We start from the raw sequence: 70,529 nt of genomic DNA on the forward strand, positions 1-70,529 counted from the left end.
TATTCTGGATATATGCAGCCAAATTGAAAAGTAATTCACAGGGCAAAGTCTGACAGATATGTGAGGGCAATAAAATGACTAATAAAATTATATTTGCCAAAATACAACACTCTAACTTGGAAAATGTAAAGGTCTCAAGCCTTGATAAGAAAGACAAAAGATCTGAAGGTCAAAAGTCGCTGAGCAATCTAGCACTTCCTCAAAAGTGAATCAGTTAATACCCCTCTACCCTTCATACATGTGGGTTCCCAAGTCAGTGCATGGTTTCCTCCTGTTATCTTCACACAGCTGGGAGTTTTCAGTCATTTATCATCTCCTTCTTCCTTCTCATCCCCTGCAGTCAATCAAATACCACGTCTTTCTCACTCCACCTTCGTCCATCCTTCACATTCCACAGACCTCCCTGCTCCTCTTGGGTTTGAACCATCGTATCTGTTCCCTTGGATCATCATCCATATATTACTTTATTTGCAAACTTGAATCCATTTTGTGCACATAAGCAGATTACTTTTTCCCAAAATCTTATTTCCTGCATCACTTAACATCCTAATACTTACTGTTCAGTATTGCAATAGCATAGTAAAAGATTGTATTTTTGTAGTCAGGCCCTGTACTATCTGGTCTTTCCTAGTCCTCTACCCATGTCTTACTCTCCCTTCTACTTCCAGAGAGCCAATGTCACGCAAGTCACCAAGACCTAGCTTGCTGATTTTAGAATTTAAGCCTTTGTTAGCATTATAACTCATACATAAAGTTTTCATCACACCCTCAAAAAAGTTCCCACTTAGGTCCTAACTCTATTTTAGTGCATGTTACATTCTATCAGAAGATAGTGCACAATGATATCGTTGTGTCTTAGCCTCGGCTAACACTTGAGACAATGGAATCCTTCAGGAAAGAGCAGGCTATTGTTGATACACACTCAACTCATCTTATCTCCAAATCAATTTCATAAACATGTGACAAGCTAACTATTTCAAAATGTAAATAAGAGTAAATTAAAATAGTAATTCTAGCTTACGTCTTGGATAACTATAAATTTTTTTTAATGAAAAGTGACATGTACCACAAATCTGCTTTCTCGGGTACCACTAACACTTCCTTCTTTACCCTGTGCAGTAAAAACTGCCTAGGAGTCTCTGTCCATTTAACTAACCATTTCCCCACCTCTATAAAGATTTTTCCCATCGTGTCATCCTCCTTGGAATCCTAGAATTCTCCCATAACATCCACATTAATTTTATAAGCCCTCATACATTTCTAAAGAAAGTTCTTGATTCTGCCTATGTTTCTCCCCATTCCTCAGCCCGTGAACACTTTTTCTTTAACACAAGAGTACAAGATGGAGAAGATAAAGTTGCAAATTTTGATTACTGAAGAAAATGTACTTTATTAAACAGAAGCCTTCCTCTCAAGGCCAAGCCCAGCATTCATGTGCGGAAGGAGGGTATCAGGGTCACAGGAACACTGGCAAACTGGAAGATAACTCAGTGGTACTTGTGGCCCAGGGCAATGGCCACAGCAGACACCAGCTTCTGCCAGGCAGCCTGCACCTCAGGAGTGAACTCCTTGCCAAAGTGAGTAGCCAGAATAATCACCATCACGTTACCCAGGAGCTGTTAGGCAAAAGACAAAATAACACATAAGCATATTGAATAGAAGTTTCCAAAAACAATTTGCTGAAAAAAAAAAAAGGCTTTATACCTACATTCCTTGACAACCCTGACCTCAAACTGTTCCAAGGTTTGTACCTACCCAAAAAATTCAGATGAGCGTGTGTTTAATTTTATTTTTATGAGCCCTACATTCAACATTCTACCTACCTATACCCTCATTCTCCCTTCCCCATTTCACCAGTATTTTTTTTTTAACAAGTTATCTAATTTCTGTAAACTTAGAATGTTAGTGCTGCAAGGGTTCTCAGTGGGAATTTAAAATCCGTAACAAATACAGAAACAAACCTTCACTTGATCACAGTACTGATGAGAAATTTAATATATTTTAGAAAATTTGTCTTATTTTTCTTTGAGAAAAACCTTTAATTTTTTTTTCAAACATCTCTTCCTGAACCTCAGTTATCATGGCCCACTTAAATAAGGCATTTTTTAAGACAGGGTTTCACCATGTTGGTCAGGCTGGTCTTGAACTCCCGACCTCAGGTGATCCACCCACCTTGACCTCCAAAGTGCTTGGATTACAGGCGTGAGCCACTATGCCCAGCCGGCATTTCTATTTCCTTGAAACAGGCTTTCATCTACCAAAAGTTTCATTCTCCTTGCACAAGTCTACAATTTTATAATATGATTCTCCAGGATAAACCCATCAAGTTCTGGAAAGATTTCCTGAAAAGTTAAGCCAATTCAAATGTTTAGCCAATCTAGCCCTTTACTGTCACTAGCTCTGAATCTAGTTAGCCTTGGTTATGCCCACTAGAAGTCTGCTGTTCTAAAATCAAGCTAGACCCATGACTTCTGAGATCTTTGTTGATGTTTCCAATAAGATTCTCAGCCTCAATTAATGTCAATATATAAAGCCAGAAAAATCACATCACCTGCGCCTGAACTCACCCTGAAGTTCTCAGGATCCACATGCAGCTTGTCACAGTGCAGCTCACTTAGCTTAGCAAAGGTGGTCTTGAGGTTGTCCATGTTTTTAATAGCATCTCCAAAGGAAGTCAGCACCTTCTTGCCATGGGCCTTGACCTTGGGGTTGCCCAGGATGGCAGAGGGAGAGGATAGGTTTCCAAAGTTGTCGAAAAATCTCTGGGTCCAGGGGTAAACAACGAGGAGTCTATGAAATGACACCATACCATATCAGATACAAAATTAGAGATGCTAACAAATCTTGAGGACTTTCTCAATCAACTTGCAAAGGTCATATTCACCCTTCATTCCCATGCATTGAGAACCAATGCTTACCTGCCCAAGGCTTCACCTCCAGCCTCTTCCACATTCATCTTGCTCCACAGGCTAGTGATGGCAGCCTTCTCCTCAGCAGTAAAATGCACCATGATGTCAGGTCTGAGAGCTTGCTGGTGATTGTAGCTGTGTCGGAAGCAGATATGTGCGGCTGCTTCTCTGCGTGGCCTTTTATGCTTTACTGCTGAAGTTCTGCCCCCCTATTCTCCGTGGTACTTAAAAGTCATTGGTCAAGGTTGACCTGTGTCCCTCAGGGGTGGAGTCAGGTCCGGAAAGGGTCAGCAGTGGTGGATGGACACTAAGTTTGAGATAACGTGTGCCAGATCCTGAGACCCTTTTTTGTTGGTTCCTCATCTATCTGCAACACAAATTTCCATTTGTCCCCCTTTTTAACGCTCTTCTTCATCTTAGAAAATGATACCCATCTCTCCCATTCTCCTTTTCCAAGAAAGCCACATTGAAAGGAGCAAAGCTCAAAATAGAAAAAAAAGTTTCAGTCAAAGCATGTTTAATATTTGTATTAAAGATGGTGACAGTGACACCAAGTTCTAACTCTCTTAAGAAGTGCATTGTAAACAAAACTTTTGTGCCTTAAGTTTTCTAGGGAGACAAAAACCGTACATAGTTCCTTCTCTAAACTGAACAGAATAGCAGGTAGTCCGCAGTGGGACTAAAGCCTTAACCCCAAAGTACAGTACCTTGGGGTAATTCCCTAGAGAGGACAGACAGAAGAGATTACATCTAGGGCTTCCAGGGACTCCTTTCTCATTTCTCTGTGACCATGGGGGACACTGGCTACTTTGGGGGTATTGCCTGTGGCTCTCTTCTTGCTTACCTGTCTGTCCTACTTACACTTCTCATTGGAAAGGCAGCTGAGAAGCCTAAAATCCTAAAATTATTTAAAACCAGAATTTGTCATCAAACAGAGAAAAAGTGAATCAATGTATCAATTAGGCTAGGAGTCAGGAGGTATTTCAGTGTTTGTAGCCACAGATAGCAGAGACTTCAAATTCCTCTAGTGTCCCTTTTTTTTTTTTTTTTTTTTTTTTTTTATGTCTCTGTTGTTATGACTTGCTAGCTGTTTACCTGGTATAGCTGAAACTGGAAGTTGGGATTTATTGTGTATTCAATTCGACCCATGTGCCTGAAGAATATCGCCTGTGGTATACTGCTTAATCTACACTTATAATACCATTGTCATTATCCTCATTTTTTTTTTTTTAGAATCAAGGAATAAAGCCACAGAAGTTATTTAACTATTGGTGTGATAGAAGTAATGATTGAGGAAATAATAGAAGCAGAGTTGCACAAATTCCAGCGTTGTTAATTCTAGAAAAGTCCCTTACATTACCATAATCTCATTGCCCCAGCCCAGTTCCTTCTTCTGGCTTGTTCTCCATCCATTTCTATCATTTCTTTCTCCAATGGCTTTCCTTGCCCTGCCAGATCTGGGAATTTCTCTTCCTACAATTTCCTGCATTTTCATTCCCTAGAGCTTCTTGGTCTTTTTTATTTAGCAGTATGGCTTCTGTCTCTCAAGTCAAGTGCCTTTGGAGATTTCATATTACAAGTTTCCTAAGAGTAATTCTCTCTTCTATAACCTCACCTTGTTATTAATTATGTTTTCTTATGCTTGCAATTTAAAAAAACAAACAAACAAACAAAAAAACTTGTGACAATAAGAATGTTTCCCTTACCTTTCTCCCATGGTTCCAGAAGTCTTCCCCTGACTTAACGACTGCCCAAACTGCTATTATTCCAGGCCACTGAATTTCTACTCCATTTTCTTTTAGCTATTAACCAACAGTATCTTCCTGGGTATATATTCTAACCTTTGGCTACCACGGACATAACCAGGAATTCCTAAACTTTTTTGTGTGTCACAGACTAGTTTGGCAGACTACAAGTGCTAAAAAATAGTTTTTATTGAATAAGATAATATACATAGGATTGCTAAGAAGATTAATTATACTAAAATATAGTTATCAAACATCCAAAGATCACATTTGTCTCATAGTATTTATTATATTTGCTTCTTTATGAAAGCATTGGATCTAGGATTGGGTCTACAGCTTACTTTAGATACAAGTAGTGATGCAGATAAATGTTAATTAAAAATAGCTGCAATGAGCCTGGCACAGTGGCTCATGCCTATAATCCCAGCACTTTGGGAAGCTGAGGTGAGTGGATCACCTGAGGTCAGTAGTTGAAGACCAGCCTGGTCAAAATGCTGAAACCCCATATCTACTAAAAAGACAAAAATTAGATGGGTATTGTGGCAGATGCCTGTAATCCCAACTACTTGGAAGGCTGGGGCAGGAGAATCACTTGAACACAGGAGGAGGAGGTTGCAGTGAGCTGAGATCATACCACTGCACTCCAGCCTAGGTGACAATAGTGAAACTCCATCTCAAACCAAAACAAAAATATTTGCAATGAATATGGTGTGGTATGAAAAAATATCTGTGGTTTCTCTTTATAACTATACAGTAGGTACTAATAATATTACTCTAGTTTGTTCTTTGCATTTGAAGTAGAAAAAAATGCTAAATTTCAGTTACATGTAAGCAAAAATACAGATTTTTTTTTTCCATAAAACTTCACCAAACCCCTAGTGTTCTGTGGACCTGAGATTAAGACATACTTGGACAAAATATATAGCCTAAGAAGACAGGGTAGGTTTGGAGAGAACGTGTTTGATCACTCAAGTAAAAGAACAATGGATAGAGAAAAAGAAGCTCAGCTGCTTGTAGCTTGAACCAAGCTGAGCTTGGCTACGCAGGGAAGAACAGTCCTTGAGATAATCATTTTCTTTTTTTAACTAATGAAAATATAGCTCTGGGTTTTCAGGAAAAATTTGCTACAGATCCACAGTGTGAAGGCAGTGGCCCTTCCTCAGAACTTGCCAAAGTCCAAGGAATAAGGACCAGTTCTCTCAGGGCCAAGAGTTTGGACAATAGGTTTCTCCCTAAAACAAACCATATGGGTGATCCCATCATATTCTCTTTCAGAGCATGGACACTAGTCTTCTCTTAGATTCAGAGTATGGGGTTGATTCTCTCCTCCTCCCTCAGAGCCAATTGCAGGGCCCACATTTTCTCCTCTTCTTTCTGCCTGTGGTTCCAGACCTGGCTTGCAGCCAGGGATCTGGCCCATTCCATGCTTCCTTTGGCTAAAGGTTGTAGGGAAGAGCTTCAAGAAAGGTTATGGCATTGAAAGGCCCTCGTCTGTGTCTCAGTAACAAGGCTTATAAATTCTGACTCAGAAGTCAGGTAAGCTGCAGCCAGTCTCATTATTGCTCTGATGCTTGTTGGTTCAAGATAAATGGCTTAAGCTGCTCATTTTTAAGCATTTTATTTGTTTATCATATGAGAAGCCATGAAAAAGGGGATTATTGCCTTTCTTTCCTATATTAAAAGCACAAAGTTTAGAGAGATAAGTGGCGTGGCCATCCAGGATAGATCAGAAGGGTTAGATGGTGAGAAAAAGTAATCAGTATGAATATTTATTTATTGTCGACATAATTAAAAATTAGTAAAATAAAATCTATGCATGTCTTAAGACATTTAAGAGCAAAGGACTTTTAGAAAGAAACACCCAAATTTGATGAAGATGAATTCCGGCCTCTTAGGTTTTGCTTTAGCATTTATGATTTCATAAGTTCTATGCAGGAGGATTCTGAAAAATGTAAGATGCCTAATTTAAACAGGAAAACATCCAACATTTTCTTAAATCTTTCTGGCTAATTTATGACACGTATTTCATCTAAAAAGTCAAATATTGGATTGTTCTGAGATTCTATTAGTATGAAAAATTATATAAATTAGATTATTGTTAGGTAAAGTAGACTCTTCACTGAATGTGTTTCATTGTATTATCTAAAAAAAAAATTAATGAGCTGGGCGCGGTGGCTCAAGCCTGTAATCCCAGCACTTTGGGAGGCCGAGGCGGGTGGATCACGAGGTCAAGAGATCAAGACCATCCTTGTCAACATTGTGAAACCCCGTCTCTACTAAAAATACAAAAAATTAGCTGGGCGCGGTGGCGCGTGCCTGTAATCCCAGCTACTCAGGAGGCTGAGGCAGGAGAATTGCCTGAACCCAGGAGGCGGAGGTTGCAATGAGCCAAAATCGCGCCATTGCACTCCAGCCTGGGTAACAAGAGCAAAACTCCGTCTCAAAAAAAGAAAAAAAATTAATGAATATTTTTTTCCACAAATAAGTTACTTTATTTTTAATTTTAAAATAGTAAAATTATGAACAAGGCTTTTAAACCACTGAAGGGAAAAGCGCTGCTTAGAATTCTTAATTAGTGAGATTATAAATTATTCTGCTTCCATTATGTATCTAAATTTATATTCTCAGAACAGAAATAGATGTAACCAACTGATTCTACTAGATTTTGTATTAGATTTTGCATTAGCCAGGAATGACTTAGATATCACAAGTAATAAATTCTGCGGCTGCCTTGCAGGAAGCCTGTGGCTATTTTCTAGAATGGTTGTAAAGGATGAGAAAATAGACCATAACAAGTGTTCAAACTGTTGCTTTCTTTTTTTATAACTTTTATTTTAAGTTCAGGGGTACATGCAGAGAATGTGCAGATTTGTTACAAAGATATATGAGTGTCATGGGGGTTTGTTGTATAGATTATCTCATCACCCAGATATTAAGCTTAGCATCCATTAGACACTTTTTCTGATCCTCTCCTCTCATACTCCACGCACTGATAGGCCCCAATGTGCATTGTTTCGCTACATATGTCCATGTGTTTTCATCATTTAGCTCCTGTTGCTTTCACACCATGCCTCTGCCTCATTTCTCACAAAGTTTGCAGGTGAGTTTGAGCCAGGGCTGGGGCTCATTCTCAAGAATGATTCCTCTGCCTGGCAACTTGCAGCACAGACATCTTATTGTTTGACTGACCTCTGGAGCTTCTGTGCCTCAAGTACAGCCTGAAATACTTGTGAATGTTAATTAAGCAGGAGGGATCTTTCATGGCCAGTTATGCCACACTTTTCCTACATGATGGGACTTGAAGGTTGTAACTTGAGTCTGTCATCTTAGAAAACTTATAAATATCCCATTTTCCTCTGAAATACAGCTTTACTTTCCTGGTTTCTTTGACTTTTTGGGACCTTGAGTAAATAAACTTGTCTTCATTTATTCTCATGATTAAAATCTTAAGAAATAACTGGGGTTTTATTAATTAAATTGCATTGCCTAATGTATTCTATGAACTAAGAGTAACACAGATTAAAAATACTCTGAAGTTGTTCAGAATGTGCTTTTACAGCTACCTTCCCTTTAGCTTCCTGCACCACCTTAAGTTATTGGGCCAAATAACATTGCTCTTACTCAAAACTTAAGTAATCATTTACAAATTGCATTCAAATGTAGTACCTCTGAAACATACATAAACTCAGTATTTCCACAATTTATATAAACAGTTAATTTAAATGAGACTATTTTAAGTGCAGGGCTTTGAATTCTATGTCTAGAAATTTTGAAAAACGTCTGTATATGCTACAAGTCCCCCTCTAGTGCTAAAACTGTGAAGTCCTCGAATTGGTGATTTTTAAAGTTCTGAAACAACAACATAAAGTTAATGACTTTTGCTTGCCTATGCATGCTATCTTCAGTACTTCGGTTATTTAGTACTAAAACTATAGCATAGTATGTTTCCTGAATAAAAAAACATGTATTTCTCTGGAAGGTTAAAACCGAGGATTGGCAAGTGAGCAGGGCTTAATTGGAAAAAGCAATGATTTTGTTAGACCGCCTTCATTAACAAGGTTATCCACCATGAGGAATGTGAGAAACCAGGCCCCTTTGTTTTATGTCACTGAGATCGAGGCTGCTTAGTGATTTTTCCTCCCCTCAGACTTTTTTTAGCCATCAGTAATTCTAGCCCCACAGGAGCTTGTTCTGAAAGTAAATTCCTGCAACCCCGAACTTATTGAGGCTGAAGCATCTGTGAAGGAAAGAAACATCTTCTCTAAACCACTATGCTGCTATAGCCTTTTTCTGTACTCAAGCTTCATTCAGACCCCAACGTCACCAGTCTCTTCCTGCACCTATTTTTTTGCTTCTTCTTCTTCTTGCTCGTCTAGTCATGTTTTGTGGGAGTTTCGGGGCTTATTTTATTTTGTTTTGTTTTGTTTTTTAATCAACAGAGATGGGCAAACCCAATTTTTTTTTCTTTAGACTTGGGATGGTGATAGCTGGGCAGCATCAGAAACTGTGTGTGGATGTAGATAAGAGCTCAGGACTATGCTGAGCTGTGGTGAGGGAGGGGTCTGGCTAAGGCAGTGAGAGTCAGAATGCTCCTGCTATTGCCTTCTCAGTTCCCATGCTTGGTTTCTACACAAGTAGACAAATGGAAAACGCTGTAGGTTAGTGTTTGAGAGTCCTCCACGATTAGTTGCTCAGAAATGTCTGACAAATATGTTATGGGTGTATGTGTGTGTGTGTGTGTGTGTGTGTGTGTGTGTGCTGTGTTGTGTTAACAAATTTGTGACTATCATCAAAATGTGAGGGCTGAAGTGACCAAATAACTTGCAAGTCCTAGGAAAATAAATTACTAAATTACATTAAAAAAATTTAACTGAGACTTAAAACAGTGATCATAAAAGAGGCTCAAAGTTAGCTAAAAGAGACAGAATGACACCCAGGCCAGAAATTCTTAACTATAATCTTATAGGGTATTCTCACATATAAAGAGAAGTGTTTTTCACTAGAGATTTGGCCAGCCAGGAAAGCATAGGAAAAAAATAAATAAATAAAAAAATAAGGAGCTCTGTTGCCTTACAGTCCAGAGGCATTTTGAACTTCACATAGCACTGAGGTCCAGGCCAAGGCCACCCTTCCCATGAAGATAGATGAATAAGCCATATCTGACACCTATGAAATAATGTTTACTTTAGTGGCATGATTGCATTAGGCTACCTGCTGCCTTGGCGCAGTTTTTTTTTTTTTTTTACTTTTACCTAATTGCTGAAAGGAAACAATTAATTGCTTACATAAACGTGAGTGCTCCAGTTATAAATTTCAGTGTAAATAAATACCGTTTCCGTATTCATCTTATGAGCCTTTAACTTTGATCAAAACAAGTTTCCAAGAGCAAATTTCAGCCTACAAAACAAATGGGTCCAATTCCAGAACTCAGTCATCCCATCAAGGCTCTGCCTGCTGAGGGCTAACTAGCTCTGCTCAGGCCTCGCACTTCCAGCACCGCTCCACTGATTCCTCTGTGTGTGCATAGCAGTAAATGTGTCAGCATATATTCTTTCACTTACAGTTGTATGTGTGTTTGACTGCTCATTTATTCATTCAACATTCTAAAATTGCTAAGAATACAGCACAAAAATAGAATAGAGGAATAAAGTCCCTGTTTTCATGGACTTGATAGTGGAAAGAGCTTGATAGTAAACAAGCAAATAAAACATATTATATGCCAATGAGTTTAGGTGCTATGGAGAAAAAAGAAACTGAAATGAAGGTGAGTATGATTAGGACAGGGTGGAAGGGTATTTTTACTTTAAGTAGTTTTGCAAGAAAGTCCTTACTATAAAGTTAAGACCTGTGAGGGTACCCACAGACCATAAGGAACCTATTTATATGCAACTGTGGTTAAATATTTAAGCCATAGGGAATGGCAAATATAAATATCCTAAAGAAGAAGGATGTTTAGAATTTTTAAGGAATATCAGTAAGGCCAATGTAGGATTAGATTAAGTGAAAGAGTGAGTAAAAGATGAGATCACAGAAGTCCTGAATTTTAAAATTTGGTACACTAATAATACCTACATCACAGAGTTGTAAGAAAAAAAAAATCTACACACACATATGTATTTATTTATTTATATGAGAGCTCTACATACATACATACATATATATACACATACATATATATACATACACACATACACATATATATGTACACACACATATACACATATATATACATACATATATATATACATACACAGATACACATATATATGTACACACACATATACACATATATACATACATATACATACATACACAGATACACATATATATGTACACACGCACACACACATGCATATATATAGACATGTCAGTATCTGGTGCATAACAAGCACAATATATGGATGAATAATTATTGTAGAGAATTGTAAAGATTTAGCTTTATTATAAGTTGTAAGTAATATAGGAAACTATCAGAAGGCTTTGAACAAAGAAGTGACCATTTTTAAATGTCACAAAGAAGTGACTTACATTTTTAAACGATTAATTTGGATGCTGTATTGGTAAGAAAATGTAGTGGGGCAGTGGTAGAAGCAGGACCATTGTTATAAGTCAACAGCTATAGTTGAGGTGAATTAAACCAGAGTGGTAGCATTGGAGGTGAAGGCAAGGGGTCAGCCTCTGAACACATTCTTTAAGGCAAAACCAACAGGATTTTCTGACAGATAATAAGGAATTGGGGTGTGTGTATGTGTGTGCATGCACTCATGCACACTCTAGTGCATGCTAATTTCTGGTTATGAGTATGTCTCAGCATAAGGATTTTGAAGCTAGGCAAAATGAGTCTTTGAGTTGAATTTTGTCAAGGTCTTTGTTCATCACAGTCTCTACCTTAGACCTGGCTTTAAAGTTGGAAAGCTGGGTGGGTATACAGGGAAATGAGAAACCATCTCTGGAACTTGTCTACACATCATACCTGTAGCCAAAGTGACACTAACAAATATTTCTTGGATGCTGACCAGAGGCTTATGAGCCATGCCCCTCTAGCTGAAGGAAATTCACAGTTTCTTTAAGAGGGGGAAATGGTAAGATAAGTCAAAGAACAATCAGACAGAATTTTGTTCAGTCAGGGAATTTAATGGTTTTCTTTCTTTCTTTCTTTCTTTCTTTCTTTCTTTCTCTCTCTCTCTCTCTTTCTTTCTTTCTTTCTTTCTTTCTTTCTTTCTTTCTTTCTTTCTTTCTTTCTTTCTTTCTTTCTTTTTTTCCTTGTGACAGTCTCACCCTGGAGGCTGGAGTGCAATGGCACTATCTCTGCTCAATGCAACTTCCACCTCCCTGGTTCAAGTAATTCTCCTGCCTCAGCTCCCTAAGTAGCTGGATCACAGACTCCTGCCACCACACCCAGCTAATTTTTGTATTTTTTAGCAGAGATGGGGTTTCACCATGTTGGCCAGGCTGGTCTCAAACTCCTGACTTCAGCCCATCTGCCTGCTCAGCCTCCCAAAGTGCTTGGATTACAGGTGTGAGCCACCGCACCTGGAGGAATTTGATGTTTAGGCTGTGACCTCTGCATTAGGAAAGGAAGGTTAGCCACCCCCACCCCACCCTTCTTCCTCTAAATACCCAATCACACTGCAAAGCATCAGGCATCTTCCCTAGAGGCATTCCTCCATCCCTGATGAGTTATTCCTCCACGTGTAGAATGGAATAAGAAGGCTCGAATTCAATATAACAAGCTTTGAGTATGCTGACAACTATGTTGGAGAGAGAAAAAGACAAGACATAAACTTTTCCTCAGGACCATCCACATAATTTCTAGGACCAATATAGCATGAAAATGAATAGCTCCTTTGTCAGAAATTATTAGGGATTTTATGTCAGCAACAACAGGGATGTTAAACCAAGCATGGCATCATCAGGCTATAACTGCTATTCATACTATAAAAAAAAAAAAAAACAGTATTCTAGTAGCTACGAAAAAATAAACAGCGTTCTAGTTGCTATGAAAAAATAAATGGTATTCTAGTTATGTAGCCACCCTTTCAAGTTTAATCTGATATCACCCTTTAAGCACTTCCACTCAACCTAAACCATGCTAGTCTTTCTAGACCCATCCCTGGAAATTTTTCCATACTGTTTTCTTCCTAATTAATTTGTGATTCAAATGGCTCATATTCCAGCCTGTGCCACAGTTATTACACATTTAACTCACTCTCTGCATTCTGATCTCTGTTTAAATATTCTTCAGGTTAATTTCCTTCCTTAATGTTTGCATTTATGTTAGACATACATCATGTAACCTGACTTTATTCCTATAACAGGCTTATACTTGAACTAAAAAGGAAGTTTTAACGTCGCATCACTAAATCTTTGCTCTGTGCTCTTAGCAAAACCAAGTAGACTATAAGAGATAATTCATTCACCAATGAATACAAAAAAAAAAAAAAAAAAAAAAAAAAAAAAACTATGTTAAGTACATGTCAGGTCCTGTAATGGGATCTGGGCCTACAAAACCATCGTAGCTGCTGACCTCAAGAAGCTCAGCGGAGACATAAATCACCTGAAAATTCCTCACGGGTCTGTTGAAATAATTTGTCTGTCTCTCCTTAAATTTGTTCCTTTTTGTATAGCTCCTCAAGTCATGTCACATTTCTGAAACATTTTTGCCACCATGAACTCCTATGGAAGCCAGCTTCAAAGCCATTCTTCTGGAGGCCTTCTTTTGACCTCCTGTTTTTTCTCCCCACAAGCATTATCTCTGCCTGTCATTGTTTTTCATCCTTTTGTAGTCCTTCACAGTTACCCAGGCAGGTGAACCCTTTTAGCCCTCCTGGAGGAATTTTTTTTTTTTTCTCTCAGGATCAGAGTTGCCTATATCTTCCCAATAGCACCAAGACTGGCCAAAATGTGTCCTTAAGGTGAAACCTTCCCAGTAGTACTGCCAGTTAGATCTGACCCTGTATATGAGCATGCGTCATCTAAGAGCACAGGCCTTTTGTCACTTAGCTGTCCAGATGTGCCCTAGAATGGCAAACAATGTTTGTTTTCTTTTCCTTTTTTTATACCTTCCTCTTCCGTACCCTTGTCTTAATCCAAGTCTCCAGGACTCTGTGCAATGTGGATATTCAGTATGTGAATCCAAGAAAGGTGAGAGCTGAAAAGATCCTTTAGCCACCCAGCCCTGCACCTAGTTATACACAGGAGAAAGCCTGTATATAAGATTTTGCCCTGGATTATAGGATGCATGAGAACGTGTCAGGGAATTCACTAGCATAGGTGTATGCTTCAAATGACTCTAATAGCATTGATTAATGACTATATCGTTTATGAACAAAAACTCTAGGCACATGTGCTAACAAAGTCTGATTCTGCCACTTTTAGGTTTAGAGACCACCTGTAAGATAAATAAATATCACAATGACTGATCATTCTGTGGCAATTGATAACAACATATATATATGTGTATATGTGTGTGTGTGTGTGTGTGTGTGTGTGTGTGTGTGTATTCAGGAAATATATATATGTCATATTCTGTCTCAGGCATCCATTTTCTTTGATGCTGTTTGAGGTGGAGTTTTATTCAGGTGGTCAACTTCTCCTTTTTTTTACCATCTGTCCTATAAGCATCCTGCTGGGGACCCAGATAGGAGTCATCACTCTAGGCTGAGAACATCTGGCCACACACCCTAAGCCTCAGCATGACTCAGCATGATTCAGCTTTGCTGTGCTGGAGCCAGATGCTTGCCTAGAAGATTACGCAGAACCAGAAGGCAGCGGGCAGGACACTGACTCCAGCTGGGGCCTGAACAGAATTGCTCATGCTTGGGCTATGGGCATCAGCAATGGAGATTCACAGAAATGTAACAGGAACCAAGGAAAAACTGAAGCTCATTTAATCAGAGATGAGGAGGCTGGAAGGAACAGAGGGAGCTTGGCTTGTAAAAAGTGTAGTAATCGTTCAGCAAATGGTTTTGAAGCATCTGCTGGGTGCTAAACACAATTTTCAGTGCTTGAATTATAAACAAGAATAAAGCATGTATCTTACCCCCTTGCAAGAGTTCAAGTAAAAAATAATAGTTAATTATAACACATGCTCTGTTGCCCAGGCTGGAGTGCAGTGGTACAATCTCAGCTCACTGCAACCTCTGCCTCATGGGTTCAAGCAATTCTCCTGCCTCAGCCACCTGAATAGCTGGAATTTACAGGCACACACCACCATGCCAGGCTAATTTTTGTACTTTTTGTAGAGATGGGGTATTGCCATGTTGTCCAGGATGGTCTCCTGAGCTCCAAGCAATGCACCCACCTCAGCCTCCCAAAGTGCTGGGATTACAGGTATGAGACACCACATTCTGATTTTCCATATTTAATGTGGTATTTATGGGATGGAGGAAAAGAACGTTTCACTATGAATTATCTTTAGAGAGTGGAGAATAATCAAGTTTTTTTTTAAATTAAGAAAACATAAGTTAGACCTTGAGAAATTACAATTTATTTTTTGATGGACAGTACACATTCTCTATCCCCCATCAGGGCAAGGTATAAGGAACTGGTTAAGACACAGTGACACAGAGGGGCTTAGTCTTAAGGGCCTCACTGGTACCCAGATGAGGAGGCATCTTCATCACTCATCACAATCAGCTCTGCCTTTCTCCTCTCTTCTGCATCAGAAGTTTCATAAGCCTACTAGAGTCAGGCAGATCACATAAGGAAAGAGGATGCCAGCTAAGGTCTGCAATGAGTATGAGCCCATTCCTGATGAATTAAGTCAATCAACACTTTAGCCAGCCAAATGTTGCCATTGAGAGATTGGGAGGGCCTAATGAGCCCAGAAATACCACCTACTTCTTAGATGATCTTGAGCAAGTTGCTTAACTTCTTTAAGTCTCTGAAATATAGGAGGTATTTCTTGGCTCTAAATGTTGGCAGCAGATTCAGCTTATTTATTTATTTTTGAAATGAAGTCTCACTCTGTCACCCAGGTTGCATGCCACACCAGTGGCATGATCTCAGCTCACTGCAATCTCTGCCTCCCAAGTTTAAGCGATTCTCCTGCCCCAGCCTCCCGAGTAGCTGGAACTACAGGCCCTCACCATGCCCGGCTAATTGTTGAGTTTTTAGTAGAGATAGGGTTTCCCCATATTGGCCAGGGTGGTCTCAAACACCTGACCTTGTGATCTGCCTGCCTCAGCCTTTCAAAGTGCTGGGATTACAGTCATGAGCCACTGCACCTGGCCTCAGTTTATTTTAAAACATTATTCAGACCTCCCAAAATAATTCCCTAGGAGATATTTAGACAATAAGCCATCATATTGTAACCTCTCATCTGTCTTCTCTCCATTTCTTACCCTGTCATTCACTCACCTCTTTTGCTCTCTGTCCTGTGAAAGTATCCTGCTTCTTAACCTACTTTTGACTAGGGTGCGTGTCACTTGGCAATATAAGACCGCTGAGCTTCGGTTTAGAAGAAAATACAATAATGGCTAATTTTTGAGAAAGAGGAACTCTAACCCATCTCCAAAGACATAGGAACTTCTATAGGACTGAGTTCTTCATTCTTTTTACGGATGAGAAAGACAATGTGAAACTCAAAATGACTTTAAAGTAGTTAGAATATGGAGCAAGGGCTTGCACTGGTAAAACTTGGGGAAACTTTGCTGTCAGATCCTGCAAAGGGAGGTACAGAGAATTCTCAGTTTCTTCTCATTCTTTGTATACCTATCACAGCACCACAGCACTATTCCTAGCAGAGTTGAGGGTCATCAGTTATTGAACCTAGTTTGAATTCCACACGAACTTAAACTAGACAAATATATGTATGTTTCTGAGATAGTGAGGTTGCTACAGGATGAAGACAGAGCCAGTGGGTTAGACCGGAAGACTAAATGAAGAATATAACATATAAACACTCCCTTTAACCAAAGTTGCAACTTGACCAAGGGGTCAAAGGGTAATTTGGGCAGGTATGAGCCTTCAGTTTTCTCAAGTATCTGCTTATAATTTGTCATATGACAGTCCCTGTAACCCAAAAGAGAGCCTCTTTATTCTGAACTTGTTTATAAATTTTTCTTTCCCTCAAACTTGCCTGAGGAGGTGAAATCATGGTTGAGGAGGTATGGCCTACAACTGTGGTTTGAACCATAACTTCCAATCTTTAAGAAGTAAAAATGAGAGGCAAGGGCCAGAGGGCAGAAATATCTACTTCTAATTTCTCGGGTCCACAGTATTTGTGTTGGTGTTTTGCTGTGGAAAGAACATTGTCTTCAGTGGCAGTAGAACTGAGCCTACATCCTAGCCTCGCTATTTGGTGGCTCTGTAAGCTTGAACACATTATTTCATCTCTTTGATCTTCGAGTCCCCAGTAAATGGGAGCTAATGTAATATAGACAGTAGGACATCCCAGACCACCTGGCTTCTGATCCCTAATTGTCTGCCTATTAGCTTGTGCTTTCAAAAAGTTGATTTATACTACAATACATTGGGTTCCTCATCAATAAATGAGGTAATATTCTACTATTGAGTATTGGTGTGAGGATAAACTAAGCTAATTCATATAATAAACTTTATTTTTTAAGATGGAGTCTCACTTTGTCACCTAGGCTGGAGTACAGTGGCACAATCCTGGCTCACTGCAACCTCTGCCTCCTGGGTTCAAGAGATTCTCCTGCCTCAGCCTCCCACATAGCTGGGATTCTAGGCAGCTGCCACCATGTCAGGCTAATTTTTCTGAATTTTTAGTAGAGATGGGGTTTCACCGTGTTGACCACGCTAGTCTGCAACTCCTCACCTCAGGTAATCCACTTGCCTGGGCCTCCCAAAGTGCTGGGATTACAGGCATGAGCCACTGAGCCCGGTCTCATATAATAAATTTGATTTAGCATATACTAAGCACTCAAGAAGTGGTACTTACCATCAGTATTAATTACAGTGTGTTCAATAATACATCATACCTCACAGAACTACCATATGTAATGAGATTATTAAATATCATAAAATAGCACCTGACGTATAGAAAGATTTCAGTAAGGATTAAATCCCATTTCTCTTTCATTTACCTTCAGCCTAAATCTACATTATTTCCTTGTTTCCCTCATGCAGTTTCTAGTCCCTTCAACATCTTGTTTCTCTCTCAACCTCTGTGCAGATTCCTAAAAATTTTTCATGTGTCAGAATCTTGGGCTTTCATGTTTCCAGTGAAATGGGATTTTTTTTTTGATGGCAAAGTTGCTGTTAGCCAATTTCAAGTGTGCCCTGTGGCCTTAGGAGCTTAATCTTCAGTGAAAGCTAAGTTTTGACTTTGACTGCAGTATCTGGTTAGATGGTTCTGCTGGAGGAGGGTCCCAGCCAATTGTGAAATTAACATTTGGCTCTGAGACTGGCACTCTATCTCTAGCAGTGGTTGGTACGTTGAGACCACTGACCCATAGGGAGCCCATAGCTCCATCTTGAATTGTTAGGCCACTGGTGCAGAGTACGTGCATCACCTTTGATAATAACCCCATGAGATAGAGACAGTTATTACCCTTACTTTATAAATGATGAGCCTGAAAACACAGGAGTCAAGCACTTGTCCCTAGCTGGGAGGATAGGGAAGCAGTCCCACGTGGTAGCAGAATTAAAAATGCTGCTATGCTATGTCTCCTCCACCTTTCCCCTGCCTACTCTATACTCATGGTCTATCTCTCCTGGCTCCTGGGAGTCATGGACTCCACCCAGGGCCAGCAACCTGACCTAACCACCTATCTGAGCCTGCCAGCCTACCATCCATCTGGGCCATGATAACTGGTGACCAGCCCTGGCCCCACCCTCCCTGGAACCTCTGATAGACACATCTTGCACACCAGCTCCCAAAGTCACTATGAGGGTCATGGGTTTGCTGAGTCAAAATTCCTTGAAATCCAAGTCCTTAGAGACTCCTGCTCCCAAATTTACAGTCATAGACTTCTTCATGGCTGCCTCCTTTATCCACAGAATGATTCCTTTGCTCCGTCACCCCATCCATCTGATCCTCCTCATTAGTGAAGCACAGGGCCCATGAGCAGCAGCTGCAGAGTCTCAGAAGGGTCAGGCACTGCCTCTGAGACATGTCTGACCTTAGGCAAATGTTGGAATATTCTGAGTCAGTCCTGTCATCCCAAAATAAAGATAATAATAGTGTTTATTTATGGAGCTAGTATGAGAATGAAAAATAATAGCAAAATGGATAAGACTTTAGATTATAAAAGGCCTCAATAAATAGTAGTAGATTTTATCATCTATTAATCCTTTCCCTCTCCTTTCTTACTCATCCCATCACCTATTCCCCTTAATTTTCCCTTACCTACAGTGATTCTTCTTATTATAGTCTTCATTTAATGAGGAAGATGTTTCTCAAAGAAGCCATTCTCCCCACAGAGACCATCTCAGCGGGGTTCAGGAAGATAAGGGAGGATCAAGGTCAAAGGTAGGAGCTAAGGAAGAACATTGGGCAAGTGGATCCAGAATGTCCAATGCTGAAAGTAGGAATCTGAGCACTAGTCTCTGGATTCGGGGAGGGCCTCCACATGGGTAGCTCTTTCAACTAGCCAGGACCTGGACTGTGGAGAAACCATTTCCAGACAGAAGTGAGGAGATTCGAGCAGGAAAGACTTAAGAGAGGGTCCCTGGAAGTCGGGCAAGAGGCTCGCTGTCACATGAGGGAAACCTGCTCAGCATAGGCTCTGAGTTCTTTCCTACTCTTATCCTATGGGGCTTCTTATTTTAAGCCAGGCTTCACAAAGCCACAGATTTCTACCTGCTGGAGCCCTGAATAGAGGAAGCATTGTGATTTCCATTTCACTCAGAGCTCTTCCTTGCCCTGCTTCCCTGTAGCTTGTCTCAGCATTTCTGTTGACAATCTGATTCATGCAGCCAAGAATTATGAAAGAGACCTCAATCATGCCTAGGCCTGTGCTCACTGTTGTGCATATGATGGGGGAGCAGACAAGAAAATGTGATGGTGTAGACTTTTTCAGAGCTACATGAGTTTGGGAATTAATCAAGACCAGGCTTTTGCTTAGGGTAGGAATCCCCTATGGGGATTTATTCAATCATCGGTGCAAAGCTTTCTATATGGTGAGGGGCTCACAGACTTTCCAAGTCCTTGCTTTTGCTAAACAACTTAATGTTTAGAAAGTTCTTATATATATAAGAATCCTGTAATCCTGGGTCACATTCTATAACTTGATTCCTCATTTCAGAAGATAATATTCCTGTTTTGAAGTATTCATGCATTTGTTAAACACAAATAATAGGCATAGTGACAAGTGTAAGAACTCTAACAGTAAACCAGAGAGGCACAGTCTTCGACTTCACAAAGTTAACCATCTAACTGAAGCCAGCAATCAAAACCAACACCCCTTCTCCACTTGCTGTAGTCTTTCCTGATGTCAGGGATGTTATGCTCAGGTTAGAAAAGCCAGACTATCATCCCAGAGCAGGCCACAGAGGAATAAAGTGCAATTTTTTAGTCATTTAGGAAAAACAGTAGACTCCAGAGAGTGAAAAATGCTTTCTGAATGAAAAACTTGGCCTGGGAGCCCTTTGGAATCAGAGACTGGAGCTTAAATTTAAACATCTTTGAATCCCCAGCATCTAGCATAGACTGCCAAGAAGTACATTGGATAATGAGCAGAGACACATAGGACCAAATCTCAGTTCTGCCATTTGCCAGTAGTTTATGTTTGTGTGCGTGTGAGTGTGAGAGTACACGTATACTTGAGCAAGTTGAGAGGTAGTTTTTTTTTTAACTCTAGTAAAATGGGGATACTAATAGTATCTACTTGAAAGAATTTGAGACTATTAAATATAATAAGTTATGCAAAGCACCTATTACAGTGTCTGATAGCTTTCAATAAATGTCTTATTTTTATTATTACTGTTAAAGATGAACTGGCATAAAGTACAGAACAATAGTTTTCAGCTGCAGCAAGAATGATTGCAGTTAAACACAATACTAGCAAACACTTCGAGAGTAGTTAACATATATAAGGCACTGCTTTAAAATCTTTGCATGTATTAACCCACCCGGGCTGCACAACAATCTTATAAGCCTGTTAAACCTCGTGTAATCATGGTTATAATCCCAGCACTTTGGAAGGCCAAGGCAGGCAGATTGCTTGAGCTCAGGAGTTTGACACCAGCCTGTATAACATGTGAAACCCCATCTCTACAAAAGATACAAAAAAATAGCCAGGTGTGGTGGTGTGTACCTGTGGTTCCAGCTACTCGGGAGGTTGGGGTGGGAGGATGGCCTGAAAGATGGAAGTTGTAGTGAGCCGAGACTGTGCCACTGCACTCCAACCTGAGTGACAGAGTGAGACCCTGTCTCAAAAACAAACAAACAAACAAAAAACCCTCCATTTTACAGATGAAGAAACTGAGTCATTCAATTACTAAGAGAAACAGTCACTAACCACTCACGCAGTCTGGCTCCAGAGTCCATACTCTTAACCTCCGCTCTATACTGCCCAAGACTTTTGGAAAGCCAAGGGTCGAATCACTGAAATGAGTTATTGGGATGACTATGAGGGAAGGGTGCTAAGTTCTTTCCTAGAAATGTGTGAGAATAGGAAAGGAGCATCCTCTTTTTTGCACATGTGAACTAGCACATGCACATCTGATAGTGGGCCTGGCTGAAGATGAGAATTTTATTGCTGAGTGAGAGCATCTGGGGGCATCTTGCCAGTCAAGGAGTCTCAGGTTCAGTTTCCTTCTCAGTCTCAGAGTTAAGGGAGCTCATGAATTTAATCAACAGAAAATTTTTATTGAAATAAGAGACACTGGAAATAATTTGCTCCAGACTCCTACTTATGAAAGGGGAAACTGAGGCTCAGAAAAGGGTGGGGGCTTTCTCAGTATGATGTAATTTATCATGGAAATGCCCAGGCTAGGATTCAAATCTCCTAACTTGCTGTCTAGTGTATGTTCAGTGAGCCCCTTTGCCTCTAACTGAGAGAAGATTTAAAAAAAATGGAACCTAAAATATTCTATATAGTTTCTATGTCACAGCCAGGGCTGGGCAGACTCCTGCTATTTCTTTAAAAATAAATATATCATTTAAATGCATAAATAAGCAAACCATGCTCCAGGATGGGAGGGAGAGGCTCTGGAGCCCACCCCTTCAGGGTCCTGGCTCTGCAGATAGTGCTATCAAAGCCCTGACAGAGCCCTGCCCTTTGCTGGGCCTCGGAGTGAGTCAGCTTTGTACAGGGGCAGGGCAAGCTATCTCATAGCTGCTAAGCGGGAGAGAAGAAATGGCTCATAGTCTATAACAGGCATCCCCAAACTACGGCCCGCGGGCCTCATGCGGCCCCCTGAGGCCATTTATCCGGCCCCCCGCCGCACTTCAGGAAGGGGCACCTCTTTCATTGGTGGTCAGTGAGAGGAGCACAGTATGTGGCGGCCCTCCAACGGCCTGAGGGACAGTGAATTGGCCCCCCTGTGTAAAAAGTTTGGGGACACCTGGTCTATAAACTCAGGTCGTGACTATTATTCTCACACTAAGAAAAAGAATAATGTAAGATGTCTACATATACCCTGCATCCCCTCTTGTGTGCTGGGGTCCCAAAGAGCTCTCTAAAAGTGATGGCAAAGTCATTGCACTCGATGGCGTCTCATCCGTTATAAATCCGCATTTGTCTCCACATACAAGTCATGGATAATTACCCTCCTCCCAGGTCCCCCTGCTTGTCTTTGTACAATACTCAAGGAAATTTTGGAAATATTTATTCTTTCAAGCTTTTTCTGTTATTCCTGCCTCAATGGCTCAGTTGTAAAAGCACATTCTTGTTTTCCCATAAATTGACAATAAACAATTTCGCAACATCTATATGGGTCATTGTGTTTGTTGTGTTTGTGAAAATTTACAACAACTTTATGTTGTTACTGCTCTAAGAAAGTTACAATTTGGTGAGTAAAAGTGAAAGCTATTACAAGTCCAGAAAATAAAAGTTATCATCTTGAAGCCACAGCTTTTGAAGAATAATATCAATATTACACAATTAATCTAACAACTGTGAACAGTAATGAGATAATGTGTATAGAACCCAGATCTCTGCCCAAAATATGGTAGAGTATCAAGGAAGTGCATTGCAGAGTATTTTTTTGTTTTTGGTTTTTGGTTTTGTGTTTTGTTTTGTAAGACAAGGTTTCACTCTGCCATCCAGGCTGGAGTGCAGTGGCAGATCATGTCTCACTGCTGCCTCGATCCAAACTCCTGAGCTCAAGTGATCCTCCCAATTCAGCCTCCTGAGTAGCTGGGACTATAGGGATGTACCACCATGCCCGGCTAATTTTTTTTTTTTCTTTTTTAGTAGAGACAAGGTCTCGCTATGTTGTCCAGGATAGTATCAAACTTCTGAACTCAAGCAGTCCTCCCACCTCTACCTCTCAAAAGTGCTGGGATTACAGACATGAGCCACCACTCCTTGCTTGCAAACTATTTAAACGACTAATTCTTGACACTACCTAAGGGATACTTACTACACAGTAGACACATCTTTAATGTACCAAACAGGTGACTGTAGGCTTGAGAGACAGATTAGAATTCAATTTTTTATGACCAAAAAAGACTTAAATCAGGCACAAGCTTAGGTCTTTTCAACTGTAGGGACCGGGTTGAGAATGTGCAGTTCAAGGCCCTATAGTTGCTGTTTAACTGTTCCCAGGTTGAAGTCTCATCAAAGAACTACTGGTGCAAACTACCTGGGGATAAATATTTCCTCCAGAAAGGGAAAATGTGGAAGTTCCCCTAGAAAAAGGACCAGGCAAGTCCTTGTCTACTTTCCCTGAAGTTATCAAAAACGATGAGACCCTTGTTTACCTTCGAGATTAGGGAAGTCTTGAGAAGTTTGAGCTGTGCCTTTGGAAGCCAACATACTTTTCTCCTTTACTGACCAAGTTCAGCTCTCCTGAATACTTCCAAGGTCTGTTGCATCAAGAGTGAGACTTCAAGGCCCTGGAAGCTGGGATCCCAGATATAGGGAAAGGAGATTTCCTATTCACTCACTGTTAACATGTGGCTGAAAACTTTTGATCTAGTCATCTACGAAGCACAAGTTGTGGGCCAGAAATTGTTTTCCACATCTTTTTATTCCCTTTGACATCAGAATATAACCTAGGAACTGATGACTTAAGTGAATGCAAGGTACTTTGGTCTGGACAGGAGCATTTTGAACCAGGTAGGGAGACAGCTATGAAGGCAAGCATTTATTCTATGTATGTATGTATGTATGTATATATATATATATATATGTATCTATCTATCTATCTATCTATCTAATCTATTTTTCTATTCATTTATTTATACATATGAACAAAAAGCATAGAGTATAGTGTAATATGTAAGTGGTCAGGGCTATGTGTTTATGGATTGTTTGAAATGAACCTAAAGTGGGAGTATAATTCTACTGCCCCCACAACCCTGTGGTCCCTACACTACCCTGCAAGACTCATTTAACTGCTTAGCTGAATTGTGAGGCTGTTATAGGGGACAGCACCCTGTCCTCTCTGTCTTTCAACATCCCCATAATAACTAGGGAATCACTTTATAAAATGTACAATAGGGTCATGTTTAGTTGGGTAATATATAAAATTGGACAAGCCACAGTTTGAGTTTACCCTTTTGAATAAATATATGACAAAAGGAAACGTAATTATTTTTAAGAGTCTGGAGGTATCCAGCGTGAAATTTGGATAATATTTGCCTTCTAGTGCTGAAATTAGAACTTAATAATATAATACATCAATGAACTTATTGTAGTTCTTAGCACAAGGTAAGAACCCTTTCAATGTGTGTGTGTGTGTGTGTGTGTGTGTGTGTATGTATATATGATACTGATATGAAATTTAAGTGCACTAGCTCACTTAATCCTTATTCATAACTATGAAGTAGGCATTTGAATTTTCCAAGTGAGTTAAGTATAGCTTATTATACTTAAGGAAATATCCACAGATTACATACCTAGTATATAACTGAGAAGTAATTTTATTTATATTATAAGATATTCTAACAATACAGATACAGATAAACTAAAAACTGAAAGGGCTTATGCAACCCTACCTTCTCAATCTCACTTCTCTACTTTGAGAAAACCAGCTTTAGCTGTCTGCTATGCATCCTTTCAAAACATATTTCTGAGAGATGAAAGAGAGAAATAGGGACGGTGGAAGGAAGGAAGATAGAGTGAGAGAGAGAGGAGGTGTGGAGAAAGAAATTAAATTATTCTCTTCTCTGTCTATTGAAAGAGCTCTTTCCATTACATTGAATCAAATGTAATGTTGCCATTTCTGGACTCTTGGAATAAGGAAAGATTGATACATGAAATCATTTTGAAAGTCTACGGCATTTTCAAAATGCAAGGTGATATCTTACTAACTAGCCTTTGCTTTATTAGAAACAGGGGAGTGAGTATGGGAAACAGGAGAAACTGGGAAGAGCATCCACATGTCCTGTCCCTATAAGGTGGAGGCACCCACCTTCAATCAAAAGGGCTCCTTAACACTTGCTTTCCTTGCTTGTAGCTCCACTGTCCTGGGCCATTAGCTCCACAGGTATCTTCTTCCCTCTAGTGGTCATAACAGCAGCTTCAGCTACTTCTCTGAAGAGTCCTGCCAGATATATGTCAGGGAACATAATCCACTAATAAAAATAAAAACAACATTTTAACTGTAGTTTTTTTTTTTTATTGTGACTAGCAATAAAACTCTTGCTCTTTCATCAGTGATCACTCAGGTTGTTCTGTGACCAACACACTGTGGGAAAAATCAAAGAAGGCATCCATGTGCTTACTGGCCGAAACTGAAATGGACACAGCACAGTGAACCACAGAGTACACATAGATACATAGATGATAGATGTCTGTCTTTATATTGCTTTATATCTATATATGAATGTATTTATAACTATCTGTATATTAAAAGATCAATTAGATGAATACATTCATTGCATTGTTGTTAAATGTAGCTTTTCACTTTACGTAATAGTCAAAACCTATCTAACACTGATACAATAGATTTGCAGATATCTTCCACAAAGAGTAAAAGGATTGAAGACTTCTCCAGATCAATGCATGGATAAAAACCATGGATCATATATCCCATAATATGATGAGCAACATTAGGAAAAGACTGTATCAATTTTTAGTCCAGACACAAGCACAGACTACATGAAGCATGTCCAGGTGGAGGCAGGAAAAATGAGAGAAATGATAGGAGCAAGAAAAGAGGGGCCATTTGATCAAGAAAAGTGGAAAAAGAAAGTAATTCTATATCTAATACAGATTAGGCATTTAATGAGTTTTGGTGAATAGATAAATACCAAATTTTTTCTTAAACATTTATCACATATTCACTATGATACATACTTATTGAAAATCAAGTAAATAGAGATTTTCAAACATATCGTAGAGAAGTATATTCTTACAAATTTAAAGTATTTGGCACCCCAGGCACATAAAACCCTAAGAGTATACAGAACACTTTTATATACACGTTATTCATAAACATAGCTGATGGATGTGGAAAGAAGTTTAACGTGTATTTTACATATAATTTCATGAACATAGCCTTACCAACCTCCTTCCCCTTTCTGTTAGAGTTACCTGCCGTCATGAGTCCCTTGATCTGATACCTTGAGTTATCCCCACACCCAAATCTTCAGCAGAAATATAAAGTCCCATTTAACGTGTGATAGATGAACTAAATATTCTAGCTCAGTATTCATTTAACAGCGTAGGAAGGAGAAAAAAATCCTCTGCCTCACTTACACCACAGACTCTGTTTCTATGGCTAAATTAGCTTAGGTACTACGTTGTATAGCCATTTAGAATGGTAGTCATTAAAAAGTCAGGAAGCAACAGATGCTGGAGAGGATGTGAAAAAGTAGGAATTATTTTACACTGCTGGTGGGAATGTAAAATAGTTCAACCATTATGGAAGACAGTGTGGTGATTCCTCAAGGATCTAGAACTAGAAATACCATTTGACCCAGTAATCCCATTATTGGGTATATACCCAAAGGATTATAAATAATTCTGCCATAAAGACACATGTACACGTATGTTTATTGTGCACTGCTCACAATAGCAAAGACTTGGAACAAACTCAAATGGCCATCAATGATAGAGTAGATAAAGAAAATGTGGCACATATACATTATGGAATACTATGCAGCCATAAAAAGAATGAATTCATGTCTTTTGAAGGGACATGGATGAAGCTGGAAACCATCGTTCTCAGCAAATTAACACAAAAACAGAAAACCAAATACCTCATACTCTCACTCATAAGTGGGAGTTGGTCGATGAGAACACATGGACACAGGGAGGGGAACATCACATACCAGGGCCTGTTGTAGGGTGAGGGGCAAGGGGAGGGATAGCATTAGGAGAAATACCTAATGCAGATGACAGGTTGATGGATGCAGCAATCCACCATGGCATATACCTATGTAACAAACCTGCACATTCTGTACATGTACCCTAGAACTTAAAGTAAAATAAAAAATAAAAATAAAATACACTTTAAAAAGTAAAAAAAAAAAATAAGTAAACAAATTGAATCTACAAAAATGAAAATATCAAGTTTAATTTCATATTCCAGACATATTAAAATGTTTTTATCCAGCATTTAGAGAGAACACAGGATAAAAGGAAACAAATCAACTCATGAAATAGACAAATAGCAAATTCATGATTTCAGACAGATTCTACTGTAGAGATTTTAAATGATGCTGTACCATTTGGAATGAAACCTCTAACCTCATGACCCTCAATCCACATGCTTTATGGATTTTTATATAACCCAAACTGGATCTTTTCTTTCCAAAGTCAATAACATTCCACCTTTCTAGTATCGCTCAATGAATAGATGTTAGATAGATAGATAGATAGATACATAGATACATAGATACATAGATGATAGATGTCTGTCTTTATATTGCTTTATATCTATATATGAATGCATTTATAACTACCTGTATATTAAAAGATCAATTAGATGAATACATTCATTGCATTATTGTTAAATGTAGCTTTTCACTTTACATAATAGTCAAAACCTATCTAACACTGATACAAGAGATATTAGGTATAAATCTGAGGTCTCCTTCAATTATTAAAAAAAAAAAAAAAAAAAGGCCCAGAAATCATGAAGCTCACAAAATTCTGGAAGCAAGTGTCAAGCCCTTCTGTGTCCAGAAAACAGATAAGTAATGCTTCCTTGAATTCGCTTGGTCTTGATGCTGTAAATAATGGGGTTCATGAAGGGAGGGAAGAGAAAGCGGACATAGCTCATAGTTATGTGGGCCACATGTGGTGCATGTTTCCCAAACCTGTGAAAGAAGGTCAGGCTGATTACAGTGATGTAAAATACCAGGACACAGCTACTATGAGAGACACAAGTGCTGAGAGTTTTAGTTTGTTCCCCTCTGGAGGCAATGCCTATAACTGTTTTAATGTTCATGATGTAATTATTCCTAATCCTGATTTATTTCCTATGATGCTCCACCTTATTGAACGTAATAATCCGGGTGTGTCATATTAGTCCCATTCTGAAATCACTTTTTCAGTTGGATCATGTGCCGAGGTCCACAACTCTACCCTGAACTCTTATTTCAATATACATGTCAAATTTAGTCTTTCAGATTTAAGATAGTGATAAAATATATATTCTATATAATATATATGACACTTGCAGCAAGTTACACTCTGTTAACTGGCACCTGTTTATAACTAGGGGAAAAAACTAAATATCCTCTCATATGTTCAGGTAAGATTTTGCCAAAATGTGATTTTAGATCATACAGCAATAAATGCATTCCAGAATTCATTTTTCAGAGCCTGTTAAATCTAGACTTGTAGCTAAGACGTGACAGCTTTTTTAATAACCGCATCATAAAGTCAATTCTCATTGCACTCACAGTAAACAAAACTTCTGAAAGATTTTAATGAGTGACATTTTCAGTGCTTAACATGGAGCTTAAGGCATAGTGGTTGCTCAGTAAGTACTAGTTAAGTAAATGAATGGTGTTCATGCAATGAAGACATTGGTTTTATAACCAAATTGTAGACCTTTACAACCTTTACATTTGTTTTTAATAAAATTACAAGTTCAAGCATGCCAAAAAATTCTATATCCTTTTCTTTATTGCTTAGTACTTTCATGCCTCCAATTTTTATATCAATCATAATACCGAGAAAAATCCATAACAACATCAAGAAGAAAGACTTTTTAAAGTTTTTTTCTTCCTTTCTTCCTTTTCTTTCTTTCTTTTCTCCCTTCCCTCCTCCCTTCCTCTCTCCCTCCCTCCCTTCTTTCTCTTTCTTTCTTCTTTCTTCTTTCTTTCTTTCCTTTCTTTCTCTAACTTTCCTCCCTCCCTCCCTTTTTCCTTCCTTCCTTCCTTCCTTCCTTCCTCCCTTTCTTTCTCTCTTTCCTTCCTTCCTTCTTCTCTTTCTTTCTCTCTTTCCTTCCTTCTGTCTTCTTTCTTTCCTCTTTTTTGAGACAATGTCTCACTCTGTCACCCAGGATGGGTACAGTGGTGAGATCATAGTTTACTGCAGCCTCAAACTTTTACACTCAAGCAATTTTTCCACCTCAGCCTTCCAAGTAGCTGTGACCGTATGAGAAGAGACACTTAAGTGTCTTTATCTTTCTTAGTATTTTGGCTGCAAGTGAGTCTCAAGGTAAAATGTCTTAAGCACTTATGGAACTTATATTCTCCCATCAATGAAAAGACTACTTTGAAAATGTTGTGTTGATGTCTAAATACACTAAATCTACCTTTTCCTGTGATCTATCTATACTACTAACTAGCTAGACCAATGCATCAAAAGAGACTCTTATTCTCAAAAAAGAACTATACCCCAACGATAGTATATCAGACATTAGATTTTATTTTTTCTTCTTTACATTGTATCAGTTATATTACCATATAGAAAGAGAAAGTCATAGCTGAAATCACTGTGTACCATGTCATATCTATGCAAGGCAATTATGCCTAGTAGTCCAGGGACAAGACTGAAAGGAGATATTTTAGTGTGTTGAAGATATGCAGAAAAGCTTGTTCTTTGGAGATTATGTTGAAAGAAGTTACAGTTAGTCAATCTAATGAGGTTATGGAAGATAACTAACCTAATGGTCCTGGTAATGACCTGATACCTGGGAAGTGTCTAAATATGTATAAAGGAGTTGATAATATAGACCACTTGCCCTTTGGGACCCTACTGAGTAAGAATTTGTGTCAACTAAACAAAATGATAGGAAATTGTATTTCCCCAAAGTCATTTTGGAAAAGTTCTCCTTTAGCATCAATGGTAGCACCTAGAGCTGAGCACTCAACTTCCAAGCCAAAGTCTGGGACAACTTCACCCATAAATCTACATTCCTCCAATCTGTTTCCTCCATCATGGAAACAACCCTGCATATTCAAAAGCAAGTGTCTGTCTCTTATACCTCTTCAGAGGGATTCAAATATTGTCATATTCACAATCCGCAACAGGCCCAGCTAACCGTTCAGTGATACTGGTCATCACTGAAGATAGATTGAATCTCCCTTTCTTCTCAGACATAAATTATGGGTTATTAAAAAAACTATAACTTGAAGTTTCATGGCAGAAAGATGGGATCTTTCTCACAAAGCATGAGAAAAACAAATGAGTTTTAATTGGAAGGGCCTTAGCCAGCTTAGCTAAAGTACCTTCTACCTAACATAAAGCTGTAAATGAGAAGCTTAGATATTTAATTTAGATATTGGAGTAGCATACAGTATAAAAATATCCCATGAGCACCAAAGAAGCCATACATTTTTCACAGTTTCTATTCTTCCAAAATAACTTGCAAAGACAGTCTTTCCTGTGCCATAAGAACCTGCACCCAGGTCAGCAAATCAAGATGGAAATGATCTGGACTGAAATTTTCTCCTAACACAGTAATAAACATTAGAAATTTACTGGGCACATTATGAGAAACCGAGGAAGTCTTTGGGGAATAACCAGATTTTAAGATTTTGTCCATACTCACCATCTATAGCTTTAACATTGTACTCAACAGCATATAAAATGTGTGAATAAATAATCTGGTTTATATTTTAATCAATATGAAAAAGTTTTAACAAGGACATAAAGAAAACTTGCTCCTACACCTATTTTTTAAGCATTCCATAGATTGCATCTCATTTCTCTCCTCATTTTTCTGTCTTCCCAATATTAAACTTTACTCAGTGAAGTCCAGAGCAAAGACTTGTTGCAAACAAATCACCAGTTCTGATCTTTCTTCCTGAACATGTACCTGTAAAATGTGGATGCCATATATATTTAGGTCTGGAAGGATTGTATTTTCTTATCTCTGTACTGCACTACCATAAAATTTCTATTTGAGTTAAACATTTATTTAAGCAATTATAACTGAAAACTGCCTTACTCCAGAAAGCTTGTCTCATTTTCTTCTTCCATGGAATATTTGAAGGATTATTCTTTGAAAAGCAGAATATTCAGAGTGGGAGGAGGTAGACAGGTATATTTAGGTAGAATCTGGGGTGTATTGAAGGAAAGCCATCAATAATTCACTAACTAGTATAAGAAATTATCCATTGTGAGGTATTTAAGACTTTTTATTAGAAAAGCATGAAATGCAATTTAAAGGTTCAAGGAGTCTCCCAACTCAGACTAGAGGAATATCTAAAAGTACATCTGCAAAGACTAATTGCAAAATAAGTCAGTATACATTTCTCCAATGAAGACATACAAATGGTCAATGAGCACATTAAAAGATGTTTAAGATTCTCAGTCAATAGAGAAAAGCAAATTAAAGCCACAGTGATACACTACTACACACCTTCTAAGATGGCTGTAATCAAAATAATGGAAAATAACAAGTGTTGGTGAGTTTATGGGGAAATCTGAACCCTCGCACATTGCTGGTGAGAATGTGAAATATGGCAACAGCTGTGGGAAACAGATTTTTCAAAAAGTTGAACATAAAAAATTGTCATATGATTCAGCAATTCACAGTTTCTATTCTTCCAAATATAAATTCCTAGGTATAAATCCAAAAGAATCGAAAACAAGGACTCAGATAGACACTTTTAAGTCAATGTTGATTTCAGCATTATTCACAGTAGGCAAGAAATAGAAAGAATACAAGTGTTTATCAGCATATGCATATATAAACAAAATGTTGTATATATAGGATAGAATATTATTAATCTATAAAAAGTAGGTCTGACACATGCTACAACATAGATAAACCTTCCAAACTATCCTAAGAGGCACAAGTCACACTCAAAAGGACAAACATTGTGTTATTTCACTTACACAAATTATCTAGAATAAGCAAATTCATAGAGACAAAAAGTAGATTAGAAGTTACCAGAGTGTAGGAGAAACATGGACTGGGGACTAACTGATAAATCAATACACAGTTTTTGTTTGGTGTAATACAAAATTTTAGAAATAGTGGTGGTGATTGCACAACATGGCAAGTGTAACGTGTGCCACTGAATTATACAATGTAAAAAAGCTATAGTGTCAAATTATATATAATACCACTATAAAAATAATACAATAAATGTATTACAATTCATTAAATTCATTGTGAAAGGTTTAAAAACAAGAGTTTGAGGTTGGAGATAATATCTAAGATAAAATATTGAAAGATTTATTCCACATGTGCAGGTGTCCACACACACATGCAAACACAATTATACATGTACATACTAGTATAAAATATCTTAAATCTTAAAGACCATTTATTTGATTTTAATAAATAGAATAGGATGGTTGATTCAATAATTTCACCTGAAAGAAAGAATCAAGCATAGATTATTTTCAATTTTATAGGAGCCTCCTCAAAGATCTATTGAAAAGTACGTTAAAATCATCTGAAGAGCAAACATACCCTTATAAACTCACTTCCTACTTTTTGTAAGCTGACAAGAAGCTTGTCTAGGTTTTTCCTTCTAAGATTTCGTTTGGGCAAAAGAATATTTAAAGAAGAATAAGGTAAAGAGATACTTTTTATAAAATCCAGACATACTGCAATAAATGTATCAAAAATTCAAAAGCTCTTATTGAAATACTCTGTAAGTGACTTATGACTATATCAAAAATATTAAATGCAAATCATGGCCCTAGAAAGTACTCTAACTCAGGGTAGAGGACATTTAAAAGAAAACCAACACTTACTTATTTAAAAGTAAATTTAAAATGTTAATTTCTTTTCATGGTATTTGCCATGAGAATCAAGAAAATTTTAATTAAGAATTTATTTTTAGAGAATGATGATCAAAAGTGTTTTAAACATGTGTGCACTAGCCTATGCAAACACATAAACATGTATGCACAAGTGTGCACACTGACACAAAAGTTTTTCAAAGAGATTATATGTTCTGTCTTTTTTTCAAATTTCACTGAGGTGGTTAATTTCAGGTGCATTGGAAAGAGGAATTTAAATATGGAGTTTTTCAGCTCCATGTAGTCTACTCAGTCTTCTGTCACCAGGCATCTCCTAGGCTATCCCCCAACCCTATGATAAAGTCCTTAAGCTCTTCTGAGTGAAACATTATCTTCCAATATATTCCTGCTCTTAGCTAAGAAAGAAGTCCAGGCTTTAATTTTTCATTCTATCTTCATTTTTGTGTCTGTATCTGATTCTCCAGACCCGAGTTTAACTACTAAACTTATGTTTCAATAAAAGGCGGATAATACCATGTTGTATTTGCTTGGTCTTGATGCTATAGATGATAGGATTCATTAAAGGAGGAAAGAGGAAGTAGACATAACTCATGATAATGTGGACAACCTCTGGCACATTCCTTCCAAATCTGTAGATGAATGTCAAACCCATCACTGCAACATAGAAAATAAGGACACAACTAATGTGGGAGATACAAGTATTGAGGGCTTTGGCTCTCTCTTCACTAGAGGCAATGCCTATAACCGTCTTAAGAATTAGAATATAGGAGAAGAGAATGATCAGAGAGTCTAGGAAAATTGTTAAAGAGATCAAAATTACAGGGTAAATTCTATTGAAAGTTATATCAGCACAAGCCAGTCTCATGATTTCTTGGTGAAGGCAGAAAGCATGTGTGACAACATGAGATTTGCAATATGAAAATGAAAAAAGACGCAAGATTACAGGCAGGATGGATACAAAACCCCTTAGAAACACTCCCACTCCTAATGCTATGACTCTAGTATTGGTGAGAATAGAAGCATATCTCAAAGGATTGCGGATGGCAATGAAACGATCATATGCCATTGTCAGGAGGGAACCTGATTCCACAACAGAAAGGGAGTGAATAAAGTAAGCCTGCAGGAAGCAGCCCACACTACTAATCTCCCTGTGATTCACCCATAGAACACCCATGACGGTAGGCATTGTGGTTAATGTCACCATGAGGTCTGTGACTGCCAGCATGGTGAGGAAGTAGTACATGGGCTCATGAAGACTGTGGTCATGCTTGATGAGGTACAGGAGCATGCCATTGCCCAGAATGATGCACACATAAATGACAAGGAAGGGGATGGAGATCCAGTGATGAGCTGCCTCCAGCCCTGGAAAGCCAGTCAGCAAAAAAGGGGCTGCAGTAATATTTGGCCACATCATGTGTCCACAGCTCAAGATCAATTTCTTGAAATCTTGAAACCAGGAGCCCCCAATGTTCCTGTGTGGGGATAGTTAATTGGTGTGATAAATTTGACTCTGCAACTATTTTCTTGAAGAAGAATAGTCATGTAGAGACTATGGTCTTTCCCTAATTAGAGAAAATACAGAGTTAATTGTACAATTTTTCTCAAATTAAAAGATTTTTCATTAATTTTAAGTATGTCATCCCCAACTATTTTGAGGGTACTTATAAATATTTGCAAAAACAGTGATAGCAAAAACAAATAAGATAAATAAACATAAATGGATAACAATCTGGCTTAGTTGTTTTCTTGCTGTGATTACTAACCTTTTGGAAATGATCGTTTTATTTTCATTTCATATTTCACAATTATGATAAAGACAATTTTTTCAGTTAATGCAATTTTTCTCAGTTTTTGAAATTGAATGTCAGTGTTTATGCAGTACAGCACGCATCACCATCACTTCCAATGGATTGCTTTGTCACTCCAACAGTTACTTGAACTTGGCCACCAGAGTTGTGGGTCACAGACTAGGCACATCTAACAAGCAGAGGACTTGTTAGACATGTATCCTCAGATCTGCCCCTTCCAACATTCTGAATCAAATTTGCTTTTTTCGGGATCCTCAGGTGATTCCAATGCAATACAATATCTGGGCATCACTGCTATAAGCATTTCATACCTAATCCATCTTTTGAGATAGAAACCTTTTCATTCTTTCATCTCATTGATTTTCTCCAAATACCTTCATAAAATTATATTTTTCTTATTGTTCCTTCACCATTTACTGGCTTTCTTTCTACCACTTGCTCTTTCCAACATTATTTCCCATAATCAAATACTTAGTTGGTTTTCTGTCTCTTCTTATCTCTCTCTGCTTTTCCATCAATTCTAAACTCCTGAGGTGCTGTTGCAGTTCTGTAACAGGTAAAATTCTAATGTTGCCACAGCTTAAGGATGCTGGCCATCACCACTGTTTCTGTTTTCTTGGTTGTCACAAACCAAGGCTGGGGAAAAAAAGAAAAGAAACTTATTACCTGCTCTGCTGCAGTCTTATGTAACCATAAATTCAGAATCCTAAAGGCAAGTCTTCAGGACTTAGCAGTTTTCTTCATAAAATGACCTCAGTATCAAAAAAATAAATAAATCAGAATCAGAAGAAATCACAAAGCATCTAACTACTGTATAAGGAACTGTTCTGATGCTACATGTGTAAAGAACATGTACCTGTAAAGAAAAAAATAAACAATCCCCTCAAAAAGGGGGCAAAGGATATGAACAGACATTTCTCAAAAGGAGACACATATGTAGCCAACAACATATGAAAACAAAAGCTCATCATCACTGGTCATTAGAGAAATGCAAATCAAAACCACAATGAGATACCATCTCACACCAGCTAGAATGGCGAGCATCAGAAAGTTAGAAGACAACAGATGCTGGAGAGGATGTGGAGAAATAGGAATGCAGCTGCTCTCTACTACCCTTTCACACATTGTTTCATCAAAAAAATGTTAAGAATAAAAACTATTTCACACATACTTTAAAACTAACACATGTATTAGAAAAGAAAGCCTTTCTCACTAGCTATTTTTTAAATAGGTGTGATAGGCATAATTTTAAAATCCACCTCTCTACCAGATTTCCTATCCTAATGTCTGGGACTGTGAATATGACACAATATCATGCTTGGGGTTATACAGACATAATTAAAGTTACTGATCTGTTGATTATGAGATAATTGAAAATGTAACTACTTGGGGAAAACTAATTTCATGAGCCCCTAAAAAGCAGAGTTTTCACTGAGTAGTAGTAGAATAGGAAACCAGAAATATTCAAAGTTTGAGAAAGGTTCATGGACAGTTGCTGGTTTGAAATATAAGAAGGTTACAAAAGAAGGAATGGAAGAATCCTCTAGGTACAAAGAGGGGGTCCCAGCTAACAGCTTGCAAAAAACAAAACAAACAAAAAAAACCCAGAGACCTCAGATTTCAGCAATAGGAAACTGAATTCTGATAACTGGGTGCAGTGGCTCACTCACACCTGTAATCCCAGCACTTTGGGAGGCTGAGGCAGGCAGATCACCTGAGGTCAGGAGTTCCAGACCAGCCCGATCAACATGGTGAAACCCTGTCCCTACAAAAAATACAAAAATTAGCCAGGCGTGGGGCAGGTGCCTGCAGTTCCAGCTAATTTGGGAAGCTGAGGCAGGAGATCACTTGAACCCAGGAGGCAGAAGTTGCAGGAAGCAAGAGATTGTGCCACTGCACCCCAGGCTAGGCAACAGAGTGAGACTCCATCTCAAAGAATAAAGAAAAGAAACAACTGACTATAATCTGAATGAGCATGGAAGTGAAGTCTTCCCCAGAGCCTTCAGATAAAAGCCCAGTCCTCCTGACATTTAGAATTTGACTTTATGAAACCCTAAGCAGAAAACCCAGTTAAGCCTATTAGAGTACAGACCTATAGAAGTGTAATATAATAAACTAATAATGTTTTAAGCAATTCAATTTGCAGTAATTTATGTATAACAGAAAATTAATGCAAAATATTACTATTATCCATATTGTATTAAGAATTTGTAGAGTTCTATAACAAACTAATGTTTACAGAGTTTACATAAATCATTGTACTAATTATCTAGTAACACAGAATTGTCACATGACAAAGCCCTATAGAGCATCGATGGCTTACAACATTAAACATTCATTTTTCACTCTCATGCATGGTTCAACTTATTTAGGTTGGGCTTGGCTGGGCAGCACTAATCATTTCTGCCCCATTTGCTCATGTACGTAGGCTGCAGCTATATGTCATATCCATCCTCTTGTTATCTTGTGTCTTTCTTCCTGTATCAATTATACTTTTGTTGTGTCTATTTCTATATTGTCTCTCACTTTGCCCTCTCTAACTAAACCCCAATGTCTCTTTTGCATCAACCAGACTTTAGCATAAAACTTAGCACAAAATTTTTACTGTTTACATTCTTTTACTAGTCTCTCAAACCTAGTGGCTCTAACTAACTCATTGTAGTAAAAAACACGTTTCTACTCCCACTCCAACACTAACGTTGCTTACCATGCTGACTGTTATATTAATACATCAATGGCCCTGGAAGCCATGACAGAGTGTGACATATTGATTGTAAGGTTATTTATAAAATTTTATTTATTTTGTGATTAATGTATTGATCACTAGCTGGTATGCTAATTGTTAAATTGACTTACATAAGAACAGGGATTTCAAAATAATACTAACATCCTCATTGGCTGATGTATAAGCTGAAAATGTGGGAGCTACAAAGCAGAGAAAGAAGAAGGCAGAAAGGGACCATAGATGGATGTAATATAAAGAAAAATGAGCCTAGAGAACTGCTTCAAGAGGAGGAGGAGATGTAATATAGAGACAGGTGTCATGATGAGCCCACCCTGCACATTCACCCCCAAAGTCAGTCTCTTTTCTCTCCTGCCTCTTCCAAAGAAAATTTCTATTGAAGGAAAAATGTTCTTAATAGCCCTGAGCTAACAAGAATGTCTAGATAGCAGTTCAGAACTCTTAATTATTCATGTAAGCACCCAACACATAAAATGACTGTTTTTCTTCCAGAGTTGGCATTTTCTGGGAAACTGAACTTTTATGTTGGAGATTGTTATACCTAGCAGACTCCATAGATACAGATACCTTCCCTCTTTTCTCTATTTACCCTCTTGCAACAACTATGTAGTGGAAGAGAAGTCCAAGAAAATTGGTCATCTTTATTTTCCTCTCGAATACCTCCATTTCATTCTCCCATAGTCATTAGAGCCTTACCTGGAAGTATCAGAAATTAAGGGGAGATGTAATTTCTGGGTCCTGGTGTAGAAATTGGTTCAAATGATATCTTCGAGGACTGCTAACAGGATTAATTTGTGAGGTTATTTATATTCAAAATTGTTCCCCAGTATCTCTCTTGATGCTGGATAATTAGACTACTGGGATATATTTTTTTTCCAGTCTCCTTTGGAGAAGGACGTGGGTACAGAACTGTGTTCTAAAGCCCCATGTTTTCTTTTCAGAAAGAAAACAGAATTGTAGTTTCATCCAGAAGTCTGGAGTCATGCTATCAAACCACCTTTGCCTTGTGTGATTCCCCACCTCAAAAAAAAGACACCGTGAAACCTACTTTTGTTATTCCTTAACCCTGTAGCCAACAAACTCACTCAACTTAAATGAAGCTTCACAAATCCCTCACACTTAACCTTTACTTGGTTTCAAATAAGATTGTTTGTTATCTGGTACTTGGCATATGCATTCTTGAGTGATATTTTCTCATAAATGAATACTGCCGATAAATTCTTTCAGATAATAAGCTTGTTTTCTGTCTCTTGGTAAGTCTTGCCCAAGGATCAGAGTTATTGCTTCTGGAGCAACATAAATCAAGTTAAAACAATCTTATTTACTTTAAGTGTCCTGTAGTAATGTTGAAAAGGGCACATGGTGGAGGTATTCTTTACATACCTGGCTTTCTCTGATAATTTGTACTTGAATACAATAATACTCATAGTCTGGCAGAGTGATAAGGTTCTGAGAATTTCTATTGTCTTATCAGTCTTGTATTTTAAATTTATCCTGGAACTTAGCCCAACTGTGAGATTTCAAAATGAGTATGGGTGCAATGTGGTGAACCATGCGGGTCACATTTTGGCACTTGACATTTTATATCAGTTAAGTTTCTCCTGAACTGCATTCTGCTCATAGGTCTTTCTAAATGTAAGTAGAATAGAAGTAGGAAATCATGACTAAGAGTCAGTCGCTGGGAATGGCTTAAGTCTGAAAGCTTGTGTGTCCTCTTTGTACTAAGTGAAAATTTAGGACTGGATTGATTTAGAGGATCTATGATTTGAAGTTAAAATGAGGTGGAGATAGTAAGACCCTGAGATAATTGATTTAATTTCAGGCTGCCTTCCTGTTTCATTAGTAGGCATATTGACCCTCTCACTGGCAGTACATTATCTTCTGCCCCATGAATATGACTCTATTCCTGGAAATATCACTTATCTTAGAATAGATATAAAAGTAAGTTCCTGCAGACCGCCCCAGGGTTGGGATAGTCTCCCACATGAAGTGACCCTGTTGGTGGAGGATAAGCCTCCAGAGAATGGGAACAGCTATTATCAGCCAAAATTCAAAGTCACTAGGCTTAGGGCAATGGGAGGAAGTAGGCAGGGCATCCAAAGTGTCCTCTATTTCCTTAAATAGCCATTTATGTCTCTCTCATTCTTGATGCTCTAAGACCTTGTTCATTCTTTGCATATTTTCTGCTGTATTGCCTGTGAAGTGGAGAATCATATCACAGCAGCATAATCTGAGATTGGGCAGAACCTCCCATCTCCTGTAATAAAAGCCTTCTTTGGTGCAGTGTTTCCTGACATAATATTGTATCTTTTTTACGTATAAATTATATAACTCAATATTTATTAGAATATCTGTTCTGAAAATACTTAGGTAGTCACATTATTAGAAATTATTTAACTTTTTTTTTAGTATGAGCATTGTATGTATATTTATTTATTTATTTATTTATTTGTTTATTTTAATTGCATTTTAGGTTTTGGGGTACATGTGAAGGACATGCAAGATTGTTGCATAGGTACACACATGGCAGTGTGGTTTGCTGCCTTCCTTCCCCTCACCTGTATTTGTCATTTCTCCCCATGCTTTTAAAATGAAAATATGTTTCTGGTCTTCCATTCCTTGGCTCTTGGCCTGAGCTCTGGTGTCACAGCCTGCATCTAACTGCAGCCCTATTTTACATATGGCATATAGGAAGGTAACAGTCAGGTATTATAAGCTTATATCACTAACGATTCAGGAAGGACTCTATCCTAGGAGTTTTGCTGTTTTTTTTTTTTGTTTGTTTTTTTTTTTTTTTTTTTTTTGAGACAGAGTTTCGCTCTTGTTACCCAGGCTGGAGTGCAATGGTGCGATCTCGGCTCACCGCAACCTCCGCCTCCTGGGCTCAGGCAATTCTCCTGTCTCAGCCTCCTGAGTAGCTGGGATTACAGTCACGCGCCACCACGCCCAGCTAGTTTTTTGTATTTTTAGTAGAGACGGGGTTTCACCATGTTGACCAGGATGATCTCACGATCTCTCGACCTCGTGATCCACCCGCCTCGGCCTCCCAAAGTGCTGGGATTACAGGCTTGAGCCACCGCGCCCGGCGAGTTTTGCTGTTTGTTGAGTGAGTCCGTGCTGACAATACCAACTTCTTTTATTTTTTCTTTGTAGGTTGATTCTATTATCTGTCAGCCTTCTGGATTCTACAATAATCTCTGAGGATCCCATCCTTTAAATTATCCTCTACAGGCTCTCATGGTTAATTTTATTTGCCAATTTGACTGGGCCATGGGGTGCCCAAATAATTGTCAAACATTATTCTAGGTGTTTTTGTGAGGGTGTTTTTAGATGAGATTTACATTTAAATTGATAGGCCAAGGAAAGCAGACTGTCCTTCCTACTGCAGGTGGCTTCACCCAATCAGCTGAAAACCTGAATAGAACAAAAAGCCTGACCCTAGCCCAAATCAGAGATAATTCTTCCTGATTTATGGCCTTCAAACTGGAATATAGACCTTTTTTTCTGCCTTTAGATTGAACTGAAATAGCAAAACTTCCTGGGTCTGAAGCCTGATGACTTTTGGGTGGCAAGCATGGCCTTCAGACTTGGAATAGGACTAAACTACAAGACTCTCTTGGGTTTTCAACTTGACTCCTTCTGCATATCTTGGAACTTTCCTTCCTGCATGATCATATCTGTTAATTTCTTATATTAGGTTGATATCAGAGTAATTGCAGTTTTGTCTTTTTTTTTAATGCAGTGAATCACATTTATTAATTTCCATATTTTTATGTACATTCTTTTAATTTTTTTTTCAGTTCTGAGGTACATGTGCAGGACGTGCAGGTTTATTACACAGGTAAACCTATGTGAAGGTGGTTTGCTGCACTTATCAACCCATTACCAAGGTGTTAAGTCCAGCATGCATTAGCCATTTTTTCTAATGCTTTCCCTTACCCCACCTCAACCCTTGACTGGCGCCAGTGTGTGTTGTTCCTCTTACCATTTCCATATGTTCTCATTCTCATTGCTCAGCTCCCACTTCTAAGTGAGAACATGTTGTTTGGTTTTCTGTTCCTGCATTAGTTTGCTGAGGATAATGACTTTCAGCTCCATCCATGTCCCTGCAAAGGACATAATCTTGTTCCTTTTTATGGCTGAATAGAATTTCATGGTTAACATGTACCATGTTTTTTTCTATCCAGTCTATCACTGATGGGCATTTGTGTTGATTCCATGTCTTTGCTATTGTGAATAGTGCTGCAATGAACATACAGGTGCATGCTTCTAAGTAATGGAATGATTTATATTCCTTTAGGTATATACCCAGTAATGGGATTGTGGGATGAAATGATATTTCTGGTTCTAAATCTTTGAGGAATTGCCACACTATCTTCCACAATGCTTGAACTAGTTTACACTCCTCTCACCAACAGTGTAAAAGTGTTCCTATTTCTCTGCAACCTAGCTAGCATTTGTTGTTTCTTGACTTTTTAATAACCACTATTCTGACTGGCATAAAATGGTATCTCATAGAGGTTTTGATTTGCATTTCTGTAATGATCAGTGATGCTGAGACTTTTTTCATATGTTTTTTGACCACATGAATGTCTTCTTTTGAGAAGTATCTGTTCATGTCCTTTGCCTACTTTTGTGTGTGTTTTTTGTGAATTTGTTTAAGTTCCTCATACATTCTAGATATTAGACCTTTGTCAGGTGGACAGATTGCAGAAATTTCCTCCCACTCTGTAGGTTGCCTGTTTCCTCTAATGATAGTTTATTTTGTTGTTTAGAAGTGCCTTATCTTTATTTATTTATTTATTTATTTGTTTGTTTATTTATCTATATTTTGAGATGGAGTCTTCATCCATGTGCGAGTGCTAATTTACTCTAAATGCTTATTATAGTTTGAAGTCACTTGACTGATGGAAAACATTGTCATTAACAATTCTCAGCATTGCATTTTAGTACTTTAACCACAATAAAAGGACTACTATTTTTTTTACAATGTCATATTGAAAAATTCTTTTTAAAAAGTTCTGTGGTTAGGAGTTTGGAGATACAATGGAAAATATCAGTTTTCATAGGGAACAATATTTTTGGAATAGAAGAAGAAGAAATTTTCAGAAAAAGGAAGTAGGTACTACTTCTATAAGCATGGTGGAATACAAGGCACAAAGTAGAAGCAACTTAAGATAGACTATTTTAGTGGAGTACCAGTCACACTGGCCTTATAGTTAGAAGATATAAATTTGAATCACAACTGTACCACTTATAAATTTTATGCCCTTGAAGGGGATGTTTAATTTTTTATATTAAATTCACCCCCACAAGAAAATAGTGATAATATCTACCTCACAATATTCTTATTAATAAAATAAGTTGTGGATGTGTAGAGCAGAAGTTGAAGGACACATGATTGCTTTCCTGAATGACTGAAAGCAGGACAAAAACCTAGCATCACATACAGGCACTCAGACTCACAGTTGAGCATTCAGACTGTGTTGCTCAGATGACGTGGAGTGACAAGGATGAAAAAAATGATAAAGCCCATAGTTTTTTTCTACATGCTCAGTTCTTTCACAATTACATTTCTTAATGAAACAAAATATGAATAAGGATTGCAGTGTTTTTTTTTTTTAAGTTGAGCTCTCTTTGAGCAAAGCCTGAGGTAGAGATTCAGATGTGTGTAATTTATTAATGAATGCTTTCAGAAGACAGGGAGCAAGGAAAAGTAGCATAGCCAAAGAAAGGAGGTAAGTACGTGCACAGTCACAGCTGGAGCTTAGCTTCAGAAGCAAGATGGTCAATATTTGCCTGTGGCCTGCATCCTGGGGAGCATGGGCCATTTTCTTCATGAGACGTTTCCTACTGAGTTGAGAACAACACCCTGCAGAATGCAGAAACCATGAACAACAAGCAGCTAACATTCCATATCACTCAAACCAACTAATAATTTTATGTTCTTATTGCTGTTCCTATCTGCTAACTCTATACCATGAAATAAACCTGTTAGTTACGTTATAGATACACCAATAGATACCTAAGATGTTCTTATCACAATAACTTAGTGGAAATCTTAGAGAAATATTCAATATACAGGAATTCAACAAAAATTTTTGCAAACTACATTTAGCTAAAGATTTGGGCTTAAAAAAGATGCCTTAGGGAAATTTGAAACTCTATTTTAACACCTATTTTACCAAGACATATGAGCATGCATGCTAGATATGAGACTTCTTTGCTCTCTCCCAAATATGGTTTTTACATTCTGAGTGTGACTGTGATGGTCAGAGATCAGGTTCCAGCTCTATGGGTAGTAAAACGGTGAAGAATACCATTCCGAATCTGCTTGGTCTTGACACTATATATTATAGGATTCATTAGCGGAGGGAACAGAAAATAGACATAGCTCATAGTGAGGTGAACAATATGTGGAACCAGCTTTCCAAAACGATGAATCAGAGACAATCCAATCACTGTGACATAGAAAACCAGGACACAGCAGATATGGGAGACACAAGTATTGAAGGCCTTGGCCTTCTCCTCTCTGGAGGCAATGCTCAGGACAGTCTTGAGTATCCACACATAAGAGATGAGGATAATCAGAGAATCTAGCACTAATATAAAGACTACAAGCACAACTGGGTATAGTCGGTTGAAGGTGGTATCAGCACAGGCCAGTTTAATGACATCCTGGTGAAGGCAGAATGCATGTGAAAGGAGATGGGAGTGACAATAGGGAAAAAAATAGAGGGGCATGATTGGGGGAACAACAGGTACAAATCCTCTCATCAGAACTCCCAGTCCAATCTTCATTATTCGAGTGTTAGTAAGTATACAGTTATATCTAAGAGGGTTGCAGATGGCAATAAAACGATCATAGGCCATGACAAGCAGAACACCAGACTCCACAAAGGAAAGTGAGTGTATAAAGTAGGCCTGGGAAAAGCAGGCTGCACTTCCAATCTCCCTATGATCCAGCCAGAGGACTCCCAGCACTGTGGGCATTGTGGTCAGGGTCATCCCCAGGTCTGTGGCAGCCAGCATGGCGAGAAAGAAGTACATGGGTTCATGAAGCCTGTGGTCTTCCTTAATGAGAAGGAGGAGGGTGCCATTGCCAAAAAGGACAGAGATATAGATGAAAAAGAAAAATATGGAAATCCAGCGATGAGTTGCCTCCAAGCCTGGAAAACCAGTCAACAGGAAGGAATGGGAGCTGCTGTTGGACCACATCCTGAGTTTATATATAAGAAATTTCTTTCTCTTTCTGTTGTTATCACAATGTGCAGTTCTAACTTCAAGGTAGCACTTTGAATATATCATTCTCAGAATTTTTTCCTGAAGACAAAAATGACATCAATATAAGTGATTGTTTCTCAAAATACATTCTTAGGGTTACTCGTAGTGTTTAACTGCACATTCCAGGTGCTATCTCCTACCTACTTAATCAAATTCTTGGAGTTTCAACTGTTTCTATGCATTTAAGCATCCTCTCCAGAAAATTTTTTATGTAAACTTCAACGTCTAAACTGTTTCCCTTAACTATGCAGATTTTAAAGAATATGTATTCTATGGGGTGTTCAAGTGGATTTCAAGGAACCCAATACTAACTTTTTTCTAGTCTACTACTTAACCTGTAATTGCTTTCACAGTAGTGATCCCTAATCCACATTTTCCTGTATATGAAGACTTACCTGAATTATCAGCTGAAGTCTTCACAGCCATTTCTGCTACAGCAAATGAAAGAATGGTAAAGAGGGAAAAGTGTGGGAAGAGAAACTCTTCCACTACCACTGTAGCTGAGGAGCAGACAGATTGAGAAAGAGACACGTGACCTCCAATTTCATGGACTAGTGATGGGGAACAGACATTCATGATTAGTGTGAATTACCCTCTTGTTGGAGCCTGCAGTACTACTCACTCCTTGTGACAGGGCTCAGTCTAATAGTTAGTTAGATAGTCATAGACTTTTTGGCTGCAATAACTAATTAGGTCAGCCAAAGACATCACTGAAAATAGTATATCTCTTTCAGTTTAAACATCTTACTTTTTTTTTTATTTACAAGTATTGTATTTTTCTTTTTTAATTATCTTTCTGTAGAGCCACTGAAGTAACTCCCTAGAATCTGATCTCTTTCATTTCAAGCTCTCCATTTGTATTTACACAACCATCTTCCTGGTTTCCTTCCCTTTATCCTCAGCCATAGGCTTCTGAATCTGTTCTCCCCAATACTGAGTGAGAGCTATTTCACTGCCTAAACAGGGTGCTGTCTTTTACTGAAGAGAGTAGTCCTTTGGAAAGGTTTTACTATCCCTTCTGACACTAGACTAGGGGCTTCTTGAATATTGACATGGTGTTTATTTGCTTTGCTCAACACTTAGCAATGTGTCTGATATGTGGCTAATATACATTCCTTAATTCACCTAATATGTTTGAATACCCATCATGTAACAGCCATGGCATTTAAAGCTCTCTGGAATTAAATGGCGATAAGACAAAATCCCTAATCTTAGAAACCATAACTAAAGTTGAAAAATAAATAAGACAATTTTAAATAAATATAAGTACAAGTTTAACATAAAACAGTACCACTTAATGAAGATTAATTCGATCATTGTATACAGGTTAAGATATCAGTTTGAGGGGCTTAGAACTCCACCTATGAAGAGGTTCCATTTTAGCTGAGACCTGAATAACAACAACAAAAAAAACCTGACCATATACACCATATACAGACCTAGGGGAAGACTATTCCAGAGGGAAAATCAGCATGAATAGAGTTTGGTAAGGAAACAGGAGAGGGACAACAATAGATAATGTCAAAGAAGCAGGTAGTAATCAGGTGTCACAGGGCCTTATGGACCACAATGAAATTTTTTCTTTTGTTTTGTTTGTACTGTAAATGTAGTAAAGACAACATTTGAAAAATCACAATGGAAAATAGTGATGTGATATATTCCGATTTGTATTTTTAAATTACTCACTTAGACTGCTATGTGAAGAATACTAAGCAAGAGATAGGAGATGAGTTAGAGAGCTACTTTAAAAATCCATATGAAGAATGATGGTGACCTTGACTAGGAAGAAACAGGAGAAATGAAACAAAAGAGAAAAAATAGAACACTTTAACAAACACAGACACATTTTTGAGATAGTGTCAAGATTTGCTGATATATTAAAAATGGAAGTGGGGAAGAATGAAATGAGGTTTCACCTAGATTTCTACTAGAGCAAATGAAAGAAAGGTAAAGCCATTTACCCAAAAAGGAAGTCTGCGGAGGATCCATATCTACTTGTGAGGAAATCAAGAGTTATTAGTAAATATAGTTGAATTAGAGCAAATTCATGCCTTGCTGTTTTTTCTTGTCACATACCAGAGCAGTTTCTTCAAGTTGTTTTTATCCTAAATTAAAAAGATGGTCTTATGCAAATGTACCCCTTCAGAGTTTCTTTGTCAGCATAAGTCACTACCCTAAAAATGCCACCAAAGAAAATGATCCTCTTACCTTTCACCCATACAGATAAGATCTAACTGTAATTGTTTCAGTGAAGAGGTGCCAGACAACTGGGCATGAGGCAACAATTCAGCACCTTTGGCTTGATGTTAAGGAATAAAAAATTGAAGGAATCATTTTTCAGCATCTATATTCTGTCCTAAGACTGAGAGACATAAACCAGAATTCGGCACCTACTGAAACATATAATGAGTTGTGTATGTTCTCCAGTTACTAGATGCAAAGATAATCCAGTTTAGCTCCTCCTCTTCTGTGTTCCACATACAACTTCTTTTCTCTGTAAACACCCTTACTTCTCTGACCTTTCAGCAATAATATCCTTTAACCCAATCTCTAACTGTATCTCAACTTTGTGAAAAATTCCTTGCTATAAAAGAATATGCAGTGCAAGTGATGAATCAGTACAGGGAAAGCTAACCAAAGTGTAAGGGAATGATTGCATTTTGCCAACAACCTGCAACCTAAAGTTTCCCCTTCTCCATTCCCAGGAATTCCATGCAGACATACCTTGTAATGCAGCTAGAATAGTGATCTATAGAATCACTCTACTTTGTTTTGTGGAAAATTCACGTCTTCAGCTAGTCACTGCTCTTGGTTTCTGAGAAGAAAGACAATGAGGGAAGAGACAAAAGCTGAGGAAAAAATATAGGGAAGGAAAGAGATTACAAAGACCGAGGATAGAATCAAGAGGAAGATGCTAAACTGAACACCTAGAAAATCTTCTGCCATTTACAGCCATAATTTTTCTCTGGTTTGTTTGAAAAGTAAAACCTAGTAGAAGAAAGAGATGCCTTCCTGTGCATCTCTTAGAAAGGAAAGGAGACATATGAGAGATTCAACCATATTCACATCACTGAGTACAGAAGGTCTTAGATACTTGGAATTGCTTTTGAAGTGCCATCAACTTCAGGCTGAGATCTGTGCCCACGTAAAGCTGTGCACTATTGAGATCGTTCACTTCTCTTTATCTCTCCCTGGAGCACTTATAGAGGAATCTTCTAGTACACTCTTTACACATCTAGAGATATTACACCATATTCACCTGTACCATAACTTGATTGATGGTGAGAAGGAGCAGGGTTATTGTGTCTTACCTAAAGACTCAGATCCTGTGGTTCTTTTACGACATCTGATAAGCAAGCCAGTCACTGAGGTTATTAATAAAGACAGCACCTTCCCAGGTGTCTCCCTTTAATAGGCAACTTAGATCTTAAGAAATATTTACTCTGTATTAACTCCTTCTATGAGGGAGCTGGAACACTTAATTAGTCCCCCAAGCTCTTAAATAATCTTTTTTCAAATAAGTTACTGGGCTAATTAATCAAGCCACTGGTAGGAGCTTTATGTGTGGGGAATCAGAGAACCTGTCTTCATAGCCCCAGCAGACCCTGGTATCACCTTTGGGAGGCAATTTGTTCCCTGCATTAACTTCAAAGGTGGAATGTTTCCCAGTTTATCTCAAGAGGAAGCTATACATCATCTTGGCCTACATAACCTGAATTTCAATAATGTACCCTGCTTGGTTTATCTCAGAGAAAACTTGAAAGCAGAGAGCTAGATAGACTAGAGTCAATATAATAAAATATAGGCAGCCTTCTCTAGAATCCAATGTGAACCCATAATCTGTGGTTATCACTAACTATTCCCTTGCTGTGTTTAGCTTACCAGAAGTTTTCTCTTTTCCAGGGAATGCAGCAGGCATACTTATCACATGGTGCTTCAGTCAAGCACACCACATCACTTTAGTCTTAGGGTCTATAATATTTTTGGTTTTCCCTCCAATCCTGACAGGAACCACCCTGCCTTCCACTAGCTTTAAGGGGAAATATACAAATATACACAAATATGCAAATATATAAATATATTACCAAAAGAACAGATTTCCTTTCACTGAATAAATTTTTCAGCTGTTACTAAGCTTTGTTATAATTAATGTAATGCTCAATGCAAATCAAAGACTCTCACTAGCTGTTATGAATTGAATCATGTCCCAGCCCCAAATCCATATGCTAAAGTACTCACCCCTAGTACCTGAGAATACGACTGTATTTAGAGACAGGGTCTTGAAAGAAGTAGTTAAGTTAAAACGAGGTCGTTAGGGTGCATCCTAATTGAATATGACTTGTGTCCTTATAGGAAGAGGAAATTTGGATATGGACAGATACAAAGGGAAAACCATGTGAACACACAAGGAAAAGATGGCCATTTGCAAGCCAAGGAGAGAGGCCTAAGAAAAAACCAACCCTGCCGACACACTGACTCTGGACTTCTAGCTTTCAGAACTTAGAAAAAATTAGCTTTTATTGTTTAAATCATGCAGTCTATGGTACTTTGTTATAGAAACCCTAGAAAAGTAATTCTCTAGCAATGGAAACATGGGCAAGCTACTTACCCTTTTCAATACTGAATGTATATTTCAGTATAAACTTAATAAATATGTATAGAAATTAATGCTGCCTATTACAAAATGTTGATGATACACTTAGGCTTATAAGACATTCTTGGATATTTTCTCAGAGAAATGAATGCTTATGTCTATACAAAGATCTGTATATGAGTGTTAATAAAAGCTTTCTTTTTTTTGTCATTGCTGAAGACTGGGAACAATCCAAATGTTCATCTATAGGTGAGTAGACAGACTGGGGTACAACTTGCAAGAGATTGCTGCTTAGCAATAAAAAAATAACAAACTATTAACACCTGAAACTAGTGGATATATGTTAGGAAAATTCTGCTGAGTGAAAATAAGGCAATGATGTCATCTGTGTAGTTTTATTGAAATGTTAAAATTATTGATATGGAAATCAGATTAGCTGTTGCCAGGAGTTAGAGATAAAGGGAGAGGGAAAAGGAAGAAGGGTGGCTGTTTCTAAAAAGTAGTGGTATGAGGGAGCCTTGTGGAGATAGGTTTATTCTGTATTTTGACAGTGGTGGTATGCACATTAATCTAAATATGTAATAAAATTTCATAGAACTATATACATATACACAAATATGACTGCATGTAAAACTGATGACATTAAAATAATCTGTGTGAATCATATCAGTGTTAATTTGCTGGTTCTGATAGTTATTCAAGATGTAACCACTAGGTAAAAACAGATTAAGATGTCCACAGGATCTCCTTGTATATTTTTGCAGCTTCTTATGAATCTATAATTATTTCAAAATGAAAGGTTAAGAAAAACAAAAATGACCTAAAAGTGAAGGGTTTATTACTTTTTTCTTTTTTATATGGAAACTTTACTGAAGCTCTGGATAAGCCTCAGTCTACATGAAACTTTGGTGACCACATGTGCTGCTGAAAAGCAGTAAAACCCTGCAAATATTTTTGTAATATCTGGATAATAAGTTCTAATTGTCCATTGGCTTGTAAGTGATGAGAACTGGAATTAGATCGGATATATAAACCTGAAAGGTCTTGGAAAATGACCTCCAAATATAAGATACTAACAAAGAAAATGTTGCAGACATGAGATATGCAGTCCAGAATCCCCTTTGGAGAAAGACTTTCTGGCTGGGCACAGTGGCTCACGCCTGTAATCCCAGCACTTTGTGAGGCCGAGGCCAGTGGATCACTTTAAGCCAGGAGTTCGAGACCAGCCTGGCAAAACCCCATTTCTACTAAAAATACAAAAATGAGCCAGGCATAGTGGCAGGTACCTGCAATCCCAGCTACTCAGGAGGCTGAGGCAGGAGAATCTCTTGAACCCGGAAGGCAGAGGTTGCAGTGAGCCAAGATTGCCTCACTGTCCTCCATCCTGGGTGACAGAGAGTGAGACTCTCAAAAAATAAAAAGAGAGAAAGAACTCCTGCCTTGCTCTGGGAATGTGGTCAGCAGACAGTCTTCAACTCTCAGCTCATACAGGACCCTCAGCTGCACAGAACCACTTTGCCCAAGGCCAAGGCCTCTTTGGGGCAACTCACATCTGATGACTAAGGCAGGGTTTTAAAAACCTGGCCATTTCCCCCAAAGTGGGGTAATATTGTTGGGTAATTGCTCCAGAGTTTTCTCCTAGATTGATCAAACCTTTTGCCAGCACGCATCTCAGTTTGATTTCTTCCTCTGACCAATTCTACCTCCTCCTTCTTTTCTTCAAAGGTATTGCTTTCTAGCAAATATCTTTTACTCCAAAAAGTGTCAGCATCTACTTCTAGATAGCCCAGCCAGTGTCAGGAATATAGTCAATTATCAAATGGCTTGGTTATCTGTAAAATGCATACATTTGGTTATTTAATGAGAATATAAATGTTCTGGATAGGGAGCCATTATAGGGGATAAAATATATCATCACACAGGTGATTCCATGTCTATTTCTGCTAACAAGATAATGTTGTAACTGTGTGAAATGATGCAAAAGGATGGATCTAGCTATGGTTGTGATTTCCAGGGTCATTCTTCGAGCAAAAAAATAATGCAGGCTAATCAAAGGCACAAAATTAATCTAGGCATGAAAATTTTTTATCCTCACCATATACCATAGGCAAAATTCAATTTGTGGTGAATAATAAAATAAAAATATTATAAGATAACAGAGTTATTTTTATTCATTGATTTTGGATTTAATATGTCTTAACTATTACACACAAAAACCCATAAATAAGTCTGAATTGAAATTAAAAACCTATTTTTGTGGAAGTTATTATTAAGAGAATAAAAATGTCTGGTATAAGTTGTAAATTTGTTGTACTTATATCTGGCACAAGAGTTATATCAATAATTTATAAATCAAACCTCAAAATCAATAAGAGAATAATAGAAAACCTACTTGTTTCTGAAATGGGTAAAAGTCTGAAAAAGGTACTTTACAAGAGGCAAGTGATCAATAAACATATGAAAATATACGCAATGTTATTCATCATGAAGGAAATGCAAATCAAAATTACATTGAGATAGCAGTACACATGCAGTAAAATGACTTCTTCAAAAACGCCAAAACACCTAGTGTTGTTAAAGATGTAACCAATTGAAATGCTGGTGAACTGTTAGTAGAATATATTTTTAACAAATTATCACTTTAGAAACTATTTGACAGTATCTACTGTAGATAAGCATATGTTTACCAGAGGAGTTATTCCTATGATGAGGCCTAACAGAAATTCATATGCATATGCACAAAAATAAACAATCGAATAAATATGTAGCAGAATTATCTAAGTAGCATTCTGTGACAGCCCCAACTATTACTCTTAACCATCAAGAGCAGCGGAGTAAATACGGGGTATATTCATACAATGGTAATACTGTATAGGAATGAAAATGAACAAACTACTGCCACACAAAAACACACAGATATTTCTCAAAAACATAATGATGAGCATAGAATCAAGACAGGAAAGAAAAGATAGACTATAATTCCACTTACATAAAGGTGACAGTTTAGTAAAAGTGATCTGGAAGGTGAATGTGAATGGAGTACAGATTAATTTCTGAGCTGCTGTTAAAGTTCTAGCTCTTGTTCTGGGTGGCAACTATGTGAGTGAACTTATTCTGCAACAGATTCATTGAGCTAGACCTTTATGATGTGTTCACATTTCTTTATGTAAATTAACCTCAATAATTAATAACAAAAGGCTCATTTAAGACCTTCCTGCTCTGTATAATATACTTTCTCAATACTGTTTTCATCATCATTGTATCAGTAACCAAATATTTAATTTAATTTGATTTATCAACCATCAAAATAAATTAAATCTCACCATTTGCTGAATGAGAAAACGAATGCATTTGTGTGTTCATCATATATTCTTTATACATACATCTGTATTACTATTTACAGATGTTAAAAATATATATTTGCTAAGCAGAACAGTGTTCATGGGGTAGTGGTTTAATCTAGAAGTGAAAATTGCTCTCTCTAAATCAGAGAACTATTAAATTGCCTGTAAGGTCATCTATCTCCAATGGTAGAAATTGGGGAATATAGCATTGATTACATGGTTTGATCATTTGAACATCTATGTGCCATAAAATTATGAAAGATAGAGTTTGTTTCTCATATAGTTCACTGTATAATAAGGGAAGTTAATCCAAAATGCAAATAATTAAAATATGTTTAATTGGTTATGACAGAGATGATAATACTTGAGATGAATTGTTTATTAAATGTTGAGTACCATTTCAAGTGCATTCTGTTTAAACCATACACAATAACTTCATGTGATGGCAATTATTATATGCATTTTAGAGGTAAGGACTATGAAATACAGTGAGGTAAAATAATTCCAAAGTAGCACAGCAAGAGCCAGAGCCACAATATAGACAAAGCATTCAACTTCCAACAGAGTAAAGACCATTAGCAATGTAATGCCTGTCCTCCACACCTTAGTCATAACAATTAAAAATGACTTCTTGGCCAGGGACGGTGGCTCACACCTATAATCCCAGCACTTTGGGAGGCCAAGGCAGGTGGATCACAAGGTCGAGAGATCGAGACCATCCTGGTCAACATGCTGAAACCCCATCTCTACTAAAAATGCAAAAATTAGCTGGGCATGGTGGAGCAGCCTGTAGTCCCAGCTATTCGGGAGGTTGGGGCAGGAGAAATGCTTGAACCCAGGAGGTGGAGGTTGCGGTGAGCCGAGATCGCGCCATTCCACTCCAGCCTGGGTAACAAGAGTGAAACTCCATCTCAAAAAAAAAAAAAAAAGACTTCTTGTGCTGTCTTCTTAGGGGAACCTGTAGATTGAGGATGTAGAGAGAGGAATAAGGCAAAAATCAAGGACTAGAAAGGATTGCTCCCCTCTCCTGGGATCCAGTTCTCTGAGACAGGGCTCTGGGCTCACATTGGCTGCAGTCAGACATCAGCACTTGGGGAAAAAGAGTGTGATGGGAGAAACTCTTTACTTCACCAAAATGGATGTCCTGTCCTCCTTTAATTTTCACACATTCCTGATTTTAAGCACATGGACTGGGAGTTCTCAAAGACAGACAGCTAGAAAAAAGCACACCCCAAGAACTCTTCTGGTCCAGATCCCTAACTGTTCTAGTTTGACTTCCTTGTCCTGATAGAAACCACTCTCCTAGCAACGGGGCTCCAGTAAAAGCCAGGACACAGACAGAGATCTTGGGTTGTGCTGTTCAAACCTAATACTCCCAAGGCTGAGGGCACAGATAATAGATAAAAGACAGAAGGAAGTAGGTTGGGGGATGGGGAGAGGAGGGAGCAGAGAAGGGAGGGAGAGAGGCAATAATAATTATCTAAATCAGGAATGGTCTCTGGGGAGGAGCTTGTAAAATAAATGTTCCTACCAGCCAGACTTATGTGCAGATTCTGAAAAGCTGATGCCCAAATCTTTCATGAAGCTAAAGATGTGAGATGTATGACTATGAAACTGAAGAATGAAAGAGAACAAAATTTCAGGTCAGTGAGGATATTTAATGAATCTTTTCTGTAAGATCTCATTGCAGGAACCAAGGCAGAGAGACAGGAAAATTGAAGCCAATTTTCTCAAAAGAGAAAAGTAATAGTGTTGTCTGCCAAGAGTAGCTGTATATAGTGGGCATGGGTCCTAAAGACTCCCTGACATCCTAAACCTTGGTTTCTTTGAGAGTTACCTCTTCAAATATAAAAAAGGTAAAGCATAGATTCTGGAACACATGAGACAAAGAATTCTGGAAGCAAACCCAAGCATGGGTATTGACTCAGGTATGAATTATGAGGTTGTATCAATTTCTCTCCTCCTAACTGATTTCAGGTTTCCATTCTAACCCTGAGAGTCCCCCTGCCCCTTACCCTATGCCTGTTACCCTAGAAGCCCAGATAACTACCAAATATGGAATTATCTCTTCCAAATTCTTGAAGGAGGTATATACATCTATAATCATCAGAGTTTCAAATACTTTTTAGAAAAAGTCACTATCTGACTATATGACTTATAAACCAATTCAGAATTAAGCTTGGATGCAGATTGGGTTATGTGTGCCTCTGGATCAAGGATAAAAAATAGAGATTCACATAACTGTATGACTTTAGCACCTGGAAAAGTTTATATTGTATAGTAGGCATCCACTATTCTTCCTCCATCTTCTTTCACCTGCTTTATTCTACTCACACTGGCAGCTGATTAGATGGTACCCACCCAGATTTAGGGTGGATCTGCCTCTCCCAGTCCACTGACTCAAATGTTAATCTCCTTTGACAACACCCTCACAGCACACCCAGGAACAATACTTTGCATCCTTCAATCCAATCAAGTTTACACTCAATATTAACCATTACAGGAAGGATAAGAGACAAAGGTAAGAGGGTTAAAAAAAGGATGGAGAGATTAAGTGCTTGAGTCAGAAAAGAATATCAAGAAAAGTGAAGGAAAAAAGCCGAGGGGAAGGTGAGGGAGTATGTGAAAGTTAACATCTGAATGGGCTCTCTCTCAGGTGTCTGCAAAGAGCCATCAGTTTGTGTGGCAGAGTTTGAGACTTTGAGAATTAGTTTCTTATTAATAAAAACTCAAATCTATTCTATGACAGAGAGCCTGGGAGGTGAGTAGCTGCGGGAATGAGGCAGAAGTTTTAGATTTGTATTCCCTCCATATCTCACAGATCATCTCATGTACCACAAAAGCAACTGAGTGAATCAAGTGAAAGCACTCAGTTTTTCAATATGAAAGCAGAAAGGACAAACAGCTATGGTAAGGATTCTACCCAAAAAAACAAGGTGTATATAATGCCCCTGTGCAATACTTGACACACGGTAGAAATTCAACAATTATTTGTTCCTTACATTTGCTTCTCAGCTTTATTTTCGCTATCTGGTCTTCCTACTCCTGTTTTCTTTTTATCATTTATTTATTCATTATATGTTTATTTAGGAGTAATATAACAGAATTAACTAGATTAAAGTTCTGTATTACCTTTTCCCTCCCAGCTTTATTTAGGTATACTTGAAATTTGCTAAGAAAGCATATGTCGCATATTTTCACTACCAAATATGTTGATGTTATTATGTGAGATGACAGATACATCAATTAGTTTGATTATGGTAATCATTTCACAATGGACACCTATAATAAAACAACAAGTTCTATACTTTATGTACAATTTTCATTTACCATACCTGCTTCTTTAATCCTGTATAAACTGAGTATTGTCTGAGTCTTTCACTGGCAGGCGGATTGAGCAATACCTCGCTTTTTGAAGACAGAGTTGCTTTCCCCTCAACAACCTTCAGTCCCAGTGCCCTAGGCTCAAAGTCACTTTTAGCTGTGTCAGAAGTTCCCACACTGACTCATCACTCTTTTCCCCTTTCCCTTTCCCACCGAGATAGGTCACCTTTTATCTGCTGATTAGAGAAACTATAGTTTAATATTTTTATTTAAAATCAAACACAGACTCCTAAAGATCTCATCATCATCTTATATCCATTCCCAAAGATTCCATTAAAAAACGAAATCATTTTGACACACCTCTGGCTGAATAATCCTGACATGTACCCACCAGAGAAAGGGAAAGGAGGCTCTTCTCTGAAACAATAACAACACCACAAAAATTAAAAAATTATCTACTCATTACAAAACATTTCCCCACACTTTGTGTCAAGAGAATGATTGAGAAAACAGAAATCACTAGCATGGTTTACTGGTTATGTCACTGAATATCAAGATTAAATGACTTTCCCATGATCATTATTGTTAGAAAGAGCAGAACTGGAACTTCAACACATTCTTCTGAAGATGAAAGTCCGGTAATCTTTGGTTCATGATTTTTGTGTGCAGAAAGAGGTTTTGTAAGTCATGCATAAATTTACATCGATATGTTCTTTCTATAGTATATGAGATGTATAGTCCAAACCAACCACAGAGGATCGTGGGCCCCCTATTTTCTCTGACTCATGCCATCAACACACACTTTATGTATTCTCAGAGGCTGGCTGCCTGGACCAGCTGAAACCTTAGAATTCTAATGAATCACAGAGCCTTCTCACTTTGGTTAAATCCCATCAGACTCCAAAGCTGTAAAAAAAAAAAATTATCATTGATCTTGCCTAAGTTGCCAATTTTTATATTTTTATCCCCAAGTAAGTGATAGGCAACAGTAGTATTTTTTCTGATGCTGTTATCAATTAGTGCCTTCAAATGCTTATCATCAAATACAACTTTTGTTGCTTATTCTTAAATTTATATTATGAAAATTTGAACTTTTTGAAGCAGCACATCAATAACTAGGGTAACAAAGCTGGGCAACGTAGAGTTCTATGTGCTTTGGAAACACACACAAATAAGTTACTCTTTTATGTTACTTTCTAGATACCCAAAAGTCTCTAGAGTTTCACCAATCAAATTTTTCCTCCAGACATATTGAAGAAAAATCATTCTGTAAAATTTACTATTTTATTATATTTGTTCATATATTTCTTACTTGTGTATTTATGTTTCCATAGGATGTGTATATTTACTCTTCCAATAGAACCATTTTTCTACTGATCTTTTAGGTCTCACGAAGTCTGAGAAATCTTTACCTCAATACTACCAGTCAAGATGAAGAGCACCATGAAAATGGAGCTGTAAGTTTCAAGCCATTACAGCTCTTTTCAAATACAGTAATTTCTTTTTGTTTTTATTTTCTGGGTTATATGATTTACAATGAATGCAACAATGTTTGTTCTACATGCATAGCTGTATCCTCAGCCTATTATCCTATCATCTTACATGTAGTAAACTAATATCTTCTTTATACATTCTATTTTCCCATACCTAGGAATCTCTCGCAAATGACTAAATTATCATCTTTGTTGTCACTGAAAGTCTGGCTGGTGAACATCGAATGAACAGGTGGAATTCTCAAGGAGCAACTTTTATACAACTGATTTCTATTGCATTACCTGGAGTAAATATTTTCCTCTTTGCAAGGCTGGCAATGAGGCTCAATAACACTGCTTCCACTTTCCAGCTTACTGGCTTCCCAGGCATGGAGAAAGCACATCACTGGATATTCATCCTATTATTGGTAGTCTATATCTCCATACTTCTTGGCAATGGCACTCTTCTCTTCCTCATCAGGAGTGATCATAACCTCCATGAGTCAATGTACTATTTCTTAGCTATGTTGGCAGCTACAGACCTCGGAGTGACATTGACCACAATGCCTACAGTGTTAGGTGTTCTGTGGCTAAATCACAGGGAGATTGGCCATGGAGCCTGCTTCTTGCAGGCCTATTTTATCCATACTCTTTCTGTCGTGGAGTCAGGTGTCTTGCTTGCCATGGCTTATGACCGTTTCATTGCCATCTGCAACCCCTTAAGATATACCTCTATCCTGACCAACATCCAGGTAATGAAGATTGGTGTGGGGATATTGACAAGGGCAGGTCTGTCCATTATGCCAATAGTTGTTTGCCTACACTGGTTTCCCTACTGTCGATCCCATGGGCTCTCCCATGCTTTCTGTCTACACCAAGATATTATCAAGCTAGCGTGTGCTGACATCACCTTCAATCGACTCTATCCAGTTGTAGCTGTATTTGCAATGGTCTTGTTGGACTTTCTCATCATCTTTTTCTCCTATATTTTGATTCTGAAGACTGTCATGGGCATTGCTTCTGGAGAAGAAAGGGTCAAGGCACTCAACACATGTGTCTCTCACATCTGCTGCATCCTGGTCTTCTATGTCACTGTAGTTGGTCTGACATTTATTCATAGGTTTGGAAAGCACGTTCCTCATGAGGTTCACATCACAATGAGCTACATCCACTTCCTTTTCCCACCTTTTATGAACCCGGTTATCTATAGCATCAAAACTAAGCAGATTCAGAGGGGTATACTTCACTTATTCTCCTTGTCTCACTCTAAGGCATAACTCTTGTTTCATTGCTTTCTGAGGAATAATTCAGGAAACCTGGACAGGATAACAACATTGCTGGCATAAGTAACTAGGGAAAGTCATTTCAGTGAGAACTAACCAATTCCTCAGCATTTCAGTGGAAATCAACCAATCCCTCTGCTCCTTAGAACATTATTTCACCCTACCCATCTATTGCCGATTTGTATGTGATATAAAATATGTACAACACTAAGCACATATCTCAGTGCTCAACTCACGTTGTTTTCTCCAGGTAGTTTAACTCACACTATTTCATTAGGCTATGGCTGGCACCATAAGTATATATACATAAACACATACACACATGTATATGTACACATACACTATCATATATACTAAATTTATAATTTATGTATTTATAATTTAAATATATAAATATTTGTAATTTAAATATATATTAAATATATAATTTATGTACTTATAATTTATATAAACCTTGGGCTTTGTCCAAGCTGTGGTGACTCTCTTGTACTTGATCCCTTCCAATCAACTGTAAAGTAGCTTTCTCAATACTAGATTTTAATTTATCTGCACCAGGTGCATGGTATTGAGGGGCTGCCCTCTGGAACATGTGAAGAATTATTCTGCAGTACAAGATCATCTTATTCCCTTGCCCAGATGGGAGCCACTGCAGCTGGAGGTAGACTAGTTGGGATGAGCAGCTAAGTAGTCTCCTCTTTTGTCTTTCTGAGATTGGCTCAAAAGATGGAACATATTCATTTATCCCAAAAAGAACACTGTATAAACAGCTCCTATATATTTCCATTGCTTTATATTTATGCAATTCATCTTCACAGACTGTCCTAAGGTAATATAGGTGATGTTTACTGCATCCACAAATCATGTGTAACAATTACGTTTTCAGTGCTGTGTCATTTCAAATAAAACTTGGAAAATCTCTTACAGTTACCTTAAAAATTAAAAAAATATCTCTGATGACCATCTCACACCAGTTAGAATGGCGATCATTAAAAAATCGGGAAACAACAGATGCTGGAGAGGATGTGGAGAAATAGGAACACTTTTACACTGTTGGTGGGAATGTAAATTAATTCAACCATTGTGGAAGACAGTGTGGCGATTCCTCAAGGACCTAAAAATAGAAATCCCATTTGACCCAGCAATCCCATTACTGGGTATATATCCAAAGGATTATAAATCATTCTACTACAAGGACACGTGCATACGAATGTTCATTGCAGCACTGTTTACAATAGCAAAGACCTGGAACCAACCCAAATGCCCAACGATGATAGACTGGATAGGGAAAATGTGGTACATATACACCATGGAATATTACACAGCCATCAAAAATGATGAGTTCACGTCCTTTGTAGGGACATGGATGAACCTGGAAACCATCATTCTCAGCAAACTGACACAAGAGCAGAAAATCAAACACCGCATATTCTCGCTCATAGGCGGGTGTTGAACAATGAGAACACATGGACACAGGGAGGGGAGCACTACACACTGGGGTCTGTTGGGGGGAAATGGGGGAGGGGTGGGGGGTGGGGAGTTGGGAAGAGATAGCATGGGGAGAAATGACAGATACAGGTGAGGGGACGGAAGGCAGCAAAGCACACTGCCATGTGTGTACCTATGCAACAATCTTGCATGTTCATCACATGTACCCCAAAACCTAAAATGCAATTAAAAAAAAAAAAGAAAAAAGGAAAAAAAAAAATTAAAAAAATAAAAATAGAGTCAAGGGAGATAGGTGGTGAAATTTTCTTAAAGGATTAACGTAATGCCCTGCTCTGATTCCTATAGTAACATATGTTTCCATACAGAGACAAAGTCCTGGAAGTTCTTTTAAAAATCTTCAGCGAAAGGCCATCCTGCCAACATTTTCTTTTCTACCTCCATGTGATGCTTAAAATAAATCTATTTCTGGAGATGAGGCTAATTCCCAAATCTAGATGCAGGAAGAAACCTTAGAGACTACTGTTCCAAAGTTTCAAATCCCTCAGGCTGGGAGAATAAAGAAGGAGGCAGGAGAGAGAAGTGGGCCTTATGGGGGAATTTCTGAAACTAATGTTCTTTGCAACTTGGCTTCTGGGTATAATCTAAAAAGGTGGTGTTGGTTCCAATATCCTGACCAGGTTTAGGGGTTTATAGTCACATCTATGGCAACAATGAACAGACTTATGAACAGGTCAGTAAGTGGCTCCAGTGTGTGTTGGCCTGGAGGCTCAGCATAGGCAACAGGGCATTGCAGGACAGAATGCGGAGTAAGCAGCTGGTTTATTGGAGATTGCAGAGAGGCAAAGGCAGTAACGTATCAGTCAAGATGTGATGGGGCAAAGAATGCATCATCCCAAGACTCCCTAAGGTCTTTAGAATGTGGCTTCTGAATAAACTCTTTTAGAAATTCCTAGAAGAAAGAAAAACCTAGACCTCCTTCTTCATTCCCTAGCGGAGAGATCTAGTTTGGAAAAAAAAATCAAGTTGAAACTCCCTGGGGAGAGAGAAAGACATCTCTGGTGTAGCTCAGGACTCTGGTTTGGAGTATGTGTTTCCTTGGTTGCTCTCTTCAGCTGCATAAACCAGCGTCCTCATTGCCTCTATGTGTTCCACCAAGTACTTACTCCCAAAAAAGATAAAATTAGACTGAGGATGGGAGGCACTGAAATGGCCAGGCTATAAACTAACAGAAAGAAAAATTTGCCAAATAGGTTAGTTTCAGAGTGAGTCGAGCAAACTTTGACATGAGATACAACGCTTTAAATGGCTACATATTCCCAGAAATGAGCCTAGTATCCATCAGGAAATGTATGGGAATCCTTGTAAACCAAAGTTAGAGAGAGCTTCTTGGTTCACTTCATTCCATGCTGAGGTATGAGCACTGCAGATTTTCAAGATCTCAGACACCCAGATAGAGAGTGACAGTGGATCTGGTGTCTCTGTGGGGGGACTGGGGGTGGATAAGCAAAAGTGTTGACTATTTTTACCAGCAGGGAAAACTATCCAGATAAAAATGGTACTGGATGCTTTGGGCAAAAAGCATTCAGAGCTTTAACAAGCAGTCATTGTTTAGTTGTTTGTTTATCTAATGAGAAGCCTTTCTATTTTAGTAATTACTAGGTACATATACTGTATTGGAGATTGCGTGACAAAAATAGTAATTTTGTGCTAGTGATAGCTAGGGCTAGCAAAACCCTTCTTCTGCTAGTGGGCACTGAAATATTCTAGAAATTACAAGGGCATTGAAATATTCCAGAAATTCCGCACCACGTTCTTATGTTTATACCCTAAGCTGCACAGCACCTTTCCCAGGAGCTAGGGTCTTTCACATTAGGTTGATTTTTTAAAAACTCAGACACGAAAGTTCAAAAAAGATTTGAATATCTAATTCTCATTCTCCGTGGTTCATAAACAGTTAATAGAGGAATTGATGTAACTGTTTAAAACACTGAGTTGTAGCCTGGAGATATATAATTTCAACATAAAGAATGAAGAGAATGACCAGAGGCAGAGGTACCCCAGAGACTGTGAGAGCTGTAAAGAGTACTGACATTAAAAATAGAGAAAAACATATATCTCTTTATATCCAAAGGGTTACGTAAGTTTTAAGAGTGGAAATAACATGAAAGACCATAAACAATCAGGAAACAAAATTTTGACTTGCTTTAAATAAAAGATTTTAAAAGATTTTATCTAAAACAAGTAAGCTTGTTCAAAAAATACAGGATATACATGTACATAGTGAAATGATTACTTCAATGAAGCAAATTAACCTATCTATTAATCCAACACCTTCCATAGTTACGTTTTGCTTTTCCTTTGTGTAAGGATATCTAACATCTACTGTCATAACAAATGTTTAGCTTACAGTACAGTATGAAGTCCTCATGCCATACACCAGATCTCTAAACTTATTTATCCTACAGAGCTGCACGTTTATAACCTTTGACCTACTTTTTTCTTTTTTCTCTTTTTATACTCTTTCTATGTATTTGATTTTCTTTTCTTTTGAGACTCCACATATAAGTAAAATCATGCCTTTATTCGTTTCTATGTCTGGTTTATTTCACTTAGCAAAATGTACCTAGGATTATACATAATGTTGCAAGTGGCAATATCTCCTTTTTTAAGGCTGAATAAAATTATGGTATCATATATACATATAATATATGTCACAACATATATAGACCTGTCACAATTTCTTTATCTGTTCATCCGCGTATAGGCACCACTCAGATTGTTTCTATGAATTGACTGTTGTGAATAATGCTGCAATTAACATGAGAGGGAAGATATCTCCAAAAAACGCTGACTCTGTTTATTCTGGATACAGACACAGAAGAGGAATGTCTTCATCATACAGTAACTCTAGTTTTAATTGTTGGACAAACTTCCATACTGTTTTCTGTAATGGCTATGCGAACTTACATTCCCACCAACTACGCAAAAGGGTTCTCTCTTCTCCACAGCATTTCCAACCCTTATCTCTTGTCTTTTTTGATAACAGCCATCTCAACAGATGTGAGGTGGTATCTTGTGGTTTTGTTTTGCGTTTTCCTGATGATTAATGGTGTTGTGTGCCGTTTCATATGCCTGCTGACCGTTTGCATGTCTTCACTGGAGAAATGTTTATTCAGATTCTTTGCTCGTTTTAACTCAGGTCACAATTATATTTTTTGGTATTGAGTTGATTGAGTTCTGTATATATTTTTGATATTAGACATGTATCAAATATATGATCTGTAAATATTTTCTTCTGAACTGTTGGCTGCCTTTTCCTTTTGATGATTGTTTCCTTTGCTCATCAGAAGCTTTTTAGTTTGATGCTGCCCGGCTTGTTTATTTTTGCTTTTGTTACCTGAGCTCTGGCACATTTCACAGAAATAGAAAAGAATTTGAAAATTTGTGTGAAGCCACAAAATTTCAAATTGTTTGAGAAGAAAACCAAGTTAGTGGCAGCACACTTTCTGATTTCAAATTATATTACAAATCTATAGTAATAAAAAAAGTATGGTACTATCATATAGATAGACACATAGACCAAATAGAACAGAATAAAGATCCCAGAAATAAACTTACACATATACAGTCAACTAATTCTCAACAAGGCCACCAACACAATAGGGAAAGGATAGTCTCTTTGTTGGGAAAACTGGATATCCAAACGGAAAAGAGTAAAACTGCACTTTTACCTTAAACTATAACTCAACTCAAGATGGATTAAAGACATAAATGTAAGACCTGAAAGCACAAAACTCCTAGGAGAACACATGGAGAGATAGCTGCTTGATACTGACCTTAGCAACAATTTTTTGGCTATTATCTTGATATGAAGAAAATTTTCATGGGAAATCTATACTGACAGATTTTTTTCTTTCCCAAATGAAGTTCTAGTTTTTTCTTTTTTAGGTCTCTGTGTTTCCTCTAATAATTTTCTTCTATGCAGTATTTCCTTTTCTATGTCTGCTTTTATGATTGGTGTACATTTGTTGTTTATTGCCATTTGTAAGATATGTGTTTAGTTGTATGTTTTATTTTTTAATTGACATTGATCAAGATTTACTAAATATATGAATTAACTGATTCTCTTTATGTCCAAATTTTGAAATATGCCGTCAATAATTCTTCAAAAAAAGGTTTAACTCACTTTTTCTCTCCTTTTGGGATTCCACCATAATTTCACATATGGTGGACAGCTTGATACTTTCCCACAAGTCTGGCTTTCTGGGTTTCTCTCCCGGGATTCCTCTCTCAGCATGTGATCTCTTTGCAGGCACTAGCTCTTTGTCTGCTTTTTGCCACATTTGGAACCAGCATGAGCCAGGCTGGTATTGAACTCCTGACTTCAGGTGATCTGCCTGCATCGGCCTCCCAAAGTACAAAGTGTTGGGATTATAGGCATGAGCCATCACACCTGGCCTTCCAGAAGACCCTTTTGGCAATCCCAAAGTCTGTGGTTCTTTCCAGCCTGAAAGACCTGCATCAATCTCACGCCACAAAATGCAGTTCTTCTGGGGAAGGACTTGTTCCAACGGGCCTGAGAGCGAGTTGACCTTGTGGCCCTTTTCTATGACAGAGACACCTAAAAAGAGTCTGTTGTGAGTCTGGAGACACTGAGAACTCTATGAGTAAGGATTGTATTTAGGTCTGTGTCTGGTCAGAGCAGGGATTTAAGGCCTGGTCAATATGATTAAGACTCAAGGCCACACACAGAGATTTGTGTGAAATTATCATTTGCAAAATCTGAAAAAACAGAGAAAACTCTCTCTCTCCATCAGTTGTAGGTTTTCATGTGGGTTTGCAAGATGTAGATATGTCTGTTTTGTGCATGAGAGAAAGGAAGATCATTCTCAAAGGAAGAATGAACTTGCTGGCGGCTTTTAGCTGTGTGGCCGGTATTGAGGATGTGGAAGGTGGTGCTGGAAGAAAAGGCACGCTTTCTGGAGCCCCGAGGAGGGTAAGGCCTTAGCGCTGGTTAGAATTCAAGCCTATCCTCGGGCTGAATGCTCCCCCTGGTGGCCACATTGGAAAACCACAGTGTGTGTATAGACCTTGGGGGTTCATTTTTCCTAGAGGAATCTCGTATTTCACCAAGCCTGGTTCAGTGGGCTGGGTAAGTATCAATTCTGGATAGAGGTTTCTTAAATACAACTTATATTGGGCCCCTGAAAGCAAAGCTTTCCACCCTACCTTCCCCCTACCCAGCCTCTTTCTCTCTCTATCTCTCGCTGTCTCACTCTCTCTCTCTCATACACACACACACACACACACACACACACACACACTTTCAAACAGTATACATGCACTGAAAACCACTTACACATTTACAAATAGGCACACTATTATAGTGACACTTTTCACTTTTAGTAATGGATTTGGATTCTTTAATAATGGATTCTAATACCTTAAAGGTTAAGGCCTGAATGACTCACACCAATGTATTGAATCATCACCTTCCCCAGCCATCATGCACCCGCATTCACTTCACCTAATATTCGCAAGATTACCCACGTGATAGAGAGAGGTCCAGAGATCTCTCCTGTGTTGTCCCCATCATCTCCTCTTGGCCTCCAGCATTCAGAAACCACCTCTGCCTTCCTTTGGAAACTTTGTTGAACAATCTAACATCTTTACTAAATGTGAGCTTCATAAAGGCAAGACCATGTCATGTTTATCTTTATATCTTCAAGTTACTGATCAGAGTTTCTCACAGGAGGCACTTAATGCACGTGAATGAAAATTGGTGAGGATGTTTAATGTAATTTCAGTCAAACTTCAAAGAGGACTATATTGTGATATGATAAAAACAAATCTAAACATCATTTAGAGTGATAAATAATAAAAAATGCTGAGTTTTTAAAATTTGGTTTTCAAAAGACTTGCTTGGGCTCTGGTGCTTCAATCACATAAATCAGAAAAATAGAGTATGAAGCTATTATGCAGATATTAGTTAAAAAATTAAGCAAATATTACAAGTCTCTAGATAAATGGTAGGCTATCCATTAAACAGTATTGTTCATCTACATTAAAAGCTGTCAATTACATATCTGCATCTAGCTCCTTACATCCAAATAACATCTGTTTCCAGTGCAGATGGAAAATCCTTCCTGCATATTGCTAACAATGTACTCTGGTAAATAAGATTGTTATCTCTTGCCTTTTTAAACCCAATCATCAAAATGTGTACAATCTTTGACATGCCACATAAACTCCTTCAGGGTCTTGCCCCCGCCTACCTCTACTATTTTATTCCAAGACATTAACTCTCTTAAATGTTATATTTGAGAACCGAAAAATCTTCTAGTTCTCAAAACACATAAACAACTTTTCCTCACCTCCATGTCCTTGCTTGCATTACTCCTTTTTGGAAATTCCTTTTCATAAAGCCCCATCTGTGGTTGATTCTTATCTAGTCTTCATAGCTCGGGTTGGGGCCTTCCCTGGCCCTCACCTGTGGTTCAGCTGCAACCCACAAATATTAATAGAATTGCTATGTCTGTCTCTTACATTGCACTCGAGTTGTTTTCCCATCTTATATAAGATAGATGCCCCTGAATAATAGCCATATTTGCTGTTGCTGGCAATAATAGCAGCACTGTTGCTGCTATACTGTCCTTGGCTAGGATTCCAGTGAAAAAGGCCAAAATCATATTCTTTATATAAACGCAAGATTTTCTCAAAATTTTCTGGTAGTGGTGCCCTCTCCTACAAGCCTAAATGAAGATGCTCAGCTCTTTCCTTCTGTGCCCAAGCCAGAACCCTCTTCACAACTATGGTTTAAGAAGACATTCTGCTCTCTTCATCTTGTCTTATCACCCTGACTCTGCTCCTACACTCTGGCCATGACAACCAGCTACTTACTTGGTGTAAGGCGATGCCACCTCTGTCTGGGTGTGGTCCGATCACACTGGCATGTCATAAACTTCCTGGGTTTCTGTCTTGATTTTAGATCTGTATGCCCCATTTTGGAGCTCATCCCCACACAACTCTAATCAACCGTCTCCTACTTAAAGGATGTAATACCTTGCTTCATGCCAGTCTCCAAGAGTGTGTGTGCATGTTGGTGGTGGGGAGGTTGTGTGTGAGTTTTGAAAGGAAAGAAGAATGTACACATGAACTGACTACATTAATTCCGATTCTGGAAAATAGTCGATTTATTTTTTTTCTGAACAGTCTGTTTTGTTTTGTTTTTTTCTAAACGTTGATGGCATTTGCTACCAGAAAAGTAAAGAAGGCAAAAAGTTTTGGAAAGACTGCTTGCTGTAGGGCTCACTGAAGGAATGTCCAGTCCATTCCAAGATGAACTAGAGAGCTCTGGGAAAGCCTGAGACATTGACCTGGACATTTGTTTGGGGTGGGATTGAATATGGAAGATTGACCTCTAGGTCCAAAGATAGAGAGGCTGGCAGAGATGAAGGGCAATTTAATTATCTGGTAAATGGAAATATAAAAATAGACAGGAAAACAAGTGCAGGAGTGAAAGAAGCTTGACGCAGTGGTGGTTGTGGTGCTTCGAAGCAGATGTGCAATTTGAAACCCACTGTGGATATCGCATGGATAATCCTCTTCATATATCACATCTGGCCTCTCTGGCAAACCATGGATCCATTCTAGTGGACAACAGAAGGCAGTAAATAAAATGATAAGTCTTATGAATTGATTTATTTATGAAATTTAACAATAAAACAGGATGAGGCAGTAGTACTTTTGTTGCAGCAGATGTCTGTCAGTAGCCAAAATCTGGGGATTGACCACTAAAAAGTAAGGGGTCTTCAGCTTCAGGAGAGAGGGGTGGAGATAAAGTTTCCTTCCCTTAGGATTCCCAGCCCTGGGGACCCTTTGTTTACCATTAGGATCTCTCAGCTGGAGCCATGGTCCTTAGGAGAATAAATCCTTCTGTGACACCCACAGCCTGGTACCTCTCAAGGACCCTTGTGCCATCCTTATCTATACTCTTCTTTCTTGCTTTGGAACCCACTACTTGGCTTCACATTTTTGTTATTATCTGCTGGTGAGTCTCACTACTGTCCTGATCTTTCAGTTGGAAAATGTAGTCTTAGAATCCAGGGTCTTTACAGAATCTCTTCTGATATTTTCAGAGTCTATGCAAAGAACCAGAGCCAGAGAAAGGAATAAAAAATAGGACCTTCTCTTGTTGGAAAACAGGAGAGCTCATCTGCAGCATTCTGTTAGGAAGGCTAGGAGGCAGGGCTGCCTCACTCCCCGGATGAGTGCCTGCATGGCCAGGCCAGCCACTTCCTGGATCATGGCTAGAGATCAGGATGTCAGAAGCCCTCTGGTCTCTATACTCTTTCCTGCTGAGCTATCTGGTACACACACCATCTCCTTTCTCTCATCAGCAAAACAGTCATTCACTTATTCAACAAATTATTAAATGCATTTTGTGTGCTGGTCCAGTGAACATAGAAAAGATCTCATCCTCATTCAGCCTATATTAATCCAAACATCACCTTGTAACTTCCCCAGTATCCAGGACATGGCCTTCTCCTTCCAAAATCCTCCTCTATTGTATTCAAAACAGGCATGCTTACAGATGAGTTTGACCATGGTGGAAATGTTCTCTTAGGGACCCAAAAATGAATCATCTGGTTGGAGTCCTTGTGCTTAGGTGCAGCTTCTTTTGCATATTCTCCTGTTTACAAGAAACAGTGTCCTCCACCAATATAGTTCATTTAAAAAATAACTAACATTAAATTCAAACAAAAGAATATTTGGACATAAGTAAGGTAAGGAGCCAATTACTCATTGTATACTGAAAATCTCTCTTTTTGGAAATTTTCTCCTGTGATCTAAACTGAATCTACTCTGCCTTGAATATTATAAGTATGTTGTAATTAGACGTAACTGATTGTTCTGAGTGGACTCCTCTGTTACTTAGCAGACATGAAAAAAGTAATTTTGCTCTCCTATCATGGACAATTGTCTCCCTTGCTAGGAGAAACCCCTAACACTTCCCTCTCAAGAGCAAATATCCTTTCCAAAAGAAATAATCCCCAGCCCTGTCACTGCCTCTGTATAAACATCTCACTCCCACCAGATCCCTCTCCCCGTCCATCTCATCACTCCAAAGTCGGTGAACACAGAGCTGACAACAGAACCCCAGGCACAAAGAATCAGGACAAGAGGTGAGTACTTTATTTATTCACCCATTTAGTTTTTGGTGCAGAAAAATATAGAGTGGTATCTACCACATCTTAGACACTGTCGGGCTCCAGGGGTCTTTAGAGAATTTTAGTCTAGTCAGCCCAAAAAAAAGTGAATTATGAGGTTGGTGCAATATTAATGGCAGTTTTTGCCAATAAAAGTTTGTGTTCTAAACACATATAATAAATAATATTTATAAATACTACCTATAATATATAAATAGTATATGTTGTACAAATGTAAGTATAAATATGTGTGCAGATACATAACAATAAATATTTTTATATATTTATATGTTTACATATTTAAATATGGAGATACATATGTATACTCTATACATATGTATAAAAATATAAAGTATATAAAGAATTTATAATGTATATACCAAAATGTATATTCTATAAAATATATGAGTAAATCTATGCACTTATATATGTTATTTAAACTTATACATATTTGTACTCATATAGATGTATAAGTATATTCTAAATACAAGTATATATATATATATATATATATAGATAAGTATATATAAATATAAAAATATAAAGAATGTGTGTGTGTTTACACCTTAATACTACATTACAGGTACTACATGAGAACAGAGATTTACCTAATGCTACAAAAGGAAGTCAGGAGACATTTGTCAGAACAAGTGATATTTGTACTAAGTCTTAAAGGATCAGCAAGCATTTACTGGTTGAAAAAACAGGAGTGGTTTTGCCAAGAAAGCAGTAAATATAGAAGAATAAAAGCAAGAGAAGTATGCGTGGGAACTTGAAGAAAAATGATATCGTCATGTTGACTGGGAAAAGGTGGGAGTGGAAAGGTGCCACAGCAGGAAGGGGCTGGCTAAAGATAATGTTACAGGGGCTTAGGGTCTACCAGGGCCACATGCAGGGAGACAAGGGTCTCCCCACCTTGCTTCCTACGTTGAAAACACATTGGCCTTTTTTGTCTTTTAAACTTGTCAAACTGCTCTCTGCTTCAGGAACTTTCACTTGATCTTCCTCCTTCCTTGAATGTTTTTCTCTAAGATAGCCATACACTTGCCTTCTGATTTTGATTGCTTCTCTAAAATTACCTCCTCAGAGAGGTCTTCTCTGACTACTGTATGTAAAATGCATCGCTCCACCTTCCCCCTTTACTCCATTTTTCTTCTCTGACT

The 70,529-nt window shown here is 38.1% G+C and overlaps 4 protein-coding genes across 5 annotated transcripts; 1 reads left to right on the plus strand and 3 right to left on the minus strand.

The window, feature by feature from the left end:
* Positions 1-1,364: 1,364 nt before the first annotated feature.
* HBE1 (hemoglobin subunit epsilon 1) lies at positions 1,365-23,606 on the minus strand. Of its 2 annotated transcripts, none has more exons than XM_074400291.1 (4): positions 23,493-23,606; positions 2,919-3,216; positions 2,568-2,790; positions 1,365-1,616 (listed from the first exon to the last, which is right to left on the minus strand). In XM_074400291.1, exons 2-4 carry the CDS (start codon positions 3,008-3,010, stop codon positions 1,488-1,490), a joined length of 444 nt encoding a protein of 147 aa, XP_074256392.1. In that variant the 5' UTR covers positions 3,011-3,216; positions 23,493-23,606; the 3' UTR covers positions 1,365-1,487. The 2 variants fall into 2 exon arrangements, with proteins under 2 accessions (XP_074256392.1, XP_074256391.1); XM_074400290.1 differs by having other exon boundaries at positions 2,919-3,276.
* A 9,725-nt stretch (positions 23,607-33,331) lies between these two features.
* Positions 33,332-34,270, minus strand: LOC101035531 (olfactory receptor 51B2). Its single transcript, XM_003923367.4, has one exon. It carries the CDS (start codon positions 34,268-34,270, stop codon positions 33,332-33,334), a length of 939 nt encoding a protein of 312 aa, XP_003923416.2.
* Positions 34,271-43,689: 9,419 nt separating this feature from the next.
* On the minus strand, positions 43,690-44,628 carry LOC101035218 (olfactory receptor 51B5). Its single transcript, XM_003923366.4, has one exon. The coding sequence runs from the start codon at positions 44,626-44,628 to the stop codon at positions 43,690-43,692; it is 939 nt and encodes a 312-aa protein (XP_003923415.2).
* Positions 44,629-57,766: 13,138 nt separating this feature from the next.
* On the plus strand, positions 57,767-58,705 carry LOC101034902 (olfactory receptor 51B6). Its single transcript, XM_003923365.2, has one exon. It carries the CDS (start codon positions 57,767-57,769, stop codon positions 58,703-58,705), a length of 939 nt encoding a protein of 312 aa, XP_003923414.2.
* Positions 58,706-70,529: the final 11,824 nt, after the last annotated feature.

This window comes from Saimiri boliviensis, chromosome 6 (assembly GCF_048565385.1).
Source record: "Saimiri boliviensis isolate mSaiBol1 chromosome 6, mSaiBol1.pri, whole genome shotgun sequence".
In the NCBI taxonomy this organism is placed as follows: Eukaryota; Metazoa; Chordata; class Mammalia; order Primates; family Cebidae; genus Saimiri; species Saimiri boliviensis.

Excerpts from the sequence above, each read along its gene's own strand:
- HBE1 (XM_074400291.1), bottom strand. The coding sequence starts at position 3,010 with ATGGTGCATTTTACTGCTGAGGAGAAGGCTGCCATCACTAGCCTGTGG. Across the intron at positions 2,791-2,918 it reads GGAGGTGAAGCCTTGGGCAG|ACTCCTCGTTGTTTACCCCT; the intron begins GTAAGCATTGGT and ends GTCATTTCATAG. Across the intron at positions 1,617-2,567 it reads TGGATCCTGAGAACTTCAGG|CTCCTGGGTAACGTGATGGT; the intron begins GTGAGTTCAGGC and ends TTTGCCTAACAG.
- LOC101035531 (XM_003923367.4), bottom strand. The coding sequence starts at position 34,270 with ATGTGGCCAAATATTACTGCAGCCCCTTTTTTGCTGACTGGCTTTCCA.
- LOC101035218 (XM_003923366.4), bottom strand. The coding sequence starts at position 44,628 with ATGTGGTCCAACAGCAGCTCCCATTCCTTCCTGTTGACTGGTTTTCCA.
- LOC101034902 (XM_003923365.2), top strand. The coding sequence starts at position 57,767 with ATGAGGCTCAATAACACTGCTTCCACTTTCCAGCTTACTGGCTTCCCA.